Source organism: Rhipicephalus sanguineus, chromosome 3 (assembly GCF_013339695.2).
Source record: "Rhipicephalus sanguineus isolate Rsan-2018 chromosome 3, BIME_Rsan_1.4, whole genome shotgun sequence".
In the NCBI taxonomy this organism is placed as follows: Eukaryota; Metazoa; Arthropoda; class Arachnida; order Ixodida; family Ixodidae; genus Rhipicephalus; species Rhipicephalus sanguineus.
In genome coordinates this window covers 188886181-188957513 of record NC_051178.1, presented here as the reverse complement: position 1 = coordinate 188957513, position 71333 = coordinate 188886181, and the positions used below count along the sequence as shown (strand labels likewise).

Sequence of the window (71333 nt, the reverse complement as noted above, 5' to 3'; positions counted from 1 at the left end):
CCTCGCGCGCCCCTAATAAAGGGGCATTATATAAATGACAACATCGCAAATTTGGTTCGCTAAAATTATCATAAAAACATCGCGCAGAAGCCTTGGTGTACAGTGCCACGACTGAAATCTGACTTTGCTCAAATGACGGTCGCTGTACAAAAAGATATCAAAAGCACATCCGGGCGCTGCTTTCATTCACCATGAGTGTTTTCTAGCTTGTGACTGAGAATCCATTGTACAAGGACAACCTTCACGACTGCCGTAAGAAACACGACAGACATCTTTCACTGTAGACGTCTTGAATACAGGGGTTCTCTCTCTCTCTCTTCTTATTTTTGATCGGCATAATTATTACGTATTATTACTATTGTACCCTCCGTCGTTCTCTTCCTTGTGCGACAATTACACTGGCCAACAGTTCCCTCTCTGTTCTACGTACGAGCACTAGAACAGCGATGTTCTGCTCGCTTTCATACCCTCATGTGGGGGTACAGCAAGCTTTTGGCCCACGTATACCATGATCATTCGCTTACGTGTATGCGTTTGTGCTAGATATTGTTGGTTCCTGAAACAGTGTACGTCCTTTTGTTCCAGCCGACAGCCCCGAGGCGGTGCCGAAAAACGTGGTGGCCAAGGCCCTCTCCGACAGACGCATTTCCATTCGGTGGGAGGTGACATGCCTTTTTCTTCTCTGCGATTGTAACGGCCAGCTAGGGAGGACTATAGCTCCACGTAATCAGGCGATAGAGTTATGTGCGCCTAACGTCTTGTTCATATATATCGTCCGACCGCGACAAACATATTCGTATAGAAAAAAAATACCAAAATTAGACGAAACGTTACTTCGGTAGCAATCGGGAAGTGCTACGTGGGTCTACATCACATCACTTCTGCGGAAGCCCGCAGCTTGAAGGAAAGTTCATAAACAGGAAAATTTTACATCCACCCATTTGTAGCGCGAAGTTATAGATAGAAAACCTTTGCGGGTCACTCAGAAAGGAAGCTTCTCAGTTTACGAAAAAATTTTCCTGAGTGGAGATTCGAACGAACGACTGTTCTGGAAGGATAGCGCATCGCTTTCGCTTATCGTGGTCCCATAGGCTCACGCGCATGCTCTGTGCCCTCAGAAACCGGACCCCAAGCTGCTGGGCTGCAAACTGGTCGGCTTCGAGGTGCACCTCAGCGCGCGGGACTCGCCGTCGAAAGTGCAGAGTCTGGACGCCGACACCACGAGCACAGTGGTCGATGACCTGGACGCCGACAGCAGCTACGACGTGGCCGTGTACGCCGTCACTTCCGTTGGACGCAGCATGTATAGCGGATCGGCCACGACAAAAACGGCGCGGTCAGGTGCGGATATGTCGCCCAATACTTGACATTCCTAAACGTTGTTGTCTCTTGCCTTCTACAATGTAGAACTTAGAGGCGCTCGAATTCAATTCAGGTGGCGCGTTCTGTGATTTACACATGCAAGGTTAGCCTTGCATGCAACACTGGAACTGGCGCAAATGACTCGGGGCCAACGGTCGGAGACCACAAGTGGACCTAAAGTCATTATCGCTCGCTATTGTCGTCGTTGATGAAAAGCCATCTCAATTTGCTCGATTCCCAAACATACAGACGCCGCTGACTTTCAGGAAAACAGGCGTGAATATAATTCTTACAACGTGTTTCGCACAACACGAAATTGCAGTGCCCGTGTATGCGATGTTCACCGTGTCGTAAATGCAGTCCCGGGCCCCGTGGAGCACCTGAGCGTGGTCCGAACGAATGCCACCGAGGCCTTGATCACGTGGGACGCTCCTTCGGGAGTGCGCCACCCAGAGCACCTGGAGTACCGCGTGGCTGTCGTCACTAGAGACCTGGGAGGATGCGGCCACAAGGGTTCCGAACAAGTGTCCCTCACGCAATCTACGCAGGTGATTGATTGATTGATTGATTGATTGATTGATTGATTGATTGATTGATTGATTGATTGATTGATTGATTGATTGATTGATTGATTGATTGATTGATTGATTGATTGATTGATTGATTGATTGATTGATTGATTCTGCATGGCCAACTAGCTGTCTGCGGTACGATTCACTTTTCTTCGCCTATATTTTGTTCATTTCCGCCCTGCAGCATAAAATTTGACTTCGTTACCTTAACTATACCTGAATATTCGCTTTTCGATGCAAGTAATGCACAAAAAGCAGGGAAATAGAATTGAGCTTGCTACATAGGTGCGTTAACTTGTTTATTTGTCTTAACACAGACCACTATACTTTTGTGAACTACATGTTTAGCTCACGAAAACTAGTTTTTCCCATCTCGTAGATTGGATGAACGATGAATGTATTTAAAAATATACCTGGTTTGTGAACATTAGGTATGTCTAAATATATTATGGTGCAGGTAAAGTTCGAAGCACGGTATAAATTTTCCAAGGCTGAAATCGATGGCTCCTACGTTTCGCGTGTGTGCACCTCTCACAAAGCCAATCTGTAGCTGCGCTGTTGGTGATCAACTGGAGTGAAAAGAAAAACTATCGGCTACTGCAATTCTCTCAGTTCTACGAAAACTATGCAGGTCAAGTTAATGGCCCACTTCTTGATATACTTGCATTACAACAGCCGTAACGTATAGCACGAAGTGAATGAAGACACACCTCGTCCTCTTCTAACGAACTGTGTTAACGGCACATGGTCCTTATACACGCTTTCTGTTCGTGCAGTTCCAGATCGAAGGGCTGGTGCCGCACTCGTGGTACGAAGCACGTGTGAGCGCGAGCAGTGGTCACGGATACGGGAAAAGGATGGAGGTCAGCTTCCTCACTGCCGCAGCACGTGAGTGCATCGAAGCGAATTCGAACCACTAAAGATAAATGTGCTGTCTAGCGTCCATTTAGCAACGCATACTCAAAGTCAAGTGTGATGGCGCGAATAACGCAGGTAGGCTAACCAATGTATAGGTGGCCACACTAGAACAATAATCTAATCAGCATTTAAACAACAGATACGTATAGTGCATTGGACGCCTGCCGTACCGTTGAAAAGCACGCTTCCCGTTCACCCACATCCGACAGAGCGAAGCAAGCGGGCCCTACCCTTAGCGCAGCTGTCCTTGAACCTACGAGAAACGGCGCGCACGCCGCCAGCGAAAGCTTCTTTGCAACAATATAGAAAGTTGGGCTAGTTGGTACAAATGCATCCTTGAATCGGTGCTAAAAGGCGTAGACTAAGAAGGTACAAACACACAGGACGGGACCGCTCGTCCTGTGTGTTTGTACCTTCTTAGTCTACATCTTTTAGCGCTGCTTCAAGGAACCCTCCTTTCCCTTCTCGGGGTGGAGGGAGCGCTTGTGATTTGCTGGGAGAGTGGCGTAATGCGGCACTTCACTTGCGAGAGCAGAGGGTTCGCGGTCGCCAGCTGCGAGCGAGGAGGAGAACCTGTCGCCTCGGAGCGAGACTGGCTTTTTTCGTACTACGCCGGCTTCACCCAACCTCGCAAGTCAGCCAATGTTAGTTTTGTTTGAAAAGTGAACCAGTTTCTTCGCTCGAGTTGTGTTTCAAATCGCGCGTTGTACGCAGCAAACATGAATTGATAACACTTCGTTGACATCTTACCGAAGTATCGAAACTGTTTAGAGGCCATTGTCTCAGTGGCACTTCACTGGCTTAGAGGTTCCAGCTAATTGGAGTGCTCTTTTGCCGCCACTGCTGCATGCCAAACATGTCTCCATCGGGGCCTTTCTCCGCAGCGCCCAGCAAGCCTCCTGGCAATGTACACGTGGTGTGGGCATCGTCGAGGAGTCTGCACCTGAGCTGGGAGGCGCCTTCCTGTCTGGACTCGCACGGCCCTGTCCTCTTCTATCGGGTCCTCTACTATGCCGACTCGAGGGCAGAGGACGATCAGTGGGCAAACACCACAGGTGAACAGCGCAGCCTATATTGGAACACTATGCCAACTCTTCTACGTTATGACGATGTTTCTCAGTTTCCGCGCTGCATGTGAGCCCTTTCATTGACTTCCAGCTGTGGTCTGTGTAGCTCCGAGCGAGATTGCGTTCGCGGCACGCCGATATGCGTATGATTCCGGGCGGAATTCCTGGCTTCACATTCTGAATTCCGCCGTTGCTATTCACACGCGAGAGTGAATGGGTAGGGAGAGAAAGAATTAAGGCGCGAAAGTTGGCATGAGGAGCGGAGCGTAGTTGTACGTAAAATAGTGACGCCAGCCAAACACTGACCCACCGAAGTCTGGAGCGCGCAAAGCCGACCTAGACATGCAGACGAACAGCGATTCACTGCCCTTATCGCGTGAGCAAATGCGCACGTCACCGTATCACGTGGGCGGACCGCTTTCCACTCGAGGTTCGAAGTTCCCCGGCCAATGGTTGCCTGCTTTCCCCCTCGCCAGATCATCTCGCTGTCGCGTGTGATAGCAATGGCGTAATTAAATATACGGTTCCAGGAATCAAGGAAGACCGACCGACCGACCGACGAGGGGGAAAGCAGGCCAATGGTTGCCTGCTTTCCTCCTCGCCAGGTCATCTCGCTGTCGCGTGTGATAGCAATGGCGGAATTAAATATACGGTTCCAGGAATCAAGGCAGACCGACCGACCCACCGACCGACCGAATGAAAAATAGATAGCTAGGTAGATAGATCCGTGGTTGGATTCATGGATGCACGGACGGACGGAGTGATGGAATGATACATGGATTGGTGGTGGGCACATGGTGCTTGCGCGAGTGCAGTGTGGCATGGTGCATGGTGCAGCGTGGTCATATTTATACTAGATCCGTCCAACGGCCGCAGTGACGCTGTGCATGCCTGTTCTAAATGAAGCGGCCTAGTGCCCTCCCTCTATTCCTTGCCGTCAGATACATGATTCAGCCAGTTTCCTTTGTTATTTTCCCACAGACACGAACTTGACGCTCCAGGGCCTATTACCTTTCGAGAAGCACACAATGCGCGTAAGAGCCGTCAACAGTGCCGGAGAAGGTCCTCTCAGTTCTCGTGTGACGGTCAGCACCACTGAAGATGGTAAGCGCATTCCTCCATGAAATCCATGCTATGTTTGGCTTAGATTTTCCCGCGTTTTTATTGTTATTATTATTTCTGATTGTTAGAGCACAATATTTCAATGTCAAAACCATTATTAGGACGACTCTTCTTTATATGTGTGCTAAGTATTGCAGTGATGGAATACGAGGCAACATAGTGAGCATGATACTTAGCCAGCTGCTGACGCCTCCGTCTTCCTTATCTTTTGTTTTCTTAATTTTCCTCAGATGTTGACGTGTGGGTCAGGTCAGTGGTCAGAAGTATTCTTTAATATGCTTACATGCGACATTGAAGAAGACCACGCTGTGACGGTAGAACACACGTAACATCAGGATGGAAGCGTCATCCGCTCATCCATGAACCTTATGGAACCTTGTTTCCACCATTTAGAGGCTGTAGCAAAACGAAGCGTTTGAAAGAAATGAAACTTGGCTTAACTGTAAATATATAAAACTATATATATATATATATATATATATATATATATATATATATATATATATATATATATATATATTGTAAGCACATTTATCGTACTTCATCGTTCTCACTTGTACATAACCATCATCATCGCCATTGGGTTGGTTGGTGGCTGTTCTGAGCCGAGGCAGACATCGCGGAATAAACGCTGCTGCTGGCCCTGCCTGGTGAAGTCTTCCTGCGTCTTTCAATATATATATACAACTGGGGGAGGAAGAAGAAGTGCGTTCGGGCATAGTTGGGCCTTGAACTGCTCTCATATTTTCTCGCAATTCTGAGAATTCCTGACGACCACAGATCAAGCGAGACGGAGGACGTCGTCCCTCGAGATGGGGGACCAACACCCCGACGAGACCGCGGGCCCCAGCCGTCTGCCGACTGATAGACCGAAGATGGGTGACCGTGTCGTCGCAGCCGCTCGTTGCGATTCCAGCGACAGCTCTTCCGTTGAAGAAATGGAGTCGGAAGCCGATTTCACGACATTCACCACCCGGCGGTTGAAAAGAAAGCTTCGAAGGACATCAAGTTCGAGGGACTTGCAACCATCGACAGATCATGGCAAGCAGTCTTTCACAATTTCATACGTGCCTACCTCTACGACAGACAACTTGAACTCGCTTAACAGGCAGTCCTTAACGGAATATTTCGAGCGGGTCGCACCAGCGCAAGTGACTGAAATCCGCATCAATAGTAGGAAGAATATATTGTCAGTCGATGTGACAAACAAAACCATCCTCGAGAGACTGAAGGCCGTCACGCACCTGGGAAGTATCTCAGTGCGCTCGTTCCTTGCTCACGGGAAAGGAACAACGATTGGAGTCATAAATGACGTGGACATTGACATCACCGACGCTGATCTTCAGAGGCTTGTAACGTCAACAGTCAGAATCGCGACCGTCCGCCGCTTCGGGCAATCTCGATGCATTAAAATAGTCTTTGATTCTGAGTCTCTGCCTGCAAGCGTCAAGGTTGGATACGTCAGACATCCCGTGCGCCCTTTCGTGCCACGGCCCTTGCAGTGCCACAAGTGCTGCAAGTTAGGACACGTCAGCGCCGTGTGCAAAAGTGTGATAACTTGCCAGCGGTGCGGAGGAGCTCATAAGATTGACGACTGTGACGCTGCAGCTCCCTTCAAGTGCCCGAACTGCTCCGGTCCGCATGACGCGACATCGAAAGATTGCCCGAAGATAAAAGAAGAAATACGCATACTGAGGAAGATGGTGAGGGACAACTCGACACACAGAGAGGCTGTCTCATCTATTCGTCGTCAGAGACGCCGTTCAAAACGCCGACGCCAACAGAACCACAGCGGCCACCGGAGTGATAGATCGACTGCAGCACAAGATAAACAAATGACTACGCAGTGTAAAGCTTCTACTCCCGTCTGGAGTGCACCCCGACCGAGTGATGCACAAAAGGGGGCCGAGCCAGCGATGCAGGAAGATGCTTCAGATGCAGAGTGGCCTTCACTACCGTCTGGAGCAATAAGGACGACCACATCATGGGCTGCAACTCCAAAGGTGGCTGAAAAGGATAGGCAAAACGTTGACAAGACGCAGACTACACTGAAGAACCTGCTAAATTCCCTACGTGCCATTCTCTGCGAGCTACAGACGCCGGGCGCGAAGGCAGCAGTGCAGATCCTCAACGTGTTGGAACCGCTCCTAGTAGCGCTTCCATAGAACAATATGGCGACTTCATTCGAAGAGAGAGTACATGCATCTGCTATAATGCAGTGGAACGCAAGAGGTTTGCGAAGTAGGCTGTCTGACTTTCGGCAATGGATGCTTAAATATCAGTTTCCTGTGGTTGTTATATGTGAGCCAAACATGGTATCACCTTTTCGGATATCCGGATACGCGATACTATGGTCTCGCGACGACCGAAGTACGAGCAAAGTGATTATATGTATACGCAGTGATTTGACATACGTGAGGCATGTCTTCGCTCCTCATGCTTCAAATGATTATATATGCCTGACTATGAAGCACAAGCGACGTTCGATATCTCTCATAGGTGGATATATTCCTCCCAGAAGCCGCGTTGACTGTTCTCACCTCTCGTCTGTGTTCCAAGCTTGCCCAAGCCCGCACGTTCTAGTAGGAGATTTCAATGCGCACCATCCAATGTGGGGCTCTGCTTCGATGAACACCCGCGGCAGGGACATGGCTGATTTTGTGCTAAATCGGGGCCTCATGACCATCAACAATGGATCCCCCACTTTCCTTCGCGGCACATCATACAGCAGCTGCCTGGACGTTTGTTTTGTGACTAGAAATCTGCTGTCTACAACCTCTTGGTGTGTAGATGTAGAAACGCACGGAAGTGACCACCTCCCGACGTATATACAACTAAAAGGATTCCGCCATTCATCTCCCCGTTCTGTACGAAGCGTAGACTGGCAAGGCTTCCAAGCATCTGTGGATATTCACTGTGGCAACATTCAATGTATTTCTGAAATAGAAGGCGTTATAGCGTCAGCCTTGACAGCAAATACCAGACTCATCAGTGTGTCGAAACCCAGATCGCAGGTTGACGCACAATACGAGCACCTGCGTGTAATCCGTCGCCGCGCTGAAAGAAAGTACAGGAGGACGAGATCGCCATCAGACCTGTCTACATCTCGACAAGCACAGCGACATGTACTTCGACACCTCGATAAGCTCGACAGGCAACGGTGGAGAAAGTTTTGTGGTTCTCTGGATCCCAGGAAACCCCTATCACGAATATGGCAGGTTGTACGAAGCCTTCGGACACCTACGCCGCAGTTGTTCCCTTTCCGAGGTGTGGCCCTAAAGCAAGGCCGGAGCGAAGTGGAAATAGCAGAAGAATATTGCCGATTGCTCGTAGGCTCGTCCTTCTCAACGGGATCGCCGTCATATTATGCCTCACCACCATCCTGTGACGAACGTCTCGACTTGCCGTTCACTTTGCACGAGCTCGACGCTGCGATCTCAGCCTCCCGACACTCCTCCGTGCCAGGACCTGATGGCATCACTTATTCGGCTCTCTCCCATCTCAGCCAAGAAGCACGGAAAGCTCTTTTGTCGTTCTACAATGCTACGTGGGACACGGCGAAAGTGCCGGATAATTGGAAGTGCAGCCGCATAGTGGCTCTATTGAAACCAGGCAAGTGCTCCAACGAGCTCTCTTCCTACAGACCAATCGCCTTAGCCAGTTGCGTCGGCAAGGTAATGGAACGTATGGTGCTTACAAGACTGGAATGGCTCTTGGAGAATACTTTCACCTTGCCAGATTTCATGAATGGTTTCCGCAGGGGTCGTTCATTTATAGACGGAGTTATAGACCTAGTTTCCTCTGTGGAGCAGGAAAGACAACGTCGGAGAATAGTGGGCGCAATTTTTTTGGACATAAAAGGGGCCTACGATAACGTCCTTCGTGAGGCCATTCTCGACGCGCTTGAAGACGTTGGCGTAGGGGGTCAACTTCACGCATGGATTGTCAGCTATCTCAGCGAACGTACAATTTTCATGTCGACGGCTGATGGTGACACCGGCAGGCACTACGTCAACCGTGGTGTTCCACAAGGCGCGGTCCTCAGCCACACGTTGTTCAACATCCCGCTCATTGCTCTTGGAGCGGAGCTCCCTGACAATGTTAAAATCAGCGTATATGCAGACGATATTTGCATATGGGCCTCTGGAGTAACGCGTCCACAAATGCGAGCAAGACTACAACAGGCTACGACAATAACAGCCAAGTATTTGCGCCGTCAAGGCCTGCAACTTTCAACGGCAAAGTGTGCAGCATTGGCGTTCACAAGAAAGTCAATGACGCGGTATCCCATCTTCGCTGACGGAGCAGCGATTCCTGCTGTCACACATTACAGATATTTAGGTGTTGTTATTGACCGCAACCTATCTTGGTCGAAGCATATCACGGCGCTACGGACCAAACTGGTCAGCTTTATAGACGTGCTTCGTGTTGTAGCGGGACTAAGATGGGGCCCCTCTGAGAAAACCCTCCTGCAGCTATACCAGGCATTGTTTGTGGGATATCTACGCTACAGCTCACCTGTGCTTTCACGTATGCGTACAACGTGCATTCGTACGTTAAAGAGCCTTCAAGCGCGAGCACTCCGGACATGCCTAGGCCTCCCGCGATGTACTACAACATCAGGCACCATTGAAGAGTCACGCACTCACCTTATAGAGACTCACACGTCTTGTGAACCTCTTCGAGTTCACCTTCGGCTGCTGACCCGGCATGCGCACCACCACCTGTCTTCACTGCAGACAAACCGACCAGGCTGCGCCTACTCAGAATGCATCAATACTCACAGGAGTATCATTCCTGTAGGTTTTGCACCAACCGTCATCCCTGAAGTGCCACTGTGGACACTGCGTAAACCACTGGTGCACCTTCAAGTACCTGGGATTCCGAAGAAATCACGTGTTCCTTGTGTTGGCCTCAAGCAACTCACCTTGGCTTACTTGACTGAGCGATACAACGACACTATATACACGTATACACTGATGGATCTGTGACTCCGCGCGTTTCGACTGCCGCTTTTGTGATCCCTCAACTGGATATTTCCCGGCCGTACAGGTTAGACCATAAGTCCTCATCAACAGCAGCATAATTGGTTGCTATACGAGAAGCTGTTCGATTTGTATCCGACCAAGCTCCACGCAAATGGACAATACTCTCTGATGCGAAATCCGCATTACAAGCCCTTCATTCATGCTCAAGAAAAGGACAACATTACGTATTGGCTTCCGAAATCATACAAGCATTCGATATCACGCAACGGAATGGTCACTCTATCATCTTCCAATGGGTACCTGGACACTGTGGCTTGGCAGGCAACGTGCTAGCTGATGCTGCAGCAAAAGCCGCTGCTGATAGCGCCGTTCTCGTAAAAATTCCGTATTCGTGATGTGACGTGAACTCTTTGTTAAGATCGCTTATGCGAGAGTTCACGACAACTTACTGGTCTAACCCAGACCATCGGCATAGGCGTTTGCGGGAAACAGACCCTCACATGACCTTTCGACTCCCGGCTAAAATTAAGCGCCGCCACGCCAGTCTGCTGCACCGGATTCGACTAGGCGTCGCCTTCACTCGAGGCTACGCGCACCTTATCGGCAGTGCGGACAGCCCGAACTGTCAGCGCTGCCAAGTAGATGAAACTTTAGCCCATATATTGTGCGACTGTCCTCTGTACGTGTCCGAACGGAAGACGCTGGCTTTAACGTTGGCCGGCATCGGTGTGAACACTCTAAGTGAGACTAATCTGTGGTCCGCAATGTCCGACCAGACAGCATCACCGACTGCTACAAGAGCGTTCATAGATTTTATCAAGAGTACAGGACTTGACGATAGACTTTAAGAAGACCACTGTGTTTCGTGGTTATTGTACATACGCATTACCTCTTCCTGTCCCCATCATCATCTTCATTACTCTTTTTTCCCCTTCCCCTTTTCCCCTGTGCAGAGTAGCAGGCTAGAGCGCTCAAGCTCAGGCCGACCTCTCTGCCTTCTAATAAATTTGCTCTATCTCTACAACTACAGCGCTACCAAGACGGGATGTCAAAGACGACAGGACGTGCGCTAACTGTCTTATAGCTAGCGCGCGTCCTGTCTTCTTTCACGTCCCGTCTTTCCAGCGCTATGGTGTCATTTATAGCGAAGGACCAACTAACCCAAAAAATCTGTATTTCTGGTTTTAGCTATCGTACAATCCTTATTCTCGAAGTATTTGTTCCCGAATATACCGGGTCCGAAGCTCGGTTAACTAAACACTATTATGAATTTCATTCGCAGTTCCCGGTGAGCCCGAGTGGCTTGGAGTCGCTGAGGTTAACGAGACAACTGCTCTGTTGTCGTGGCAACCCCCCGAAGAACCAAATGGAGTCCTCACTGGTTACGAGGTGCGTGCTCAGCGTTGTATACGATAGTCTTCCGATATAGCGAAATAGCTAAATATTTAGAGATAACAAATACGCGTCGATATGACATGCATGCGGTCATGGCGTTTATCTCCCTTATGTACTTTTGTCCAACATTCTATAGTTATGCCTGGGGAACAGAAGCGTGCAAATAAGTTGCAACAAGACAGATTAACGCTGCTTCTGTTTACAAGGAATACCGAGTGATCCGAAGTACTGTCATGGCTGGCGAGTTTAGTAACTTGACGTATATCGTATAATAGATACACCCTTTCCTCGAATAAGGACACAATTACTTACTAATGGTCCTTTTCGGCTAACTGCAAGTTGGAACCAGCTTCCTGGGTTCAACCACGCATCCGCGACCCCATACTTTCTTTTTTAAATGCCCTGTTAAGTAATTGATTAGCTGGACTTCAACAGCTGTGTAATTTTATCTCTTTGTTGTACTTCGGTGAGTTTTATTATATATTTACCGCATATATTATTCCAGCTACGTGATGTTTTGCTAATGCATTGCTGTTGTATTGTGTGACCCACGTTAGGTACTCAGTTAACTTTTTTTTTGCTTTATTTCAGACATATGTTCATGTACGATAGCCCTCCCCAGTGGAATATACTGTGTACCTTCAGGCAGTGCCGTAGTCAGGAGGTGGCACACAGAGCACGTGTGCATCCCCCCCTCTCTCTCTCTCTCTCTCCTCGAAATTTCTTTTTGCCATGGGATGGAGGGCACAAAACGACACTCGACCACACTAGCATGTCCCCGGCCCCCACTCCAGATCAAGAACGTGACCCTCAACCCCCCCTCCCCCTCCCACCCCCGAAACAAATATTTGTGCCTACATCACTGCCCCTGAGGGTAAAATTAAATAAATTAAACTCTGGTACATTCAATCTTTGTTTCGGATTTTCTCTGTCCAGATTACAGTAACGGTGCAGGCCGACAACGACACGGAGGACAACGGTTCCGTCCTTCTAGCCACGGCTGTGGGTCCCGACGTCAGGGACCTGCTGCTGGCACAGCTCTTAAACGGGCGCAGCTACACCGCCACAGTGAGGGCCACCACGAGCGTAGGACACGGCCCTCCCCGCGTCGTCCACTTTTCCACGCTGTCATTGGGTAAGGCAAACGCACGCAGACTGATGCAACTCCACACCGTCGCCCTAAGCTTCTACGCGCTAAATTAAAAAGAACGCTAAAGAATGGTACTCAGTTAAAGTGTGTCGGTAACTTGCTAGAACGATAGAAAGCCACTCTTGCCGTTGTTAAAACCTTGGTAAGCTAGAAAAGAAGCAGAAATAAATGACAGGTGGTTACGCCTGCTTGACCATCCCGCATCAAGTTGCCATGACGTGATAGATTTCGACAACGCTTTTTAACGCAGACACTCTGGCTGGAGATAACGAATCTGTGGAGCCCCTCAAAGCTTTACCGCGTTACAGCCTGTTTCACATGCGAGCGACTGAGCGGCGGGGCCCGCGGCGATTGAGCGGCGACAGGACGCTCGCACGCGGCTTCGTTTCACATGCACCGCTTTTGCGCGGCGCGCGCCTCTGCGATGCGCAGTGATGGTTGTGGAAAGCGCCCGTTACCCGCGGGTTTCCTTTCTCCGAGTTCGCTTCTTTTGGTGCACTTGGGTTGCGAGTTTCACCAGCCTTCTACTTCGGTGCTCGATTTTCACGCGCCTAAACCTTGAATGACGAAAATGTGCAGTGTATCAGGGTGCAATTAAACAACTTCAGTAGTCACGTTTATTCCTGTTACAGCTTTCTTTTTTTACCACGCAAGTCTTCTTGCACGCTCATACACTTGGCCATGGAAAGCAAAAAAAGAATTGGTTTTTGTCGTTTTAAGCTTTCAGAGTGCTTTCGGTGGCTTTTGCTCTCGAATGCCGCAAGGCGTTGGTGCGCCGTCTGGGCCGGCAACCATTGCAAACCCACAATGTCGTCGTCTGGGGGGCTCGCATTTGTCGTCTTCGGGGTACGTGACCATTGAAAAAAAGAAAAAGACAACAGTAAACTATTCGAACGTGCTGGGTCAGAGTAGCAAAAAAAAAAAAAAAAACATTGCGACCAACAAGTGCGCAGTGCCGTAGGGTCCCCCTGTACGGACCTGTGTGGTGCCACGATTCTATAAAGATACAAAAGAACAAAATGACACGTGCAAACGATTTGTCTGCTTGATGGAAGCGCAGTAGAGAACAACAAACGAAAAGAAAGGCGTTTCTACACTGCCAGCTTGTTACAGCGAATGTCGTCTGCTAGGAAACCGAGTTCCTCCTGGCGCACGCGCACGCTCCTCGACTCCGCCCCTGCAATCACGTGCTCCCCACGTCACTGCTCTCCCATTGGGTGACCTTGGGCAGCCGCTCTGCCGCTAGCGAATTTTTCCAACTCCGGCGATCTCGATCGGGTCTCCCTTTTCGGAGGTGCACTGAGGTACGGGGGCGGAGTCACTTTTCTTTTTGTTGTTGTTCGTTTCCTGACGTCATTTCCGTTTCTTTTTTTTCCTTCTTTTTCGCGTAGAGCGGCCAGGAGCGGCTGCATGTTTTCAAAAGTCTTTTTTTTTTTTTTTGCGCGGGTAGGAACAACACTGTGCAGAGACCTTTAATCGCGATTTGGCTAACCTCAGAGCCAAACTCGATCCGTGTCGGCCCTGATCGCGATCAAAAGTGTTCGTACGACACCGGTATATGACACGGTATGAAAGCAAGCTTGACGGCTCGCAGAAGTTCGAGCCATCGTGGTGCCCGCTGTTATGACGGTGGATACGCAGGTCGCTGAAGGCGCACGTAATATTTCCAAGGTTATTGTCGTGATCGACTTGAACATAAGCCTCCTGTGTTCCCGAAGAATCTGACCTGGAAACTGGACTCGCTTGAGCGCTGGCCAGACGTGGGCTGAGTTCAGTAACGAACTCTGGAATAAAAACTGCTGAACGAGTTGGCTGGGTGAGTGGAGCATTAGTTAATGCGCGCTAAATATGTTAATACTTTAATGAGGACGCGTCTAATGTCGACCGCATCCTGGATTATTACGTTGGCCGTCGTTCCAGTACCAAACAGCTACTTGGTGGCCCGTGGGCTGGCCGTATGTCGTATCCAATCTTTACTCGCGCGTCGCAGGCGCACGAATAATAAATCGAGCAATGTTGCAGGAACAAAAGCAACAAACCGTGTATCATTGTATCGCCATAGAGAAAGGTATCACTGCCACCGTCATAACAGCCGACACCACGATGGCTCGAACTTCTGCGTGCCGTCGAGCTTGCTTTCACACCGTGCCATAATACCGGTGTCGCACGGACACTTTTGATCGCGATCGACAGCCAACGTATCCAGGATGCGGGTCGACAGTTCTGTATTGAACTCAGCTGACGTCTGGCCAGCGCTCAAGCGAGTCCACTTTCCAGGTCAGATTCTTCGGGAACACAGGAGGCTTATGTTCAGTCGATCACGACAATAACCTTGGAAATATTCCGTGTGCCTTCAACGACCTGCGTATCCACCGTCATAACAGCGGTCACCACGATGGCTCGAACTTGTGCGAGCCGTCAAGCTTGCTTTCACACCGTGTCATATACCGGTGTCGTACGGACACTTGATCGCAATCAGGGCCGACACGGATCGAGTTTGGCTCTGAGGTTAGCCAATCGCGATTAAACGATTAAACCATGCAGCCGACCTTGATGCAGCGATCAAATGTGCCCGTGTCAGCAGAGAACATCGTGTCAGCCTGTCGGCGCTGTCGGGTTAGTCGGGTCCATGCTCTGCAGTGTTGTCCTTCCTACCCGCGCAAAAAAAAAAAACAAAAAACAAAAATAATGACTTCAGAAAACATACAGCCACTCCACGCAAAAAAAAAGAAAAAACGGAAGTGACGTCAGGAAACGAACAACAACAAAAAGAAAAGTGACTCCGCCCCCGTACCTCAATGCACCTCCGGAAAGGGAGACCCATCTCGATCGCGCGTCCACTGGTCGCTCTAAAAAACCTGTTTTTGGGCTTCCGCGGCGGCAGCCGCTCCGCTCTTGGTGCAAAATCGCTGCATGTGAAACAGGCTTTAGGGGACTGTGTGAAAAGCGTGCAATATTTTTACGACAGCGTTTTTCCAAACCGCGTACACTCACATTATGTAACGGGGCGTGATGTCCGATGTCGATTTCTGACTGGAAAAAAAGACAACAAAATAAAAAAACAAGTAACAGCAGAAAAATTAAACCAGGAAAATATAAACAAAGGAAGCATCAAAAGAAAAGTAACAAACCAGAAGTATGACACGGCAGCGAATCAATAAAAAATACTAAAAATGAAACATCGTATTCAATCAGTGACAATGCAATGATGGAGTTGACTGCCAAGTTTTTATTAATTCTTTTTAGAATGTTATACTTTCAAGGCTCAGCGCATATAAAATAACTGCGACAAGGCAGATTCAGGTGGCCTTTTTTTTTTCAGCGTAAAGTGTTCTGTTCAGAAAAACTTGGTAAGGTTGTCAGATTTATTATTTGCTTGTTTTCGAATGCACTGTAATATTTTGTCATGGCAAGCGCCTAGCCAACCTCGAGCAGATGCGACAAAAATCTGTGGCCTTAGGGGCGGCCCCTGCAAGAACGTTAAAGTCGTATCAATCAATCAATCAATCAATCAATCAATCAATCAATCAATCAATCAATCAATCAAAGTTTTATTCACAATCAAATATATATACACATGGGGATACACATACGGAAGGAGGTCCCATAGTACACAGCTGAAAGAGGACCTCCTGTTGGAAAATTACATGTTCATAGGTACAAAAAATGGCAACAAAACAACAATGAGTAATTAGTCATAACTATTGAAACAAAACAAACGTATATGAATAATAAATATCATAGCAATAAAATAAAGAAGAATAATTCGAAAAATAAAATGTCACAAGGTCTTATGCACTCACCTAAGACTACTGGAAGGCGAAAGCCATCTTTTTCTTCTAAGTCGATGTATTGATCCTGCCCTGCCACCCTCAGACAGCTTTCTGCACCTAACGGGGTTTTCCACTGTCTCCAGGATCGGAGGAACCTCACCTGGTTTTGCACTGCCTCCGTGATCGGCCCACCGTTGACCAAGCTACGATGTCATGTGATGAAGTCATCATGTGACGTTACGTCACGTGACGTCAGTGTAACGCCACGATGACGTCATAATGACGTCACACATTTCGGAGATGTGTGACGTCGTGATGACGTCATATGGTGTCGTCATCACTTGATGATGATTTTAGACATCACTCGTGTTGACGCCGCTGACTGGAGACACCGACGCGGGACGCCGGTCAATTCTCGCGTTTGATTAGGCAGCTGAAGCCTTCGCCTTAATATACAAATGAATAAATGACAAAAATGCAGATTGCTTATGAATGTCTCTGCACACGTTTCCATATCGGTACCCCTTATGGATCGGGTCGCGGTGAAATTGACATAATTAACACGACTTGATGCCGCAGTTCAGTATTTTTTTAAGTTGTTTGTAACCGAACGTCTGCTCGTGCGAGCATTATGGCAAGAACAGCACTGACCCGACGTGTCACTCGTTCTTTATGCAGTGGGTGCGTCGGTGCAGGATGACGACTTCAGGTATCTACAGTCCATGATTCTGTGGATCGTGGTTGTCTTCTGTGTCGCCATCTTTTCTACTGCTAGTCAACGTGGCGCTAGTGATAATCGTCAGCCGTAGGTAAGTGTGTTCCCGTCTGACTGCTTGAAATAGTGAGTGAGTGAGTGAGTGAGTGAGTGAGTGAAGTGGAGTGAGTGAGTGGAGTGAGTGATGTGAGTGAGTAGTGAGTGAGTGAGGTGAGTGAGTGAGTGAAGTGAGGAGTGAGTGAGTGAGTGAGTGAGTGAGTGTGAGTGAGTGAGTGAGTGAGTGAGTGACGTGAGTGAGTGAGTGAGTGAGCGAGCGAGCGAGCGAGCGATGCGGCGTGAGTGAGTGAGTGAGTGAGTGAGTGAGTGAGTGAGTGAGTGAGTGAGTGAGTGAGTGAGTGAGTGGTGAGTGAGTGAGGTGAGTTGAGTGAGTGAGTGAGTGAGTGACGAAGACAAAGACAACAATCGAGTTTCTCACGTTTATGGAACAAACTCGTGCATTGGGAGTATTGGCAATGAATTGACTATGGTCTTTCGGAGGCGGTAGTTTATATAAGGCACTCGTAAAGTGTCTTGATGTTGTTTATGCATGCTTGCGTAGTTTGCAAAGATTTCACCAAAGATGGCTTCTCCTCAGTATTACTCATTGTGAGGAGAAGCTCGCTTTTCCGTAATCACTTTCGCACAATTTGCGAGAAAAAAACAAGAACATAACACATGACTTTCAGTGCTAATATCTAAAAGAAAATGACACCGTACCACTACGCCCAACTTTCCATTATACTGCAACCCCTCTCGTGTTTCAGGGCATAGTCTTATAGCGGATGTAATGACGTCCGTATGATAAATGAGCTTGCCTTACCATTGTAATTATCGTGCGAAGATTGAAGACTGGCCGTGTTGGCATAGCATATTTAAAGTTAGATAGCGCCACAATTCTACGGGGCACATACAAGAAATACACAGCGATGCACGTTCAGCGCTCTGCTGTGGGCGTACCTCTTCTGCGTCTCGTCGAATTGTCGCGCTATCCAAATTCAAAAATTGTAATAATCGCAGTTGTGAAAGGGTATAAACGACGCAAGGTTGCCGCCGGAATTTGCACCTATTCAGTAATAATATTGTATAGGACTATGATTCAAATGGTTTTCAATGGTGCACGGATCAGACCTAAATCGGGAAATAGAAATAATTTTAACACAGACGAAGAAGTCGACCACATTCAAGGAAAAAAAACAAATAAAATAACGACTTATGGAGCCAGGTATACGCCATCCCCTTTTTATAATGGCGTCTGCCAGTGGCCATGCGTGTTTTCTTTTCTATTTTTTAAGTCTTGATATTGCTGGGATGCTTTCTATAGAGAGGACTAAAGCCATGGCAAAATGCCGATTACATCGTCGGCCACACCGTCGCTTACATAGTCGCCATTGAAATGTGTTGCTCTTTTGAGATGTATATAGATGCTTCTAGAGATACAACCCGCCTTTCTTCCTACCTCTCTTCCTACTTATATTTGATTCGCAGGAAGCACCATAGCCTGGATGTTAGCAATGGTCCCTTCACGAGCTCGACAGCCTCGACCGTGGAGTTCGACGAGTTCGAGCTCTCCAAACATCCAGGCGACACCGCATCCGACGACGGCTGTTTCGTTGATTGGACTCCGCCCCGCTCGTTCCAGAGCACTTACATCTAAGATCGCGCGCGCATCGTCGGCCTGTCGCCGACAGAATTATCAATGCCTCGATGACCAAGTTCACATCCGATCCCACACCGTCTTGCACCGTTCAAGTTGCCGGCTAGGCAGGGATTCATTGCAACCCGAATTCGACATTCCATTTCTCCAACAGCTTTCGAGGACGGTCAGTGATTTATTTGCGTCCCAGACGGTGACGCCCTGGAAATAAATGATTGCTGTGATACAGATTTTAAGCTTATTTACGGAAAATTAATTTCAGAAATACAGCCGGTAATCGTAGATTTACGTTAAGTATATGGGGCGTATCCACGGGAGGGGTCCGGATATCCTGAATCCCCCTTTAATTTTTTTAATGTGTACACCCAAGAAGAGGACCTATCAGGTCCTCCCGCAAGCTCACCCTCCCCTCACCATGAACTGTACACCCACTTCACAAAAAAAAAAAACAGCGCAAAAAGACAGAGGACCAGTAAAAGAAGGACGCGAACGCAGCGCTACTGATCGCCGACTCCCTCGGAGAAATCCTGCATCCGCCCCTGATGTTAATATTAAAATATGAAGGGGGAGGGGGGTTAGCGTATTGCACCTAGGCCCTTCCATAAATGACGCCTCTGACGAAGACCATTACTATTGATGCATCGAAGAAGGAAACCAAAGACTACGGAGCGTAGTTTACGCGTATATAAACTTTTTTTTCACGTCTCACCTCTCATTTCACAAAGTCACAAATTCGTGTTTTTTAGCTTATTTTCGGCACATATGCAAATTCTTTACTTTGGATCAGTGCTTGTGCATCATCGGCGCGCGAAATATTATTTTTTTTAATTGAACGCGAGCATTTGATAGAAAAGTAAAGTACATATGGTTATTTACTTTCCTTTCTGGAACAGCGAATTCATTTTTAAGCGACCATTACTCGCAACCAGTGGGTCAGAACCGAATGTGCAAGGGCGGCGAATACCTTGAGCAGAAAGTTTAAAATGACCCGCCACGGTGGTCTAGTGGTTATGGTGCTCGACTACTGATTCGAATCCCGGCTGCGGCGGCGCCGCGTTTTCGATGGGTCGAAAATGCTTGTGGCCCGTGTACTTAGATTTAGATGCACGTTAAAGATCCCCATGTGGTCGAAATTTCCGGAGCCCTGTGCTACGCGTCCCTCATAATCATATCGTGGTTTCGGGACGTTAACTCCACCATTTATTATTATTAGAAAATATAAAAAACCCTTTCACACAAAAGAATGCGTGCACTACAGCGTGTGTACATATGGACGAGTTGCACTATCTTCTGTGTAGTTGGTGAGAAATTCAATACGGCTTGAGTTGGTCACCAGTAATAAGAAGGGACAATCACAAAAATGTCCGCAAGATAATACCGAAACAAACACATGTGTATGTCCGTCGAGTGGGAACACCGAATTTATTTTTAAGCAACGATTACTCACGACACTTAGGTCCACAGCCGAAAATGTTAATATGTATATATCCGGCAGCCTTCCAGGCGAATATTTAGTTTTATATGAGGCCACGCACATTTGGCCACTACTGTCGCTCTAAAAAAAAGAAACTTATTTTATTTATATTTATTGAGGTGTTGATTAGGAACGAGTTTTCGAGTTTAAAATATGATACGCAGTTATGACACCCAATGTGACGTTCTGATGCCCACTATTTCTTTTTTCTTTGCATTTGCAAAACGTTATATTCTCAAAACTTCGTTGCTTCGTGGCCTAATTATTATTAAATTTATTACTGATTTATTCACGATTGAAACTTGCAGAGCCAATAGGTTCCTCGATAGTTGCCTTGCTTCAAATTTTCGGAAGCTCAAATTGAATAAAGTTATCTTTCTATGTTCATCGAGACTACGTGTTCTTCTTCGTTATTCATGTATGCATTTTCTGCCATTATCATCACGTACGTGTGCGTTTATGCGTGCAGTTTCCTGCATCATTATTCGAAGCCCTGTAAGAAAATAGTAGCGGTCACCGCGGTTTTTTACTCACTGTATAATACAGCAACAAGATTGTTTGTTGTTGCTGTTTTGTCCTCATTTCTCAATAAAGCATTTAACATCGTTGTTTATGTTTGTTATTCGTCAGGACACTTAGCTGCCGGAAGACGTCAAAATCGGCCCACTTTCGTAAAGCAGCTCAAATCTGCAATGGTGAGGTATTAAATCACGTCATTGCGTTATTCCAGATAACGCAGTAAAGCAGGTGCTTCGTTGTGCGAAACGGGGTGGGAAATGTGATATTTTTGCGATATGTGGGCAAAAACAAAATGGAGGAAACTGCAAAAAAATGCATGTTTGTGTTGTTGGAATTAAACCTCGGGCGCAGTGTTTTGTGTAATGACAAATTCCTGTCGAAATAATTTATGTTAAAATTACGCACTCGCCCTCTCATTCTCACAAACTTTATTTCATAAACAAGATTTCTGCCTTAGTCGCGCATGGAACACTTCACGGCGGAAACTGTAAAAGCGTTCACACTAACAAAGCTAGGGTGAACAAAGCAAGGAGGTTTAAATAAAATTTGCTGGAGTGGAGGAGACGCCCCTCAGCTGAAGCCGCGCGCCGCCATATTGCCATAGGCGTCCGGGCGTTGTTGGGTACTTAGTGCGTTGCGTACGGCTACATAAATCTAGCGAAAAGGTACTCTGGGGTGAAGTTTCAGTTGTAAGCAGAACATTTCGAGCTTGATGAAAGCTTCTCTGTATGCCGGAACGCATGCTGACAGCTCGCAACCTGTCTCTAATTTCACATCTGATAGTCATTCTTTTTAAGACGATAGTCTTTCTTGGGGAACTTAAACGCAGAAGAAATTTTGGTCTGTCTTCTGTCTGTCTGCCTGTCTTTCTGTTTGTCGGCACGTCCCTCGATTCAGCCACTCGCCAAAGTTGAACCACTTGCCCAAGGGCCAGCCGTCTTGAACTGGTACGGCTGTTCATACTTGTGAACGTTGTCGATCAAAAAGTAAATATTATGCATATCTGAGGTGCAACATCACTAGGTAAGTATTAGGTGGCGTGTTCCTTAATAGAAAATGCATACATACGTAATTTTAAGGACCCTAGTTTCTTAAGCTGCGCTGAAAATGCATAAGAATGGAAGCTTGAGCGAGTTGGTATGCGTTCATCTTTGTTGAAACAGCGCTCACTAGACGACGACGAAGTAAAAGAAGGCACAGGACAGGCGCTGCCTCAGTCGCATTTTCAGCTTTGTTGAAACAGCGCTCACTAGACGACGACGAAGTAAAAGAAGGCACAGGACAGGCGACGAAGTAAAAGAAGGCACAGGACAGGCAGCGCCTGTCCTGTGACTTCTTTTACTTCGTCGTCGTCTAGTGAGCGCTGTTTCAACAAAGCTGAAAAAAGAAGGCACAGGACAGGCGACGAAGTAAAAGAAGGCACAGGACAGGCAGCGCCTGTCCTGTGCCTTCTTTTACTTCGTCGTCGTCTAGTGAGCGCTGTTTCAACAAAGCTGAAAATGCGACTGCGCTGAATTTGCCTTCCTCCGTGCCCTTCGCACGAGCTCATGGTTGTGTTTCGGTTTCGGTTCTGTATTGCCTGTACGAATGCCATGGGTTGGTGTTGAAAACTTTAGTTTTGAGAAGGGCCGAGAAGGTGAAAAAAAATATATTTAAAAAATGAAAAAGCAGCGTTTGTGGCGGCCTTCAGGCTGCTAAAGTCCAGCTGCCGGTTGTGGGCGCCGCTCTGGCGTTCCTGTTTTACCCAGGCGACGTGTAAATAAAAGAGTGTGTGGAGAGTACTCGTGAGTGCGGACGTTTCTCTGCTTCAGCGCTTCGCGCCAAACCGCGTTTTTCGGGCTGGCTGGCGTCCCCCGCCGGTTCGCGTTGGTCACCGCCGGTCTTCGCCTGCTGCTGCGCCGGGACTACCAGCACGCAACACAGTACTCATGTTTCCCGACGTATTGCCAGATGGCGTCCATATCTCACACAGCGCCTCTTCTATCGTCTTTACACGACATTTGCAGCGAAGCACGCAGATACGCGGCCAATTTTTTCCCCTAAACGGTTTCTTAAGAAGCCAAATGTTCGAAGCACGTTGGGGCAGGCTGTTTGACGGGAAGTCTGGAAGCCAAAAGACGGCGATCACATATATGTTCGAGGCACTTCTCGCCGAATTGTTTCGACCGGACTAGGCTGCGACCCGGTAGTTGTTCGACTGTGCTTGCCGCATTTGTAAAACACTTGCAAAACCCAGTGATAAACATTCTTGTGCGTGTTGATAGCACTGGTGCGGAGCGCAAATAGGAAAAGGACGCACCGTTTGCTTTTGTTGAAATTATATAAATAGGCGACTCCCTAGATTTCGTTATCGGTTGCCCTGTTGTGTTATAAAAGGGTAGCTCGCAGCTACGACGTTAAGTAACGTCATTTGGGCAATACACGAGGATTTTTTCTTACATTCGTGCCCTTTCTTTTGTTATTTGTATTGCTTTATGCAGCGCAGCGAGGTAAAACTAGTTGGTCTAAACTGTGCAATGCTCGTTCCAGCTGCAAATAAAGCGACCTACCGAGGCCCCGGAGTACTCCGGCCGTTATATGTGTTCAAATTGAAAAAAGTTGTTGAAGATGTGACAGTTGCATCACCTACACGGCAGCATTACGAAGAAACGCTTCATGTTTCCTAAGGGGAGATAAACAGTTCAAGATTAAAATTCTGCAGCAGAAAAATTGCAGGCTGACCAAAGAGAGCGAGGTTCGATCCTCAAGCGATAATAAACGAGATCAAGGATCAAAAGCTCATGTCTGAGTAGGGCAGGGGGGGGGGGGGTTCACTGCGGTCTCTCCACAAACATACAACCCCTCCACAGGGCACGAAAAGACCAGAAAGGCACGTATGCATCCGAGCTGCGGGCGTTTGCGTTAAAGCTGGACTTCTTTTCTCCATCAACTTATGAGTATGTACATTCGAAGTTTAATCGAGCACTGTAGCAGAGAATTCCATCAAAAGAAATGCTGCCTTCATAGATGAGTCACTGTCTCGAAAAAGATAGCCCAATTAATGCAGCACAAAAACTCTGCTGTACTTTGATTGTTGATGACAAATGAGCAAACATGTTGGGATTGTGGGCGACTAAGTGGTAGATATGTGGATTTTGGGCTGGAATGCATGATGACAGACTGCGTGTATATATGCTCGTTGGCTTAAACTTACGACTTATGTTGCCACTTAATTGGGCGTTTTTAATTGATTCATTGACAAGATAAGAGAGAGCCGATCCAACGAAACAGTATCGAAATGCTATATATCTATTGAAATAGTGTCGACTGCAAACTGAATGCCCATATTTGAAGCACGTCCATGCAAACCTAAAACTATTTTTTTTTTTTTGAGGTTATGAGCTTGTTTTGAGAAAATAAATGGCTTTCAAGCCTTGATGAGCATATTCTTCTTGGTGAGCATATCCTTTAGTGTGGAGCTTTGGAGCCAAACTCCACATATGCGTAAGACTCCGTCACATGACGAATGAAATGAACAGAAAAATGAGTGCCGAGAAGTGAGGTGTGCTCTTACGAAGATGATTATATTTAAAAACCAATGATACAGACCCTTCATCGGTGTACATGCTTGCAGGGAAAATGCCAAAAGAATCAGAATAAAACTGACTGCGTTCTTATCGGCCATTTGGCTTCTTATTCTTGACAACTTCTCCCTTAATGCTCGCCATAACCGTTAAAAACCACGGCGGAGAGACGCGATCAGCGCGGCGGGCGCGCTTTAGCTCCCGCTTCTTGCCTATGGCAAGATGGCCGCTGCGCGCGCGGCGCGGCTTCACTGCGGCCCATTGGTAAGTATGGCGGCCTCCACTCCAGCAAGTTTTATTACCTCATTTAAACCTCCTTGGAACAAAGCAACGTAAATAAGTATCGCAGAAACGACACCGCAGCGTACACAAATAGTGCGCTTGACCGAAAATCGAAACCGAAACTGCATTAAAGTGGGCGTAGTCTTTTTTTTTTTTTAGTACAGTCACCCATCGGTCACCCGTCAAACCTTAGATAACGATGAATGCATAGGCTCCTGATGTCTCCTCCCCGATATTTCACAACTGCTGTCAATCATCGTTTTCCCGCAAACAAACGCGTTGATCCTTCTTGTAAACTGCCGTGGGCGTGATATGATGCTGCTGTGCGGCACGTCCGACGAGCCGCCTCGCAACCCTGTGTGCCATGGTCGGCAGGTGAAGATGGCTGCTTCAAGCGTCGAAGGACCGCTTAGCAAATGGACAAACGTCATGAAAGGCTGGCAGTACCGCTGGTTTGTGCTAGACGACAACGCAGGACTGTTGTCCTACTACACCGTACGTACTCGTTTTCCTCGTGGACGTAGCCGTGCATTGCGCAACCCATCAGTTTTGGGCGTAGTTGCATGCTTTCGGCAAGGTTGCATTCGCAACGCACAGGCAGAGCCGGTTGTCCTTATCGTTTTCAATGCTTCCTTAGCCGCCTCGCTTCGACATTTTCAGTCTAAAGAAAATATGGCCCGGGGAGCCCGGCGTGGCTGCGTGCGACTCCAGGTAAACTTGGTTGTTCGAGCGATGTCCCATTTCCTACTTTCGCACTGATTCATGCCTGGCCAAATGCAGGGGGCAGTTATAGGAATCGACGATGAAGACGACAGCACCTTCACGATTCGCGTGGACCGCAAGATCTTTCACTTCCAAGGTGAGCGAGCCTGGCTGACTTCGCTCAAAGAATGCGGCGCACGTGTCAACGCCTTTCCGCTCACGAGTAACCAGAGCTGTCGCTTTGAGAGTGCCGATGTCGTGCGCCCGTCTTAGTGAAGACCGTCGCTTGTATTGTTTCGGACGTGACGCAGCGCGCGACGCAGAGGAGCGAGAGCGATGGGTGCGTGCGTTGGAGGATACGATCCTGAGGCATACGTTACAGCGGCAACCAAACACAGTAAGTCCCTGTTAAAGGATATCAAGATAGTCAGCTGTCTACTTCTCATTCGTGTGTCACATAACCTGTACCTGAGCGTTGCTTTGAAATTCGCAAACACACATTGTTTTTCACCCATCATAACACAGGTTTTCAGGGGGCTAAACGTTGCTCATACTATACACTTCTGTCTTTTCAGCGTCTGTGGGATCAGACGGGCATTGTGGCACCGACACAGCACAACTTTGACACCAAGCTCACCGAAGCAGACTCATACCTGCAGCTTCTCATCGAGCAAATCAGGGTAAGGAGAAAATTTCTCCACGACATGTTTTCTTTTCCGCATCATAAATGCACTAAGAATTACGTATGCCGTGCCATCATTCCCATGATCATTGATATGCAATCCGAAGTTATCCGAAACTCAACTCCCCAACCACGTTTTCTGCTGTAGAAGTTAGGTATTGGCAATACTGGTGTATGGGAATACACTTGACTCATTTTACTCTGTTGTCAGTGCCACGTAGTTGTTTTACTGTCTGAAGTATGTATTGCTATCGGTAGCAACATAATTATCTAAAACTGCATTTTTAGTATTCTCTTCAAGCAAAGCAATGAGAGAGGCACTCTGCCATCCTTAGGTAGGTGTGACACAAATTTTGTGTGATGTAGTATTCTTTGTAACAAAGCTCTATGCATGCTTCTATAGACCCAGTGCTTTTTCATAACTGCTAAGGCTGTGTCAGTATTGCGTGCATCATTTGTGTGATTGGTTCTGACTTATTACCTATACTTTGTTAAGGACAGTGTAACTGTCTGAATTTCTTTCCTCTGTAATAGTATATAATTATGTTATATTTGTTAAATTTATTATTGTTCAGTGGTTGACATTTAGGCTACAAAAAAAAAGCACTTGTTCAGTATAAAAATATGAAGTGTAGAGTGCTTGTTTCCTGCACTGGCTGTCCTCAGGGTGTAGTAGAAGCATGTTGTTTTCTGTCTGTTTTGGGGTGTAGTGGATGCAGCGTGTTGATAAAAGGACTCCCTCACACTGCAGCAGTTGGGAGAGGTCTTATCTCTCTCATTGTTTCTTTTTCCTTCTGTGTTTTTGTGGCCATAGTGCAATACGCCTGCTGTTAAGACGCACCCTAGAAAGATAACGGCTAAGAAGCCATGTTTGCATGTCAGAAAGGCAGCCTCTGTCTCAGTGAAGCAGCACATCTTTTGCAAGCATTTGTGTAGCATACCTTTGCTTCGAGGGCTTCATATCTAAAAGATTGAGTAAAGGGATGGCAAGGTGAGACTTGTTTGTCTAGCTATTTGCGCTGCACAGTCCTTAATTTATGCTGCATGTTACTGATGCAGAAACTGTCGAGCTAATGGTGCATTTATGCGTGTTTAGCATCATTTAAGCTTGTAATTTCCTTATTTCCTGTGAGTTGCCTCGTGCTTTGTTTACTTTTTTTCGGTTTTCTATGTAAATTTGCGATGTCTGCATATGAAGCCGTGTTTTCCCGTCAGCCAAAGCAATCAAGTTTAGTGCATACAGAGTATGTGCCATGTAATCTTTTATTGCTTCGTGAGGCACCCTACAGCAAAGTCGAGATAGACGTTCGGCACATGTATGCATATGCAATTATGCAAGCACTCAGTACATCATGCAGTTTCCTGAATTGCGCACCGGAACGCGATTTATCACAGGTCCCCATGCATGTGCCCTGTAGTTCGTTGCTCGATGTGTGTGCTCTGCAATATCTGTCACAGTGTGTGAAGTTTTCTTCCTTCATCTTTATGTGCCATCTACCGAGAGTGGGGCTTGAATAGCTTTAAGACTACAAAAATCTGGAGACGGAAATCGCTGATTTCTTGGTTCCGTAAAACTTCGAAGCGCTTTTGCGCGTGTCGCTTCGCGGATGCCGCGCGAACCACGTTTTCTCGACCGATGCAGTTGCAGCCCTGGGTTTCGGTTTCGGATCTACGCCAGCGCTGCGCGCTTGCGTGAATCGGGAGGCGCTGTCGCGAAATCGACTCCGGTTTGTTTACGCTATGCGCAGGAAATGATCAATTTGCTGCTTACGTGTAGTGGATCGCTGCGCGTGCTCACGGTGCTGTTTACGGGAAAGCCTAGCCAGCCGTTTCTAAATTTCCCACTTAATTTCCGCAGCCCCGCATCGATGCATTGTTGTTGCGCTTGGCTCGAAAAGAACACTGCGTGTAGTGATGTGGCAACACTTGTGTAACTGCGCGGAGGGGAATCTCTGGGGCAAGCGGACGTGGGTGCGTCTGCTGCGTTTTAAAGGACTCTTATTTGCGTCACGTGACCTGATCGAACCAATGGGAGGGCGGCAATTGTTTCTGCGCGGAAATGAAGGATGGTGGGCCGATGCTGCTGATGGGGGCCGGTCCGCGGCTAACGGAGGCGATCATGTTCACGCTTCCCCGTTTTACTTTCCTTCTGGTGACGACGACACGGAGCTCTCCCACGCGTTGAATCGACGATCAAGGTCGCTGCCGTGCCACAGCGAATCGCCGGCGCGGCTTGGACGACGGCGAGCACTCGACCACGTTTCGTGGCACGGCGGCTTCCCCGCACGACCGCCGATCAGTTGCCAGCTGGAGCGTTCCGACCGCGATCGGCGCTTCGGAAAGTGTGCACAGAAACAGTGATTGTGGCTGTCTTTTTGTGCGTGTCTTGTCGGCAGGACCTGGAGTACAGCATCGACAAGGTCGCTGATCCGCGCGAGAAAGTTCAGCTGTCCGGCATCGGGAGCAATGCCAACGTGAGTGCGCACACCGAACGCATGTCCGATCGCCGATCGGTAAACTTCTTATTTATCGTGTACATACGGGCGCGCTCTTATTACCATTTCATTTTAGCTTATATATTTTCCCCCTGTTAATATAGCCCCCGCAAGCGCTGAGGGTTATTGAGTGAGTGTGAGTTTAAGCTTTCTATGCGTGCAGTTACGTGATCTGAGTAAGAAAGTCGCTTCTTTCAACTTTACCTTCGTTTTCTTTCCTTTTTTTTTATTCTACCTAGTTCTAATTTTGAATGCAGTAATCTACTAATACGTCAAGTACACCTGGAGCTGCCGCCCGTTTTAAAATTAACGCAGCCGCGATTTGGCATAATTTGCTTCAGATTTTATATAGAGGCTTGAGCGAGCTTAAGATTGTTAAGGATAACACTGTTGATTTTTATGGCGTTCAGAAAGAGCTTGAACCTTTCATCATTGTCTTCTCGTTTGCAAACATCAAGCGAGAATTAATTAATTTTTCCCTTTATTTTTCTTTTTCCCAGGCGCTTCTGGAAACGGTCAAGCACACCATTGTACTGCTGCAGATCGCTAAGGTGAGCAATGGAGTTTGCTGAGCCCGTTCAGGGTCAGCTCACGTGACGTAAATTTCATTTTAACGTAAAGCGCGAATGGACCTTCCAATAAACCTTTCAGCTGTCGGTAAGCGCTCGTCCTGTTTTCTTGCTCCATCCTTGTCCATTCGCACGTTACGTTAAAATGAACATTTGCCAACGCAACCAATTTGCCATCCTAATCACATAAATTTGTCTTCCGAATGTTTGCCAGAACACAGCTCAACCTGTGAATGGAGTCTACCCTCAGCGCAGAGGAACCGAGGATCGACCAGCCCCGCTAAGGACTCGAGGTACTGTTTTGAAGCCCCTAAATAGGCGCACTAAATCGGACACGATTCTTCACATATATAACCCTTTAGCTGTGATTTGCACTTTACTCTTTGGTGCCACATGCACAAAAATGTGTGTCTCTAGCCGTTACTTGCACTTTTTCATCTCCATATCACGTGTGTGCCATAAAGCAACAGATTGGCAGTGGCTCAATGGACTTGTTTAAGCTGGCTTTTTGAACAGTAGCCAGCTGTCCCTCTTTCCTTGACATTATTAAATATATATGTATATATATGTGTGTATAGCTATGTCACTGCTGCATGCAACTTAGTATGTCACAAATTCAACTTTATGCGTATTCAGACGTGGTCGGCACCAGCTGTCATTGTCGAAGTGCTTTTGTACGGGTACTTTTGCAAGTTTCACACAACTGCCAGCGTTTTACAGTATGCAAAACAGGAAAAATGTGGCAAGGAAACATTCATTTGCTATGAATGCACGGGTTTAGGTTTTTTTTTGGTGGGTAGCAGCAGAAAAAGAAGCAGCATTTTAAGCAACATAAGCTGCATGAATGTTAGTGCATGTAAGCTGAAGTATCGGGGAGCCTTGTTATTTAAAGGGTGTTTCCCGTTGATTATACATTTTTCTGTCATCTGTCGAAGCAGGTGGCCAGTACTGGTGACGATGAATGGTTGTAATCAGCCACGCCATAGCCATCTTTATTTGAATAGCTGCATGGTTATGTGCTGACTCATAGCACAAACATCAGCCCTGATACAAGATGTACAAAAACGAAGCACAACCGTGTGCATAAAATTTGTGGTCAGTTCATTCAGCAAGAGCAGTCAGCCACAAAAGTTTACAGGATGCAAATGCAATTGCATATTTAAATTTATGCTCTTTCAGGGCCTGTCGCTTCCAACTTAATAGATGTACCTCTATGGTTCACGCCTGTTGTAGTAGCTTAGCAGTTGCGACATTGCTGAGCTCCATGTAACGAGTTTGATCCTATGTGCATTGTCTGGCAGGAAATTGCAACAATACTTGTATAGTTATTTAACTGCAACTGAAAGGTGAAAGGATTGCTGGTTGTCAAAATTGATCTGGTGACCGCACTACAGAGCGCGTCATGATTGTATTATGGTTTTGGCGTGTAGTCCCCTAGAGTTTCATTTACCCTAAATGTCATGCGAGTCACGAAAACTGCTTCTCTTGAACTTCAATTTTTTTTAATTTGAGCTTTGTGCCTTGGCTTCATTGGAATTCACATTACAAATACTGTGTCTCCTGAACCTCTGTGGCCATCCACACACGTGTTCTTATGAAACCTATCATCATTCAGCTTTATATTTTACCACTAATAAAGTTTAGCTGTCTGGCCTCTTCTCCACTAGCCATTCAGTAACCATCCTTGCAGGGAAGTTATTTTACTTTTGTGGAATTTCGAATACACAGATGAGGGTGCAGCCACAGCGGGCGTCCCAGCCCATGAGGCCCCCCGGGCCCTGAGCACCACAGGCCACGAGAGTGCTCCCCCAGACTCCAAAGGTAACTCTTGCTGACAGTCTGTTCTTCCATTATGTGTTGAGCATGTCACCTCGCTGTCGACTAAAAAAAGAATCTGAAGAAAATATCGAGCATAGCTTGACCTCTAGCACTAGAGTGCTTATTTGGGCTGCTTGGTAATGTCCATAGAAGCCATGGACATGTACTGGTTGGTACATGTCCATGGGTTGTAAGTCAGCGCTTAGTCCGTCTCTGTCCTGTTGTCTTGTGATTCCCGCTGTTTCTCGTTTTCTATGGACTTCTAGATTGCATGCCTTTAATGCAGTAAAGTTCTCATATACAGCAAGCACAGGCTTGGTACGATATACAGGAGCCAAAGATAGGCGACAATGCTGCCTCGAGGTGTTCGCACCAACTCCTGCAACAAAAGAATGAAAAGAAATCCTGTCAGTTTTTGTTGGCTTATCATGTAGAATAAAGTGTGGATCAAAATTGTCAACTTTCCTTCACACGACATTAATTTGTGCACGTTCATAAACCCTAAAAAAATATTAGTGAACGAAAGAAGGGAAATTAAGGGTTTGTTGGTTTTCATTGAGGTTGTATCTAAAAATATTGGTGTGTTTTTAAGGCTTCATTTAATTTGAGCATTGAAAAACGCTATCAATGCATGACCTGCTGGTGTCAGAACTGGCGGAAGTCAACCACACCAAGGGGGCATGAAATGTGTAATAATTTGTGGCCGTAGTGTGCCTCGCAGTTTTGCCTCAAAAGCTTGAAAGGAGAAGCTGGCGTGTTAACCAGTAACATAGCAATAAATTTGGGGGGGGGGGGGGGAGAGAGAGAGAGAGAGGTTCAACCATACCTTACATATGTTCATGCATGCGTTTGTATGTGTGCTTGTGTGCAAAATACGCATACCGTTTTCAAAGTACAAATCAAATGCAAATCAAATACAAATACTGTTTTCATTTTTTTAAAGAAATGGAAGGTGTTTTGAAAGATCGAGCTACCTGCTTGACCTAAGTTTCTTAACATTTTCTTTACTGCCGGAAGGATCATGTTAGCTAAAATATGGTAAATAATTGTTCTGTGCCGAGTATGCAGGTTGGGGGTATGGTTTGTTGCAGTACTTGCTCATTTGGCAGCACGTATTGGCCTTCCATAGAGTGTGAGCCTTAAACAACATGGTGAAATCTTAAAAAAGAAATGTTCTGGAGTTTTATGTGTCAGAGCCACAATTGTGTGTGGTTTATTTGGTTGCCTGAGAAAATAACGGAAATCTTTATTGAGAACAGATCAGCCGTCATATTCTTGAGAAACTGTCGTGCAGTTGGTACTTAAGGGCACAGGGTAAGGCAAAATTAAAAAAAAATTACTTTTTTATTCTTTGCAATTTGGAAAGTGTGTATGTACCTTTGTGCATATTTTCCATATTCGTGCTTTTCTTAAAAAGTATTTTTGGTGGCTGAAAACCAGTTTTTCCGGAAGCAAGTGGTGAGTGAACATACATCCCAGGACAAGCCCCTTGTATGCGCTCCATGCTTACGGTCCATTTTTCTAAAAAAAAACTTCTTGTACAAAAGCCAAAATGCTTGTCTGATGTCAGCTATGTATAAACGATTGTCAGGTAACTTCTAAGGCAGTCCGAAGACTCTGTGCGCCTTTTTATTTGCACTTGTTCATCGGAGTGCGTCTATTCGAGCACTTTCAGCTCCTAGCTTCATTAAACCTTGTGTCTGTTGTGCCTGTCAATAACTTGAGATGCTGAGGGTAAAGAAGGTCTTCAGCAAGGGTTAAATTTCGTGCCAACCACTACAGCTTTCTTGTAAATGCGAATAAATGCCGGTGACGTACTGAGATGCTGAACACTGAACGAGCAAGCTCTTCATCGTTGAACCTCTCAGCCTTTTCAGCGTCCTTCGAGGCGAATCGCGTGCAATGTGACAACGGGTAGAATCTAATGGACATGAATATTATTTGTGATGCAATTAGACCGAATTGCACATGCAAACTGCGTGCTGGAAGTGTTGAGCTAATGGGAATTGCGGTGCAGAGTCCTTGCTGTGTTTGTTTAGGCTTCAGAGTCTTCAGGATTGCAACATTGGATGTTGTTATTTCGTTTAATGATGGCAGTATCGCACAAGCCAAAATTCTGAAATAATTAGGATTGAAGCTTGGCCAAAATACAGTCACTCTGCTGGAAAAGTTTGACCACAGTCGACGATAGATTGCTTGATAGAGCTACATGACAGCTATTCAAATTAAGCAAGGCGAGTAAGATGACAGGTTCGAAAGTGAAAAATTGACTTTGGAAATGATTACCAAGCTCGTAGCTACTAAATAATGTAGTTGAACGATGTTTGTGGCAAAGCATGTTCACTTTTCAGCTGTTTTCTAACTTTAAACTCGATTATCTCAAAACCAAGTTTTTTATTACTTATTACTTTCCTATGTATTCCAAGATAACCAGTGGATTATTTTTTCTTGTATTCTGCATAAACGCATACAACTACTCAAGCAGAATTGAAATTATGCACTTTACACTTTTTGTGTTAGAAATATTCAAAGATGCAAATTAACTCAAAATTTAAGTCTTAGTGGTAAAAAATTCACCAAAATTCTAATATTAGTCAGATTTAAATAAATCTGCTTCAGTTAAAAGTGTGGAAAATTAAAAAAAAAAGTGGTATATATGAATCATGTGGATACCCCTTTTAGTCACTGAGAAAACAATACCTAAAAATGGCCAAAAATGCATAGGACGTATAGGGCTTGCCCTGTGCCCTTAAGGAAAGCAAATCTGGTCTTGTGACAAGAATCTGCACAAAAAAGAAAGCAGTGCCATGTTTGGGTCATTTGTATAGAAGAATGTACCTTGCATAGTGAAATATTTGCAAATCATGTTAGAGAAAGGCACACAGGAAGATTGACTTGAAGCGATCAGCAGTCTACTTGAACAAGGGACGTCTCTGAAGCCAGCATTTCAACATGGGTTTGTCTTGTCTTGATCAGTGCAACAACCGTTATTCTTCTTCTGACATACTCTTTTAATCGAAACGAAAACTAGAAAAAAAAAAACGAGGGTTTACACACCTTGTCACTGTTGTGGGAAGTATAGAAGGTACCTAAGAGAGCTTATAAAATTCACACACAGTCCTAGAGACACAGGAACACAGGGAGAGAAAAAAGGCGAGGGCAGGTTACTCCACAAACCATACTGACTGTCGACTCTTGCACATCCAAAGAGTTCCTAATGCAAGCACAGGATCGTGAAGAGGTCCAAAATGTACAAATGAAGAGAGTGCACAGATAACTGAATGCATTGCATACAGAGACACACAACACTCAAAAGTGGGCTCCATCATACAAGATGTAAAAAGATAATCATCGTTTACATTTTACGTAGACCTCAAATGCACACGAGAACAAATAAAGTGCGTACGGTGTATACAAATGATGAAAGTTAGTTGTGGTTACATTGATTTAGCTCGGTCTCGTCCAACTAGAAGGGAAATAAGCACTCACTAAAGTGTGCTGAGGCAAGTCAAAATAAAATAGCACCAGGGGTGGTAGCATCGGTGAGTTCATCCACAGGTAAATTAGCAATATTCAACTGCATGGGTATTTGGTGAGTAGAATTTTGTTTGTTTGTGAATCACAGCGTAGCTTTCAGGGTTGCTGACTTGTACTTGTAGTGGTCTGTTTTTGTTGCCCAAGTAGGAGAGATTATACAAAAGGCACAGTGTTGGTAAAAAAAAAAAAAGCTTAACATTGCTATTGTGATCCGTAGGCTACGGTTTAGTATTTAAGACTGAAATACTGTACGCTGCAGGAGCTGCTAGTGCAACTTCACGATGCTGGCACCAGTCATGTCATGTGCTTACAAAGTTTTTCATTCAACAAAAGATCTGTTCTCTATAAAAGTGATACCCTAAACATCTTGGAGTCAGTTGCCTTAACCTGAAGTAACATTTGCAATTGGTGTCCTTTTATAGAGCTTGTGTTACAAGGTACTCAAAGTTTGTATTAGAAGGTACTCAACTGCTGTAAGCGAAATTTAAAAAAAACCGAAGTTGAACATGGAGGGACTTTAACACCTCTGCGTGCAGTGCCACCTGTGTCTTACTCGAGCGACGACGAGGACGAGGAGTTCTTCTTCGACACCCAGGAAGAGACGGAACACGTGCCACCAGTGCCCCACCCTATGCCTCAGCCACTGTGAGTTGTGCATGATGTACTGCGGTGCAGTACTAGACAAAGCTGTAATTCTGTTATGATTTTGTTAACTTTTATGTGCTGTGTCTTGATTGTTGGCCCACAGTGTTCGTATGTTGTTGTTGAATGCAATCGAGATACACCATGAGTATGTGACACGTTACAGCTGTGAATGAAGGAAAGAAGATGGCTTTTAAGGGCTTGTTTTTCTTTGTCTGCTAGTTCTCATTAATATAATGTTACAGCTGTGTGTTACATGATGCACGTCTGAAATTCCAAATGTAAGTCTTGTGATGCCAGAAACGGAGAAATTCGTGGTCGAAGTTAGGTGGTGTCCTGTTCTAGTTTGGACAGCCCACTTAAACAAAGATATCATTTGTAATCTCACTAAACGTCTACCGAGAAAGATGTGTAGAGGTGCAGCACTATCTGTCACACACACTTTTAACATTAAGCATGTTAAGCATAAAGAAGTCAATGAATATACCAACAACGGGACAGGTATCAACTAGTTTGTCCCATGTTATGGGGCACAGCTGACAGCTGTGGGATGGACTAGGCTTTAGTTTTGGTTTGAGATAGGTACCTGTAACGCATTAAAAAAAACATCCCATGTGTTCAAATCTGTGGCAGGAAGAGTCTGCTGATTGGGTACTAGTAATAAGTTTGCTAATCAGGGACTAATTACCATGTCACCAATCATTACGTAATGATGGGTGATACATGACATCACTTATTGCCACTGATGGCACCTCTTTGGCAGAACCGCCATATTATACCGAAATGGCCGTTTCTAAATTAGTATTACTTAGTCTTCTTAGAAACGGTATATGAGTTCTTTGTAAACGCACCCATGCTCTTTACACCTAAAAACTTTGCTCTGACCAACTGTCAGCTGCCAGATAAACCTGATAAAGATTGCGCAGTAGGCGTCCACACACCACTCTGATACCATCTGGAGATAGTGGCAGTGTGGACGATCAATCGCAGCAACAGAGGCACAGCTGATAAGGCCAGATTATGGAGGTTAGAGTGGAGAAACACACACACACTGATAATTCCCGATTCCCATGCTCATTATCTGCCTTCTAAATGTTGTGACGTTGGCATCTATCAGGAGATATTGTTTTGTCATCAGTTCCTCCTCAGAAACGGGACACTGGCTATATTGAAAGCATTGGCTAGCATCGCAGGCATCCCTTTTGTTAGGAGAACTCAGCCTGAAAACAATCTCTCCAGCCAGCTCTGAAATAATTTTGGCCTCCTTGGGTTCCTTAAATATGCGCATGGAAATAAGCAATCACTTTTCCATTTCACTTCCATTTTTAACCCCTTCAGGGTTTTCGCCGTACATGTACGGCATAGCGTTTATTTTTAAAACGCGTGCCTTTTTTTGATAATTTCTTTTGTTTGGTCTGTGCTGGCGCACTTCGGGAATACGTTGAATTTTTTTCATGCGCCGATGTCTCTCCGTTGTATTTTTTTTTTCGCTTCCCAAAACGGCGCGCCGCCTGTCGCTTGCCCATCCGAGCGCGTTCGCGGTGCAGCTGGTTTAAAGTGCGCGCCTTTTTCGATGATTTTTCTTGCTTGGCATGTGCTGCCACGCTTCGGGAATACGTGCAATTTTTTTCATGCGCCGATGTCTCTGTTGTTGCTTTTTTTATGCTTCGCAAAATGGCGCGCCGCGCGCCGGCTATCGCTTGCGCAACCGAGAGCGCCTGCGGCATGGTTTGGTTTCAAACGCGCACCTTCTCCCATTTTTCTTGCTTGGAATGTGCTGCGACGCATCGGGAATACGTGTAATTTTTTAATGCGCCAATGTCTCTCCGTTTTTTTTTTTTTCTTTCTTTCCAAAGAGGCGCAGCGGCTTGTAGTCTCGCATCAGAACGCGCGCACGCGGTCCGGCTGGTTTCCGTTTCGTCCTTCGGGTGGTTTTCACTTCTTGCGCCCGCAAAGCTGATGGCTGTTTGGTTTCTAATCTCTCAAAGGGTGACCGCTTGTTACTGTCTCGTTTATTGCTCCCCAGGGCGCGACTACATCTGTTTCCGTGCAGCGCCAAATCACAAAAACGACGCCGCCGTGATTGAGTTTCCTGTTTTGGGGTCTCGGAAAAACTAACTACGTCTTGTTGGTGATAAGACGAAGTATTACTGTAGCTTTTTCACTCTTTTTGCTTTCCGGACGGGCGCACAACCATAATTTTCTTCCGTGTGCTCACTGACACAGTTAGCTTACGCTATGGAAGCGCGCGCCGGTTGCACTGCTGCCGGTGAGTCGAGCAGCGATTCTTCCGATGCGGACTATTCCCCAAGTGCCGAATCAGAATCTGATTCATTGGATTTCAGTTCGTCAGACGAGGATTTTGTGATGAGTTCAGACTCCGATGACGATCAAGGAGCGACATCTGAAACGCGTGCGCGGGGAGCCATGCTTCAAAGGCTATCACACGCTGAAAAGTTTTTAGTGTTAGAGCACGAGCGTTTTTAACCGGTAACGTACTCTGGTGTGCTTATTTTTGTATGTTTGTGAGCTATGTTTAATACAATGCATAATTTTTATTCATAAAAAACTGTGAAGCTTTTTTTTTTTAGGATTCTGCTTCATTTTACTACGAATAAACCATATGTATGTAACAACAAAACTGAACTTTTTGTCACTTTACGGTCACGAAAAAGAATTTTAGACAATTTTTTCCTGAAAATAGAATCGTCTGAAGAATTTATTTCAGCAATAAAAAAAATTACACATTTTTGGACTGGATTTCGCGAAAAAATTCGACCTTCAAAGGGTTAATGTGTTCGCTGCAGCCGGTGTCGAGCCCATTACAGGGAGCTCAGCTGCACAGCACCGTTGCCTGGTCTACCTGGACAGGTTATTTGCAGGATAATACGAAACAAAATAGAAGAAAGGAAAGTCCGGTTGTTATAGGCTGCCCTGTGTGTGTGTGTGCATAGTGGCTTGTGCTGATATTTGTAATAAGGACATGCTGGACAGTGTTATCATGAGCATTGTCCCTTGATAAGCTATCAGCTAAACGCTATGTGGAAAGAAACCGAATGAATGATGAAATAATCCTGACAGAATTACTGCGACCTCGGTGTTGCAGTTAATTCATCCTCAGGAATGGGTGCGAAACAATGTTAGAGATAGAAGTTACATCAGTAAGCCTGTGATGACTGATGCGACCATACTGCCCTGGAAAGGATGTGTTTTATATTAGTCATCATAGCTCTTTTGGATTCGTTCTTTTTGCAACACCAGTCATAGGTGCTGACATCATCGTGATTGTGGTTATCATCATGGCATCATGGCAGCACATCACTATATGTTGCTAGATACGAGGGACTAAATATTTCGCCACTCAGTTCAATCTTGGGTCCAACCACTCGCAAAGCTGTTAAATTGTCGTAGTCAATCCGAGATCCTCTATATATTTTCTTTTAAATCACTCTCTGCAGCTTCTTTTATTATTATTATTATTATTATTATTATTATTATTATTATTAGTAGTAGTAGTAGTAGTAGTAGTAGTAGTAGTAGTAGTAGTGCATAGTGTGATATATTTTACATTGGACTTCTCCCTGCCGTTTCCTCCTGTGGTAGTCAGTAGATGTAAATCATTCATAGTTAAAGTTGCAGACCTTTCTCGCACAAGGTTACTGTTTGTGGTCTTATCTAACACCTGCCCTACCTTCTTTCCATCACGTTGTACACATGCTGTTTAACAGTTCTTTTCTAATCGGCTTAACCTTGAGCCACCGTCAGGTTGCCATCGTTCTTCAGACCAGCCTTCTTGCATTTTTGTTTCAGTATTTCAATGTCCTGTTCTTGCAGGCATAGTTATGGCCCCTTCTCATTGTCTTGCTGCAACATCTTAAGGGGAGATGCGGGTCGAAAAACACGAGTTTTCTAAAAAATTATCGATTTTTTGTTTTCGCCTGTTTTGTTAAGATTAGTACCTCTACAGTGCTGAAAAAAAAAATCAATGTCGAGACTCAACTGGAAATGCTTTAAAATTGCGTCTAAAGAGCACAAGGTGGCTGTCAAAAGGCCGAAAGTGTGTCATCTTCGAGCACCTTGCCGCTGATAATGCGCCGCCGCTCACCATTGTCGACCGCATGAGGCGAAGAGCCGAGCCTCACTCTTCAAATAACAACGGTTTCCCGCGCTGCTGCAGCGCAAGAAATAATAAAGAGAAGCACGCTTTTGCCGCCTTCTTCGAGCGCCGCGACAGGCTTTAAATCACGTGGTACGGATCGGGAGCCGCCATTGGCCGCTGCGCGCCTGTGTGTGCTGTGAAGCCTACTTGCAGGATCCGTGTCTCGTCGAGCAGCGCAGCTGAACAACGCTTTTCTCGAGTGCTTATCCGTTATTGATGAAGAAAGCCGTAGGAAGCGCGGTCACCGGCCTGTGAAGTTTCATGCGACGCACAAATTTCGAGGACGCCGGCGCAAATCAAAGCCGAACACTCAACCACGAAAAGATCGTCTGCTGCCGCAAGGCGTAGTTGCAGTGACGCCGATGCGTCCGACGAGTTTGCCGCGGCATTCGAATATGTGAGTGCCTCCCAGAAAAAGATCGGACTCTTCGAAGACGAAGAAAAATCGCAGGACGACGAGTCTTCGTTGATTGCTGATATGACAGCACTGAACATGTTGGTTTAATCGAGGGCACTCCAGTTTTGAACGTGTTCTGGAAGAGCTTGGCGTGCTCCCGTCTCATGATCTGGTTGCTCTTGGCACATCACGGGACAGCACACGCCAGAAAAAAATGTCTCAAAAACTAACAGGAGAAGCAAGGGCCCGTCGGAGGGCGCTGAAGAAAAAATCTCTTGTCGAGGAGTCAGCTCGGAAGAGCCGTGAGGGCCAAACCTATGGTGCTGGCGCATTTTAATGGCAGTGGCCACTACAAGGAGGATTGTTCTTTCTTGTGTACAAATTTCGTTGCATTCAATGACATCTTTGATAAATAAACATGCAATTTTGACTTTAAAACTCGTTTTTCTCAAAACACAAATTTTGCCATTTTTGTCAATGTGCCCCTCCTTTTTCGGGTACTTCTGGTGCTCAGATCTGCGTGAAATTTTTCCCAAAGTTTTTCCAAAGTACGAGAAATGCAATTATCTTGTTTGAGTTTCGATATTCTTATTATAAAATAAAAAAAAGTTATGTAAACTTTTACTAGGGTAGGAGAAATATGAACTTCCAACGTTAAAATTTTTCACGTCTAGTACATATTTTGTATGGACTTCCTAATTAGTTATTTGCATTCCGCACTTTATTTGAAACATTATGAACTATCAATTGTAAAAAATTATTGAAGTTTAGGTCTGAAAAGAGGGGGGGCAAAATGCTTCAGTTTTTCACTTTGTCATGTGGCAGAACTAAAAGTATGCAACTTGCAAGAAAACTAATTATATATTTGAAATCAGCATAAAAAGTTCTATTAGCAGCTCAAGTTTCATTGCTCTAGGGTGAATATTAAAGAAAAAGTGTCTTCGAGTAGCATCTCCCCTTAATCTTAAACCTTCAGCTGGATGTCATGAGTTCATATTTCAGCCACATTTTTAAGAGGAGCTGAGTGCAGAAAACACTCATGTGTCAAGATATTAGAGGGTGTGGTTAGGTTTCTTGTTTCAGACGTTTCAAAATCTAATTCTGAGTGCACCACTGCAGTATCTTCCCTAGCCCAAGTGTAAATTCCAGAAATTTATTTTCTAACTCAATTAACCTTTGCGGCAATATTCATGGCCTTGATAAGTTCTGTGGGTGTGGTTGTTCTAGACTGTAATGGTGCTTTATTTCAAAGTCAAAGTTTATTATTGTAATACCATTACAGTGGATTCCATTCAAATGTAGGAATCATTGCTCAGCAAAGCTTTCTTAGGTTACAACACTAATGTGCACACAAGTGCTAGTGTTCTGTGTACGTGTTGTACCTGCGTAAATGCAGCACAAATGCACATTACATTTGGTTTGAATAGGGGGACGATATCTGTTGGACTAAGCATACTTTCACATTTTGCAGCACTTTCAGCAATGTAGCAAAGACAATCCTATTAACACTCGGAGCACATTTTCGTGGTATTTTTTCGGTACATTTTGACAGACTCCGCCTTTATGTCGCACTCGACGGCTTTTGCTGCTGCCCACAACAAACTGTGTGACTGAAGGTGGCCTTCATTTTGCGCTAGATGCACTTTGCATGTGAAGCCCTTCTTCAGTGAGGCCTCCCTTCACACTGCACCCCTACCAGATGCATGGGCGTAGCGTTTCTAAGAAGGTTGTCGCATGTCGGTCGACCAGCATGCAGGAGAAAATGAAGAGCGGAACTGAAGAAAGCTTCATTTTAAGAGAGAAGTGGTACATGAGCACATAGGTACATGCTGAAAAGTGATAGGGGATAGAATATCCAGAATTGCCTTAAAATGTGCTCTAATTATACTCAGTCTTGCAAGTTTCGTAGAGTGCAGGGATGCCAGGGATAGAGTCATCAAGCATCCAGAAATGAGAGCTGCTTGCATATTCCAAGTAAGGGTGGAATGCTCCCTCATTGTGTGCTACTAATCCTTCCACAAAGCTTGCATTCTGACTGCACCATATGGAAAGTAGTCATGAGCAGGCAGGAGAACATGCTGTTCTGGTTGGCTGATATAACCCATAGTTTTCACTGCAGTGCACATAGTTGGTGAGATGAAGTACAGGTGGCCTCCCTAACTGCATTTTCCTTGACCCTACGATAACGCAGCAGTTTCACGTGTCTGAATACCTACTTGCTTTCTTCATTTATGCAGTGCTGATGCTCACACCACTGAGCCCACAAGTGACAAGACCGGCACTGAAGTTATGAACTCAGCCTCTAGTTCTCAAGCTGCTGCATCTGCCTACTCAATCTACGATGGTGAGACTTTATAGACCTATGTTATCACACTAGAAGCAAGTGCAAACATTATAAAACAAGCTAGAAAGTGCATTTCCATGTGCTACTTCATCAGTGTATGTGATACTTGTGATTCATTCAGCAATGCCTCGTATTGAGACCAGCATGTTTTTAGCACACTGTACACCAATGAGCTTTTATGTCACGATTTTAAGTAATTAAACCTAAGCATAATAGGTTTTTTGCTTCTAGTTGTCTTTAGAACACAGCGTGATTTCAGCAGACTAGTACTGCTGCCTGCACACCAGAGAGCACTTAATTTCACTTGGGCCATGTATGAAACTTACTTGTGAACACTCAAGGAGCGGAGGGATGAGAAGATGAGAAGACAGTAGAATTTGAAGACACCAAAAAAGGATAGCACATTACCTGGTGGATAACACTGTGGTTCAAGTGTGATAAACAGAGGAATACAATGGCAAGCAGTTGCTCTGTTGTACTGCAATAGCTCTTGCTGCAACTTCATTGGTCTTTATACAAAGCTGCTTACAGTTATCTCTCACTGTTTCTTGTGTGATCCAAATAAGAACACATGGATAGTTGAAGCTAACTCATGAACTGCTGTGCCAATGCGCTGCGCAAATAAGGTTGCTTCCAAGTTTTGCATTTTGACGGCAAAAAGACATGCTATCACAAAAGTTTCTTGATTATTTTTACTCTTGCTTTTTTACAGCTGCCTATGAAGATGATGATGAAGATGAACGTAAGTTTTTACTGTTTTCCCCATCTTTTATATTGGTCTCCAGGGTAGCCTATTAGCGAAGATGAGTACTATGCGGAGTACTTATTATGTGACAAATGTAAAATTGTTTATTACATGCACTGAAAGATGCAGAAAAATTTTGCCTGGAAGCTGCTCATGCAGCTTCAGCTTCTTCCATTGCTTTATAGTTACAGATCCTGAAATACGACGTGTCATCAGATCAGACACCATAGTAGCTTAGATTTAGGTGCACGTTAAAGAGCCCCAGGTGGCTGAAATTAATCCGGACTCCTCCACTACAGCATGCCTCATAATAATATCATGGTTTTGACATGTGAAAACCCAGCAAATTATTGTTAATGTCATCACATCACAAACGAAAAAAAACTGCTTCATTGTTGTACAATTCTGATCTCTTTATGATGGGCATGTTCCTTTGAACACGCAGTGGGTTCCCTGGAGGGCCAGAAGAGTGTCTTCTCGCATCTCCTGTCCCAAGTTCGCATTGGCATGGACCTCACTAAAGTCACACTGCCAACATTCATTTTGGAGCGGCGGTCGCTATTAGAAATGTATGCGGACTTCTTTGCCCATCCAGACATCTTTGCCAGGTAAAAATCTTGAGCTCATCTGCTGTGGTTACTGGGCTGGTAGCATTGCACTTTGTGCTTTCGTGCTATGTGGAAATGTATCTCATTGCTTTTTGCCAAGTTGATTGTTTTTTTTTTTTTTTGTGAATAGCAATGGACACCTTTTCAATCTATACGGAGTCAGTTGCTTGCTGCTTTGGTAGGCACCGCTTCTCTTTTGTTCCCGCATCGCAAACTCATACAAGCAACGTCACTGGTTGCTGAAGAAATTGACATTGCGTAGGCTGGAATGTTGCCTCTATTACTGTGACAGAATGAGACAAACAGAAGAGGCCATGTGTTTCAGTACATGTGCAGATACTCTAACTGCGGCCATGGTAAAGTGCTACGCATGCATAGTAGGTAAGCCATGAGGCATGCGAGTCCGTGTTTTGCTTTTATCTTCTGACATATTCGTCACTTATCAGGATTTTAACACTGTATCATGTTTTTGGAGTGCTGTGAGCCTCATCATTCAAGTGCTCATTGGGAGAAGCGAATGAGCAGAGATTTTCTTGCCTCTCGCACAAGACAGCACATTGAGCCACTGAAAATCATTTTAAAAACACAGAGGCTGACGACGCTCCACAGGCATATCAAAATTTTGATTTGGCGGTAGTTGAGAAGATAAGAGCAAGATGGTAAGCTGCGAATTCCATAACTTACTACAAATATACAGTAGTTTAATAACATGGGCTCAGACATTGCAGCATGTACTGAAAGTCGTGTACTGAAAAGCACTTGGCTTTCTCTTCAGGTTCTAGAGAAACCCATGTGCGCAGTTTGAAGTCCAGCACTCCTTATTGTTGGCGGTGATGTTACCTCAATATTTTGAAATCATTGAAGCAAGAAGCAATGCACTGCAGCATCTTTCTGAAAAGTAGCCCATAGGGGTGAAAAATTTTCTTTGACATTATTGTTGGGTGGTTCAAATACGTGGGAGCATTTTTTTTTTCCATTCGAATACATGCAACACTGCCGCCGGGAGCAGCCATGCAGCTCGAATGAACAAACTTTGAATTACTGGGTTTCTACTGTGTACTATATGATAATGTCATACAACTTGTCCAGACATGTAACGTGTCTTCCTATGAAAGAATTGGTTTAGGGTGCCTGTGGCACCCCAGCCTAGTTTTGCCTACTCGTCTTCATCATGCATGTGTAGTATTGAGAGATTTGCACGAACATTCCCACGTTCAAAGATGCTGTAGTGTGTCCGTGGCCATTTGCGGCCTCCATTTCCGTAATTTTGCGGAGTAGTCCTTTTGTTGAGTCTTGGGGAATGGCTGGGTTTTGTCTGCAGCATTGTGGACCGCGACGACCCCAAGGAGAGGATGGTCGAGGTGGTGCGGTGGTACCTGTCTGCCTTCCATGCCGGCCGCAAGAGCTCTGTCGCCAAAAAGCCCTACAACCCAATCCTAGGGGAGGTCTTCCGCTGCTACTGGAAAGTCGGGGACAAGCCTGGGGTCTGTGCACATTTTACTCCGCCTCTGTGTTGCATTATGTGCAGAATGAAAGAGGGGGGATTGATTGAGGGCTTGGTTCTTTCGTTAGATATAGCTAACGAAAGCAACAGACAATTAGGCCGAGGAAAGCACAGGGGAAATTAATTACTTTCTTCAACTGTAGTGTAGTAATTATGATGTAAATTGAAATGAAATGAAGTGGACAAAAAATTACTCTTTCCGTCGGTGGGATCCGAACCCACAACCTTCGAATCCAACATCCGATGCTCTACCGATTGATTTACGACGGAAGGTGCTTCCCCATCCGCTTGGTTGAGGTGTGTAATCACTGGGAGTTTAAGCCAGCGCCACTCGTAGCCAAGGGTGATTTTTCATCAACTTAAATTTATTTCAATTGACATCATAATTACTACACTACAGTTACACAGCAATTAACCCTTTACTGCCGGTTGTCGCGAATTAGCGACATACCGAAAGACGCCGATTAAGTAACACACGAAACGCGTTGATGCCTTCACCGGCGGCTGTCACGTATTTGCGGCGAACGTAGCTTTCAGCACGAGATATCAAGCGCCATTGCATGTAAGGTATTGCAAGCTGGAGCCCAGTGTTGTGTATGAGTTGCCGGAGAGCGCGAAGCACGTGCAACAGCTCTCACTTCTTCGTTGTTTTCTGCCCGAGGGACGTAAGTTCCATCTCCTATAAAATTTTTTCGATGTGCACGCATACAAGAGGTTGCACACGACATGTCACATTGTTTTCAAGTACGTTATTTCCTGCGCGATCCTCGCTTCTGTGGTATGTCGAGAATTCGCGACATCCGGCATTTGAGTCAGTCAGTGATGACTGCTGGTATGACAAGTTCATGATGCACTTCCGCTCTTTTTATGGGAAAAAAGGCTTCGCATGCGCTTGCCACCTGAAGATAAAACTGACCACAGCTGTCTCAATGTCAGCGAAGACGACGATGTCGATCCTGATCTTCATGTACAAGCACGAGTGTCTTCATCGAGCATTGAAGATGAAGACGAAGATGTGGTAGACCAGCCAAGCTAGTGCCTCTCTAAAACATGCAGTGCGGTGGGAAAAAAAAAGACTGTCAAGAACAGCAGGAAATTCCACACTGGAAAACCGCTCATCTTCAATGTGACGCTGTCCGAGCTCCTATTGAATATTTCAAGAAATTTTTTATGACACCTACACGGAACACATCGTTCAGCAGGGCGATCTGTTTGCGACGCAGAAAAATCCGAACAAAGGACTGGCTCTGTCTCGTGGTGAGCTAGATCTATTTCTCGGTGCCGTCACCTTCGTGTCATTCTGTCGGCTCCCAAGAAGTTGGCTATACTGGGCGGCGGAGTCTAGGGCACATATGGTGGCCGACACGATGTCACGTGATTGGTAGGAGGCAATAAAGTCAAACTTGCATTTAACAACAACGACGACGCCAAGTTACGTCGCCCTGAAGAGATCCGCTTCATTGATGCGGCGATGCCATACTTGCGTTGCATTGAACATATTGAGCTACTATTGGCTTAAGTGCCGGTTGTCGCGAATTCGCGACATACCTAAAAGTATGCGTTAAAGTTGCATTTTGGATAATACAACTGCTGATTTGTGTTAAGGCTGCTATTTAAAGCTGGAAAATTAAAAACAAATTTTTTTGTTCGGCGCTTTCATAATTCAGGCATTAAAGGTTAATTTCCCCTATCCTTTCCTTGGCCTAATTGTCTGTTGATTAAATTGCGTACAGTAAATCGCAGACTAAATTTGACAATCAGGGAATTGTCTCACTAAAGTGAGACAACATTCTTAGGTACTGGATATGGTTACTTTTTGGTTTTAAATATTCAGAAACCAAATCGTTTTACTTCTGACCGTGTTTGGAATGCCTAATTTATCAGTGTCTTTCTCATTTTCAGGCACTTTTGTGTCGTAAATGGTAGCAGAAAGATTATTAATGATCAGAACAAATGTTTCTTATTTACTGAGTATCTGTGTCGAGGGAAATCTTGTAGCTAGTGTCAAAAGCTGAATGCTTGTCCTTTTAATCATTTCTGTTAAGCATGCCTAAGCTTTTAAAGGGGTCATGAAGCACCCCTTGGGCTGATTGAAAAAACACATCCTGCGGAAAGCTGACACGGCTATGAACTGCTCTGCCAAATATTACAGTCATGCGCGCCGCGTAATGGCCACAAGCGGAGCGCGAAGTTGCCGTTTCCCTAGGCACCCTCTTTTCAAACAGAGGCCGGTTCTCACTCTCGTCGGTGGGCGGGGCGTCTGTCCGCTGTACGTCGCAAGAGACATAGCATGCTTATTGGCCGATAGCCGACGTAAATCGAGAGCGGCGTTCAGATCAGATGCGCTTCTTGCCGCGTGGTGCCGCCACTTGCCGGCGCCGCACTCCTCAGTACACAGTAGCCGCACTCGCGCAAGCGAATCACAGCGGGAGAGCGATCGCGTTTCATGACGCGCGCTGGCGTAACTTCTTTCCCCCATGCCATCCCTCCCTGTCTAGCTTCCAGTGCGCTCGCCGGCACGAGAAAAGAGAGAAAGCGCTGGGAGCGTGCGCCAAACCCCCGTAACTCCGCTGATTCTTGACGGATTCGAGAAATTTTTGCGGCAATCGATTCGGGAGGCAGTACACTCCGATACTGAGGCCATTAGATCATTACTTGGAAAAGTGGTTCATGACCCCTTTAAAGGACAGAAAATGCAAAAGAGAAAAGTCTGTCGTCGATTCTGCTTCTAACGCTTTTTTTTTTTAATCTATATGTGTTCTGAAGTGGCTTGGGTTCAACAGGGTTGCCAGAGGGCACAAGCAACTTTTGTATTTTGAAAATGGCCTGGTATATTGGCACTGGGAAAGCAGGCCATAACACTAAATGCTGTCATGAAAACACACTGTATTAATTGCACTTTTAGTCCCTGCGCAAAGTGGATACTTAACGACTTGCAATCATTGCTAATTTTTCGGCTGCATTCCTTTTTCTTCTTTTCCCGCCATTCTTCCTCTCTCGTCGTGCACTGGTAGTAACGCTGTACATGCCACAGGAGCCCAGTATCTACATGCTGCTGTAACTTAGTGACTACGGAGTAGAGCTGTTAAACTTGAATATTGTGGGTTCAATCCCAGCCGCAGTATCCATATTCTGATGGGGACAAAGGGCAAAAAACACAACATACTTACATTTAGGTGCAAGTCAAAGAGCCTCAGGTGGTCCGTGGTCATCTTGTTTCTCATTTCGTACCAGTAGACTACATGTCACGACATTTGTCTTCTGCAATTCAGCATGTTGTGTTTTTCGCACAAGTTTTAATCTACACAGTAGGCTAACTGCTCACAGCCTCATTCCTCAATGTAGCCCACTAAGATAATAAATTTGAGGCCTACACCACCAGTTGATAATCCTTACTTCCTTTTGGTGCTACATAGAATTGAGACTTGCGCCTTAGTGACCAAACGTGCATGTGCACATTTTGAAACTCACTATCAAGCTGCATGGCAAGGATCTTAAAAAAGTTTATTGCACCACTCTTCTAATCTCCAAACTTTTCACCTCAGTATATATTAATTTGGTTCTGCAACTTCATTTTCTTTTTGCTTGCAGGGTGTTGTCAAAGATGGTCCCGTGCCCTGGGCCACCGCAAATGATTTAACCTTCATTGCGGAACAAGTCTCTCATCACCCCCCGGGTTAGTGCCTCTGAGGTCTTGAGTTTATGCATTGCATAGCCCGATCAAGTAATGTGTAGCTTCAAGCTAGCGCATATCTAGATTTCTTTTTAAAGACAATAGTCTTCCTTGGGGTACTTGAATGCAGAAATTTTGGTCTGTCTGTCTGTCTTTCTGGCTGTCACACGATTCAGCCACCCGGCCAAAGTTTAAGAACGCCCAGCCATCTTGAACTGGTGGCTGCGTTCATACTCGTGAACATTGTCGATCAAAAAGCAAATACACATATCTGAGGTGCAACATCAATACCTAAGTATTAGGTGGTGTGTTCCTTTACTAGAAAATACGTAGATACGTAATTCTAAAGACCCTAGTGTTTCTTAGGCTGCGCTGAAAATGCGACGCTATGCATGAAAAAGCCGTCTGCCAACGATATGGTGCTACCACGTGGCAGTGGCGCTGAGTTCTGCACAAGCTCATGTTTCGCAACGTCAATGTTTCGCAACGTCACTGCCAGATGGTGTCCATATCTCACGCAGCGCCTCCTCTATTTTATCAATGCCAGCCAGATACAGCCAATTCAACATAGAGGAGGCTCTGTCTGAGGCAAGGCAAAACATAAATGGCAGAAGTCTTTAGTCTTTCGACAACATTTGCAGTGAAGCATGCAGATACGCAGCCAATTTTTTTTTCATATACCCGCCACGGTGGTCTAGTGGTTAAGGTGCTTGACTGCTGACCCGCAGGTCGCAGGATCGAATCGCGGCTGCGGCGGCTGCATTTTCGATGGAGGCAAAAATGCTTGAGGCCCGTGTGCTTAGATTTAGGTGCACGTTAAAGAACCCCAGGCGGTCGAAATTTCCGGAGCCCTCCACTACAGCGTCTCCCATAATCATATCGTGGTTTCAGGACATAAAACCCCACAAATAATTATTATTAAGATTTTTTCATATGAGAGCTCACTGCATTTCTCACTTCTTTCCTCCATCCTCGGTGCGTTAATTCCTATAAAGTCACAAAGACTCACGACCTAGGCTACGACATTGCCTGCATGAAAACAGAACATCTGTCGTCCCGCTTAGCATGCGTGTTTACTTAGTTGCCTATATAAAGTGGCCTGCTTGTATTCATCACCTACATCCATGCTACAGGGGTGCAAGAAATTATGGTACATTGATGGTGCCTTAAATGTTAATGCCATTCTTGCAGTATGGGCAAACTCGTCATTCGTTCTATTAACGCGATAGCGTTAAAAAGCTCGTATTGCAGAAATTCCGCCGTCGGTGTCGGCACCGTTGGTTGTGAGCGAAAAATCATCATCTTGTCCGTGACCGAAAAGTCGAAAAAGCTGCAAATAAAATAAATAATAAAAATGTTGGGTTCGAGTGAGAATCGAACCCAGGCCGCCTGCGTGGCAAGCAGGTGTTCTACCACACAGCCACACCTCTGCTTGGAGCTGCACTGAAAGTAACTTTCATGCTTCCCAAAAATACGCGTCCTGTATACAGGTGTCACAGTACGAGATGTAATATCGCAGTAATATTGCATGGTACAAGCTTACATTGCCATCGGGCGTCACACCATGTCAATATCCTAACGACTTGGTGGTTTAAAGACAGCCACCCATTACAAAAGGCACACACATTACTGCGCGTATTCCCTTAAGGCCACGTAGTGGGTGCATCGCAGCTTCGAAAATGTTTCTGGTTTAAAGCATGCTACCCATTACATAAGGCACACACCTTAGTGCGCACTCGTAGTGTTCAAAGTTCGCACCAGGGGCAGGATATCGCTATCGCGTTCAACTCTTAAAGGCGAAGCTTAAGCGGCCCCCAATTTTTGTATTTCACTCGCTATTCAGTTCTTTCACAACGGCAAAATATTCACCGTGCCTCGTTACGGCACGTGATAGGAAGAGGCTCAACAAGACAACGTCTTCAAGGCATTCTCTCCACATTTTTTCCAGTGTCAGCCTTCTACGCTGAGCACGCAGCCAAGGGCATAGCGTGCTGTGCCCACATCTGGACCAAGTCCAAGTACCTGGGCATGAGCATCGGCGTGCACAACGTGGGCCAGGGCTGCATCATGTTCCTCCGGTACGACGAGGAGTACGTGGTGACCTTCCCCAGCGGCTATGGTCGCTCCATCTTCACCGTGCCCTGGATCGAGCTGGGTGGCAAGGTCGAGATCACCTGCCACAAAACTGGCTACAACGCTGTCATCGATTTCCACACCAAGGTTAGCCGCATCCTTCACACATTTCCATTGTCGGCAGCGCATACTTATTAGCTTATATAGTAGCTATTTACTAGGAAGGCAGTCCACCAAAAGACGAGGAAACAAGGGCGAGCGCACGCTGCCAACTGGTTTATTAATTAAAAAACTTTTTCAAGGAAAACAGATGAGGCAACAAGGACAAGTGCACACTACCAACTGGTTTATTCATTGAAAAACTTTTCCAAGGACAAGAGATGAGGCAACAAGGACAAGCGTGCACTTTCAACTGTTTTATTAATTGAAAAACTGTTTTCCAAGGACAAGTGCACGCTACGAACTGGTTTACTCAATTGAAAAACTGTCTTCCAAGGACAAGAGATGAGGCATCAAGGACAAGCACGCACTACCAAAATAATTTAAAAACTGTTTTCCAAGGACAAGAGATGAGGACACAAGGACAAGCACGCACTACCAACTGGTTGTCAGTTTGTAGTGTGTGCTTGTCAGTTCCATAGCTCTAAGGTTTCTTTGTTTTTTTAAACTAACAAAACACTTCTCTATGTGATAATGGTGGCTTTTACCACCAGTGCTGTGCTGCAAGGAGCTGACATCTGTCACCATGGTATCTGTGCTGTTAAAACAAGATTTGATTTAAGAATGCTGTCATACGCGGTTTATCATACTCGTGAAAAAAATATTCATGTTCACTGGTTGTGCAGGGCACATGATTTTTGCATTTAAAGGCCCAGTGACAAAAGGTCAGCGAAAAAAATCCACGTCGAGTACATCAGGAAATACAGTAGGTGCACAAGTGTTTGTTGAGTAACAAAAATAAATGCTTATACTCTTCTGGGAAACAGCTGGTCACGCTCACGTGTGGTGAACAAATAGAAAAAAATGCCTTTTGCACGACACACAAGTCGTAGCCTCAGAGTACGTTCTTGCAGACAACCTGGTTTTATTTCTTTGTGCTACAATGATTCATGCTTGCTTTCTCTGGATCTTGGCACTGAACAGCTATTACTAAATTTACAGCACTGACGACCTCTGAAGAGCAACCTATTGTCTGAAATGAACAATGGAGACACTGACAGTAAATGCAGCCTGCGAACTGAATCGGAAAGCTGCTGCACAGACAGAAAAGCAGTTTGTTGTGGCTAAGCTTCTTTAGTTGGTGCCGTGAAGGTTGCCCAAAAATTATCACACCCTAACTAGCAACAGAAATGTTTCAATGAAATTACTACGCAAACAAATTCATGTGTTCTCCTTTTCAACATCAGTACCCAGAAGTTTTGCAGACACTGACTCAGTGTTAAATTGCACTACCTGACTGAAGTTCCTCATGTAGGTGCGCAGCATTGCAAGCTAGAGACATTCATGCTTTCCTTCATGGCTGACATTTGTGCCTAAGGACTTGATAACCTGAATATGTATATATAAATTCATCCTTGTTCATGATGAGCTACCCTGTACCAACAGAGCCAAGTCTCTTAATTAGCATCAGGACAAGAAAAATTGTCCAGTGTAACCACTTCGCCAAACATAGGTGCTTACTTACTGGAAATAACTAAACCAGGTAGTCGTGATTCTTTTCACCAAATAGTATTTCAATGTGCAAGGCCAAGACAGTAGACGCAGAAGGGTTCTGTGGTTGACAGTGATTACCAGTAGTCAAGCGAGATCTTTCTGAAGCCAGTTTTTTTTTTTCTGTCCTTTACAAGACTTGTCTTCCACCCTAACATGATCTACCCTTCTGTGGAAATGCGAACTTCAGCTAGGTCAGTTGTTTAACCACTCTTAATCACTTCAGCCTCATTTTTGCATAGAGAACTGCACCTAACATCCCTACTTGGCCTAGGTTAAGATCCGTTACTCATTGAGTGTTGTTTTCTATGTAAATGCTACAAGCGAGGAAACCTTCAAACTAGGCTAGCTACAATAGCATTATCTGGTTATCTCCAGTCCTCCCTTGTAGCAGCTTGCGTAGATTTTTAATACCTTTATCTTATATGTTGTTTATAATCATCCCCTACACCAGAGCGGTATATCTTCAAAAGCTATCAGAAGAACATTCAAAACCTTGTGCCTATTCGACTTGAGGGTGAAATTGAATGGCAGGGCATTCGATATGCAGTTTGTCTGTTGAGTTCTGACTGGTAGGCAATCTATCAACCATGATTTTAAGCAAGAAGTTTGTGCAAGTACTAAGGAAACAAATTCTTCTTGTTCCACAGCCCATGATTGGTGGCAAGAAGCATCAGCTCACAGCAGAGGTGTTCCCTCCCAATGAGCGGAGGCCATTCATGACTGTTACGGGTGAATGGAACGGTGTTATGACTGCCAAATACCCCAATGGCGTAAGTTGGAACGCACCCTCCATACATTAAATTTAAAGCTTTAATTTTGATACCTTTTGCCAAGTTGCATGCGACGCTCTTAACACATGGTGTGGCAATGCATTGAACTCAGATTCTGTCTTTTAGAAGGAAACCTATGTGCTCGCTCACGTTTTGTTTCTCATTTTTATTGTTCACTAGCTGTGAATACCAAATCAAGGTTCCCTGCGTCTATTTGTACCATCTCACTCAAGTTACAGAACGTCCAGGCTTGTAAGCAACATACGCATATTTCTTTGATCTCTCAGGACCAAGCTGTGTTTGTGGATACAACCACCTTGGCAACCACAAAGAAAATAGTTCAACCAATTCAGCAACAAGAGCCCTTTGAGTCACGCAGGTAAGCTGTTGTGCTATAGTCTGGTTACTGTAGTGACACTAGTGTCGTTGACATCGTCGTGATCGTCACTGCTGCTGTTTTTCTCCCTTCACATCATGCCACTGTTTGTTTTCCCTCTACCCCTTTTCCAAGAAAAATGCTAGCTGCATAAAATTCTTGAAAGTGCCATAGGATAGTGCTAGGCGCATCATTACTATGAGCCATTGCTGGACTTGCATGTTATATGCATTTACAAATTGGCCCATCATGGCAGCCCAGAATCAGTTGTGGTTGTAGCGCGACAAACGTAGACAAAAGAGCAGAGAACCACACAGGGCAGGCGCTAAACTTCGACTGGTTTTTTTAATCACAGAAAACACTTGCTTGGAAACTAACGTTGGAAACACAGTTGGAAACTAACTGACTAACTAGCCCAATTGGCTGTTCTGTTAAGCCCAGAATCCAAAAACACCCGACTATTGTGCATCGGGTTCACGTCTATAAATGACATCAGGTTCTTAGGGGGCCTGGGGCTCTCGGGGCCCAGTGCTTTTCAGTGTCGCTGTCAGTGAAATCGCTCAATCACTGTCATGGACACTGGTTTCTATCCCTTCCAATGATAGTAAAATCAGCCCTCCTTTTGTTGTTGTTTTACAAAGACTGAACCTTGCGGGCCCTATCAGCAGGGACTTCCACTATGCTGGAGCTGCTATGGAACCTCAGCAGTTTTCTAAAATTGCATTGAATTGTGTGGTTTTTCAATTCAGGCAAGGCCCAAACGCTGTCTTCATGAAGTGCTGTTGCACAAATTATGTCAAACTCGCAGCCTCAGACAATAATGAAGTTTAAGTGGCAATACTTCTTAAACTGTTATCCGACCTTAATTGCTTAGTTGTCTAGCTTTTGTATTGGCACTTGAATATGGTCATTATTTGTATTTAACTTCAACGTGATAGCGCATGGACTACTTTAAAAAAAAAAGCGCGAGTTCAGAGTCTAGGAAGAATGCATAGACTTGGAAGAGAAGAACAGTGGTCAAACGAGAGATGTCCCAGTAGCCAACTTTGCAAGCTCCAGTTGCTTTGTTGAGTCTTTGGTTCCGAAGACACCGCATGTTTGACTGACCGCTGTCACTGCCATTATTTTGTACCACATTACATCATCTACACTCTGATATAGCACGTGATTTTAGGCCTCTTTACAACCATATTACATTCCATCATAAGAAGCATTGGTCAACGCTAACACCACATGAAAAGACATTGCACTGTTTGGCCAAACCTGGCCCTTGCACCACAAAAGCCCACTAATTATCATCATGTTTGACCGCTTTTGGAATGTGGACTTTTTGGTATGTGAAAGTGTGTCCACTGTCCTGGAAACATAGTTTTATTAAAAATTAGAAAAACCATGAGAGTTTCAGTGAATTCTGCTTTCTTTCCTTCTATAATAGCAGCATAATTAGAAGGACACCATTTTTTTGTGTATAACGCGCCACTACATATAACACCCCTCCCCCCACCCCCCACTGCCATCCACAACAGAATAAAAATCAAAAAGATCACCATGTATTGATGTGAAGCTGCCTTGCATTATCGTGAAGCCAACTTGAGCGCTGAAATTCGCGTATAACCCGCATCCCAACTTTAGCTCCGAATTTCTTGTATATTTTGTGTGGGTTATATATAAGAAAAGGCTGTAATTGATGGTAGTCAAAGGTCATTAAAGGTAATTCTAACACATTTCTCCGACATTTACCCACTAAATCGCTGCTGACATTTTTTTGCTTCGCTTCCTTCTTGAACTAGGTTATGGAAGGAAGTGACGCTAGCCCTGAAAAACAAGGATGTCAACAAGGCAACCAGCAGCAAAACGTTTCTCGAGGAGAAGCAGCGCAGGGAAGCCAGCGAGCGACTCCACAGCGGCCAGGCATGGAAGCCAAGGGTGTGTGTGCAAAAATAGCATCTAAACTGGAGCTTGTTAGTGCAGCCTTGTGCTCAGGAAAAATAGCAAAAAAATGGGACACGAAAAGGAAAAGCAGGCAGGAAACCATGCCTACTATCCATTGAACCCCTCATTCAACTTGTGTGTTTGCTTATGACAGGGTTCTGCCTTCATGCTTACTGTAAAATTGGTGTTTATGCTTTATTGTGCTTAATTTGCCCAGTTTTAAATGGTAAACTTGCTTCTTTTTTTTTTCATTACACAAGTGCACCATTACAATGGCCTCAGGCTGTTTGTGGGAACTTTCAGGAAAGAATGAATGCATGAAGGAGTAGTTGCCAAAACTTGATGTTTGATGTGAGCCCTACGTTCATTCAGTCTTCATTTTTTTGAGACGACACTTGTGTACCTGCCAGCATGTATATAAAGAAATTTACGCTATGGCAGGTTGCCATTCGCTTTTGTGGCTATTTATGGTGTAGCTGTCTGCAGAAGTATTTGACGAAATATGTAAGAGTGAAGGTTGATGGAATCAAATCTAATTGGCAATGCTAATATATTTCTCCTCACTCTTTCGCTTCTTTTCCCTTTCAGCTATTCCATTTGGAAGGAGAGCACTGGACTTACGACCACTCACTCCAGAAGCGAATGGGGAAGAAGAACTAAAGACTACCATTGTCGTCGCCGTCCGAGCGTTGCCGCGGCTTGCCACCTCGCCGAGATGCCACATTTGGCGAGAGCCGGGCAGAGTACCACTACTCCCAACTACCATTCTGCTGGCAGAGTGCTGCCAGCTTTTCACTATGCATTCCAACCGGAGTGCCTCTCATTCAGGACTTGTGAGGTGCCAGCGTTTAGCTGCCCGCCCCGGGCCGTAGGTTTCCTCCCCCAGCTTGGCAGATCCCCCCCGCGGATGACGTAGGAGCCGGGACAGAGACTTGCCTGGCCCTCGAGGTTGCCGCGGAAGACGTGAAGCTGCCACAGTTTGACTCGCAATGTACTCTACTAGTCGCGCGCCTGCAATGGAAGGCTGCAATGTGCTACCGACATATATACAGTGCTCACCAGAGCTGGAACGGTGGATAGGGACTCAACGGGTGAGGAGGGGCAACCGTAGCCCTCTCCGTGTCGAGCAATAAAAAGCGTGGCCTTCTTCTTTAAGGTCACGCCCCCTGATCATCTCATAAAATTGTTTGTGTGAGACTCCCTTCTTTGCATCTGTTGGAGTCGTCCTTGGGTCTTTTAACTTTTCTGCATTTGACCCAACTGAGCAATACTGTATGCCTGTATGCAGTAGTGTTACATAGCAGATACTGCGTGTGATAACACTGTTGTCTTTTCTCTGGACACAAGTGAAGTGCATTGGGGTGCTAGTTGATACGACATTTAAACAGAGTTAAAATTGCACGGAAGGGCAGAGCACAAGTAGAAGCAGACGGAACAAGTGGTAAGCTGTCAGCCTACCACGGTAACGTGACAGCTTTGGTGTTCTGCTAAGCGCAAATTTGTGGTTCAGTGATCCACAACTCTAGCTATGCTCTATGAATGTTTATACATATATATCATTTTAAAAAACGTTACGAGTAGTCAGTGAAAAATCGAAATCATTTTTATTGAGTTATGAAGCGTAGTACAGGGAACTATATATAATTTTCAGAAAGGTTATGAGTAGTCTGTGCAGAACCGGAATAATTTTTTACTGAGTCACAAAGTGTAATACAGGGAAGGAGGGATGTCCGAGGGCACATGAATATAATGGGACCTCTTGTCGTATAGTGCACAAAACAGGTGTAATATTATTATTGAGCAATGCGATAGAAAAGTTGAATGCATAAAAAATAGTATAAAAACAATAAGACATTGACATAATAAATTATGCAAAATTTCTCCGACACAAAAATTAATACAAGATGGTAATGGTAAAACATTCCAAATACAACTCAAAATAGAATATATTACTACCAACAAGAATGCTAGGCATGAGCAACTTCTAGTAGGATATTGGTGCCAGAACTGCCACAAGTAGGACGTATTTGTGCCTGAAGTTTGGTGCATATGTTGCGTGTGTGTGTGTGCGTGCGTGTGAGGGAGAAAGAAAGAAAAATGATCAGTGTATTGAAAAAGAGGAGACTTCCATTTTAACATAAGATAGTAACAAGGATTCGTTGATGTGAGTCAGGAGGAGACTGCAAGGTGATCTGTTATAAAAGTAGGCTGTCTGTCATAGTTTGTAGTAAGGGTAAAATACGATTTAAACGAAATGTAGCTGCCATATACATAATGCATTCCCACTCCTTGGCATTCCTTGGAACGTTAATTCAAATTAAATATTTATGTTAATGTTGTATTCAGGGGCGTAGCCAGAAATTTTGTTTCGGGGGAAAGGGGGGGGGGGGGTTCAACCATACTTTATGTACGTTCGTGCGTGCGTTTGTATGTATGCGTGCAATGCAAAATTGAAAGTTTTCGGGGGGGGGGGGGTGTCACCTCCCCTCTCCCTGGCCACGCCAGTGGTTGTCGTGGTGTTTTTATCATGAGGACTTGATTCCGGAAGACGAAGAGAGCTCTAAGGTGTATTTAAGAACTTTGCAGTCAAGATGCGCTAAGGAGACAGTCGAATAGGTAAAGTTCGATACATAGACGGCTGACGAATTAATCATATTAGTGTTCCAATGGCCATTATTGTTTTTGACCGAACTGCAAGGTGTGCACTTGAAAGTCTACAGCTGTTTCGAGCGCGATGACTAAATTACGAGAATGCTTGTGCGCATGCTCGCGCAAAGTAAAGCATAATTTTAGCCGCAGAGCACAGTAAAATCTCTATTCAGAGAAGTATAACGTAAAAAGACCCAGACGCATTTCGAATGTGATTTCGCTCAAGCGAAAGTTCTGATAAACGGACTAGGGTAGCTGTTTGGGCTTGTTGGTTTGGCATGACGCAGGTTGAAAGCGCAAAAGACGAAGACAGATTAGGTGACGCATGTGTATCACAACCGTCTATTGCTCTTTCTAGGAAAGAGTTATGTTTCTTGCGTCGGGAGATGAATTTTGTGCCGACAGCGCACACGTGATGTGTCACGGCTTCTGTGCTATATATGTGGTTGCCTGGTTCCGAATAAAATACTGTTGTAAGTCAGCGCTCGTGTGTGTCAAGCCTCTTCTCTGTCTTCGTCTTTTGCGCTTTCAACCTGTGTCCTGATAAACGGAACACACTTTTTTTAACTCGTCGAGTTTCGTTGCAGCGAAGTCTGTTGTACAAACATGCATTGTGAAGGCACAGAGATTTGGATGCATGGTTACGGCTACAGTGACGTAGAATCATTCTAATTACAACCAACCTCTTTTATGGCCACTTTGTCAATATTCGAATTGTCGCGCCATGTGACGTCATGCTTGTGTTTATTTCAGCAACTCTGGCCATATAAAGCTACATAAAGGACTTTAACTACCTAAAAATTTTTGTTTTGTCTATCATGACTGTTTGTGAGTGCAGGCGGCGGAATCCTCTCGTGCATGAATATGAACAACAACAATGTTGTGTTGTGTTGTTCCCGGCGCAGTCAGTTTCGAATTTGCCATGGCGGCGAAGAGTAGCAGTGACTCGTTGAACGGTAAGTTTTGTTGGCTCTCGCTGACGTGTTTAGGACGAGAGTTTTGCCCCAGAAAAGGTCTCGCGAATGCCGCAAAATACCGTGGTACCTCGACGGAACATTTGTGCTAGCTGCACAGGCTGCCAGCACGATATGAGAGCTCGGTTGTCACTCGCATACGTGACTTGCCAAATGACGCCCGGCATAACATTACGGCACCACCACGAAGTTGTGAAAGCGGAATCATGTAGAAATTTCGTTCCTTGTTTTTTTTACCAGGTGTGTGCCTGTCCGAAAACGAACCGACCGTCCTTCTAACAGGTGAGAGTGGTAAATAGATCACACTAGGTCACTCCGTCGAACGCTAAGCACGTGATGCTTGTTTTCCTAATAGCCCCCCAATTCTCTGGAAGCTATCAGAAAGGCGTTGCTTGCGGCGTTAAAATAGCCCGTTGATATGGCAGTGTTACTTACGTGGCTCTTTTCAGTTTTCGGTCTCGAAAGCCCGAGGCTTAGCCTGTCAATCGGCGATCAACTGAAAGTCAACATGGATCGTCAAAATTCCTACTTTTGTTGAAGCGAGAAAACCTAGTACTTCAGAGAAACTGCATTGCCGTTTCACAGTGCTTGTATTAGAGGCAGTGTTTTGTTGAAGAAACAATTAAGTAGTGGTGGTGAACTTACCCAAATGTTGCTGTCGAACCTACGCTACTGAATCGCTACTGAACCGGCAACCTACGCTACTGAACCTGTTGCTCGAGCGGTAGCGCTATCTTTTCTTCCGATGTTATCAGTACTGCGTGCGGATCTTCTATTGCTGGTTTATGCAGGGTTCGGTCTGTTCCGAGACTACGGTCACAATTCGAGCAATGAAGTTGTCAAGGCCCTCGCCAAGACTGGTATCCCTGGAACGAGGCTCGTGACGAAGGAAGTTCCAGTAGAGTACGACACTGTTTCAAGCGTTGTGCCTCGATTGTGGGAAGAGTTCAAGCCTGATGTGAGTCTGGTGGTGGAACGAATGAAGCGTGTAGTGACGAGAACAAAAATTATGCTGCTCGCTAAAACTTACGATGAACCACATCAAACTTTTCTACCTGACGTTGCATCAATTTGGTAATATTAACCCTGTGTTTTAAACGCCACATTTGTGTTAATTGGCGATTGCGGATGATGTTGCATGTACTGCGTCAGCTAGGTGCTTAGAGGCCCGTCTTTTTTTCGTACCGCATTTCTCATTGCAGCTTGTGGTCCACTGCGGCATGGACGCCACCACACGGAACTTGGTTGTGGAGAGTCAAGCGCACAATAGCAGCTACTGTGCTGCCGACAACAAGGGTGCCGTACCAAAGCAGGTGACGTGATCTCTGTGCTGTTCCTTAGCTGGATATGCTGAGCGGATTAGACAGCTCCAGAAAAACTGCCAAGATGTCAACACCACTGCTATGGAACAAACAAGGCAGGAGAGTATAGTCATGCTGGCATATCATGCAGCCACAACGTACCACTTGCACGTGCTGTGACCAGAACATAGTATGTCGTATACTGAAATCATGATTGTGCACAAATAACAATCGATATGATGTAACCACGTATCTTCAAGCTCTAATTGCTTTATTTTAACCATAGAAAACATTGCAGATATTTAATATTTTCTCTGGGAAATTCACAGAGAGTTCTATGACCATAGCACTTGTACACGTCCTGGCTTATAGGCATACATGCATGGAAGTATCTTGCATATAATAATCATACATGTAATAATCCCAAGGAGCACCTAGCATGTAATAATCTTTTGAGAGAATCTACAGTCAGTCTGTAATCATAGCTTGTGTTTTAGGTTTCTATGCTTGCTTTTTCTTTCACTTCACCGATATAAAATAGTAATCGACACCATAATTTCTAAACACACGGTTAGTTTAATTACAGTCACTGTACAACTTAGGTTCTAGCAAACCAACCTTCTCCTCATTCCAGATAGGTCTGCTGTATTGTTGTTCTCCTATAAATACATCTATGCTGAGTAGTAACTGTGTGAAATTCTCTAACGGAATACCTTCTGCATAACAACAGACAATAGATTCATTTTTTTCTCTCAACTTGCCTGTTTCAGGGCCTCTGCTGTGGGGTGTCTCCGCAAAATGAACGACTCAGTACCTGCTTCGACCTTGTTGCACTCACTGAGAAGCTTAAGACAGCTGGCTGCCCAGTTCCCGTTGAGACGTCAAACGATGCTGGCAGGTAAGCATTGTACTACGTAGGTGTGAGTGAGCAAGTGCCTTCATTTTCAATTGCTCAGTTTTTCTGGCTCCCTGTCACTAGCAGTGTTTACTAGAACAGCCATATTTATGAAAAGGAATACACAAGCATGTGGCGAATAGCCTTGCCAACTACATGTGACACTATGCTTTCTTTCATGAAGTTGACAATTGTAGATGATTGTGCAAACTATCATGTTGCATCACATTTCTAGTGTGTCACACTGACATAACAGGAGACCATTCTTTACTTGTTTTCATGAATGTAGACTTTCCAATGCCGTGTTTCTGGCAGAGTTTAATGCAAACGTCAAAATGGAAAATCACAGAAGCTTTGCGGCTTCATCTTTGTCAGTATTGCAGGTTTCTGGTTGCCCCTAAGCATGTTGCCATTGCAGTTGCAGCTTGCGTGTTGCACTACACTCGTAGTGTTACCCCAGTACAGTCAAGGACAAAATTTTGCGAGATGCCGGAGTGCCATTCGAAAGCTGCCTCTGGGACACTAGGCAGTATGGTGAACACGTCATGGCTATGCTGGATGATTACTAAGCACATGTGCGTCTTATGGGGAACCTGCGCTGGAGTTTCCGCGGACAGGCTGCGCCGCCCTGCCGGGCACGGCCGGAAACACTTGGGCATACAAACAAATACGAGTGGCTGCTAACGTGAACCATGCCGCCGTGCGCGATCATCAAACGAGGAAAAGGAAGCGTCGAGACCGGCGGTATTGTTGTATCCACAAATGCCACTATCAAAAATGTCTTTAATAACTGAAAAAAAAAAAATAGTCCAGAGCATAGTTGACTCCCTTTGGCCTTGCTTTCCACCGATGCACATGGGTTGGCGCTCTGGAAAACATCACAAATCTTCTATTTGAAACTGGCCTTGAAAAAGTTAAAGAAAGCGCATGACAGCTTAGGTTGCGTAAGCATCGCGCTGTACATTACACATACCGTATTTACTCGATTGTAACATGACCACGATTGTAACGCCAGGTGTGACATTTCATTATGTCCAGGAAGAAAACATAGAATTTCGGTATTCGATTGTAACGCGAGGGTCGACTTTAGGTTGCAAAAATCTAGAAAAAAAAAAAAACTCGCATTACATTCGAGTAAAACGGTACTATACGTCACTGTCACGTGCACAGCTCTAGAACGGTTACAAGTCCATGACCGCTAGAAAAACCGTGTTGTCTACGCATGTTCCATTGCTGATCACACACTGCATGTCAAACTCGGAACAACCACGAAGTCAATTACCACTAAGGTTCCTCAAAGGCATTTTTTTTTTAAGTATCAGGCTTAGACGACGGCCGATCGCAAGTTTGCAAACGGTCTGCAGACGATGGCGAGTCGACGTCGTTAAAGCACGAGACCTGCGACATGTTTGTATTTCCACTAACACCACTGATCTCCACTTTACACCGGCCTTTTTACATTTATTTCACGCTTCATCGTCAGCTTCAAAAACGTTTTTTAAAGACTGCGATACGAGCATTTAGTGGGCACATGCAAGCCATTAAAAACACCGTAAAGCAAAGCGTGTAACGAAACAGCTTCTGTAATATAGTACGAGAGCTGTAACTACGGATTACGTAAATGTGATATGCTCGCTCAAAACAGCTGTCACTCACTGGGCTGAATGTTCTCAGTGCTGCCTGAGGCACTAACTTTATTTCAAAGCAGGCGCACAACGAGCACACTGCATACACCGTCGAGCTTGCTAGCGCAATTTGAACACACTTACCTGTAAGTTTACGTCGTGCGGTGCTTGACACTTCACCGAAAGGTCACAAGCGCTGTCTCTTCGAAAACCAGCTTCTTCCACGTCATAGACATACTTCTCATTGGACAGCTTCCGTCCTTTCGACAGCACACTCTCGCGAAGGTACCCGCCCGCACACATCACATCACTGAAGCCGCAGCGGAGAACAACCGGTGGCATCGCTGCTTGCCCGCTGTGCCACAGTGCAGCGAAGTGTCCCGATCTTCGCTAGTCTTGTGCGTTCCAAAGTACCTACAAAACGACGCACATCGAGCAAAAGCCGCAGTAGTGTCGAATGACGTTCAGCATGCGTTTGTGAGGGAACGTTGAAACGTGCCGTCGTACGCCTCGCGGCGGCTCTGTATTACTGGATGTTTCTTAGCTAGCTCGCCAGGGCGGCGCAGCTTGTGCATTTTAGGCACGCCACCTGGGCAGCGCTGGCTACGAATACAGTAAAACCTCTCGGTGATACGAATCTCGCGGGGTCACCAAAAATATTCATATCATCCGAAATTTGTATCACCAGAAAACATGGAAAATTAGTGTGCGACAAAAGAAGGTGGGCATATGTTTTGATTTATTGCTTCTCAGGGCCGCAGCGACGTCATGAACAGCTCTGAATGATTGCCAATAAAGTGTTTAGTTGTCAGCAATCATACTTGTACTCGTAAATATACCGTGCGTGTGCGCATGTGTAATTAATGAACCAGATATGTTGTGACTCGTGATCGCTAGTAACCCCTTCCTAATTAATCTTAGTACGCTTTTCCGCATGACATCAGAGTACTACGGCGAAAGTGCCTTAAGAAGCACTTTGTACGGGATAGATGAAGGCCAGAAAATTTTAGAACCACTGTCCTTTGTTGCTGTTATTTTCTTATCGCGGTGGTGTTGGGGGTGTTATTCGGGAGATTTACGGCCGTGCCCGCACAATTGGGAGGGTTGCTCAAAATTCTGGAGTCGTGCAAATCGGAGTTGGCAGGTGTGCGTGTACGTAGTGAGGCCTAGCGCCTTCACCATGACCAAGACCGTCCACTTTGTCTCTTGGGGTCCTCGTACCCCGTTTCATAAGATGCCTGATTGCGAGAACCTGGCTTGCATCGACGTGGCAGGCATGTGTTAACACAGTACGACGACGCTGCTGCCTCGAGCACAGCAGCACGTGTCGACGCATTGGAAAGAAAAAAGAGAGAGAGAAAAAAACAAGTGCTACGCCACTGCCATCTGTACTCTAAACATGAAAGTGCATTAATGTCTCCAAGATTTGCGCACACAATCTCGGAGGCAACGACGCACCGCTGATGGTCGCATAGCCAGTATTTCCGCACCCGCACGTGGCTTCCGCTTCTTCTGCGACAGCGTGGGCAGCACCTGTACCTACCATTGCGCTAGTGTATGTTCGTATCAAACGTCGTGGGGTGAAAATCGATTTGCAACTACCGTACTCCATTACATTGCAGGTTAATGGGACTTGGACGGGACCACAGGAAAATTTCGTATCACCACGAAATTCGTATGAGCCGTGATCGTATCACCAAGGCTTTACTGTATTATCTCATTTACCTGCCTCAGGCAGCGATCAGGCAGGCAAACGAGAGAATATAGGACACGCATGGTCTTAGTAATCGTCCAGCATAGCCTCGACGTGTGCACTGCACCACCTAGTGTCCCAGAGGCAGCTTTCGAACGGCGCTCCAGCATCTCGAAAAATATTGGCCGTGACTGTACATGCAAGTGCTTGAAGGAAAATCTGGTTGCGTAATTGGCTGCAGTACATATTGTGTCCTCACATCTCTTCTTGCGTTCCCAAGGTACCTGTGTGAGTTCATCTACTTCACCTCGCTCAGGATCAGTCCTTGGACCGTCTTCATCCATGTGCCACCTATAGATGAGCCTTACAGTGTTCAACAGCTTGCCTGCACGGTCAGCACTATCATATTGCAGCTCCTCGAGCAGAAAAAGAGCGTGGCCAAGTCTACTGTCTCTGATGCGAAGGTTGAGAAAAGTCAAAGTCAGGAGAAGCAGGCTATTGCAGCGTGGAGCAATGAAAGCAGCTGTTCGTCGTAACGATGCGTATTGTTATACGTATGCAAACTTTGTACTGTACGATCACAGTTAACCGCTTGGGCATGCCTCTATAAGGTAGTAATGGTATGAGCCTGGAACCATGTTGAATGAGCACGCGTTAGTATAGAAAGCGTGCCTCATTCTTACTTTAGCGGCTCCTTCTGCGATAATTTTGCGCTTTCTGGCATTCTGTCTTCGCCGAACGTAGAAGACACTGCTGTAGAACTTTTTAAGCTCTTTTAGGTACAAAGCCTACTCTTGGGTTTTTTTCTTTCATTTTCTTTGAAGCTCAGTATTGCTTGACTTTTATATGTTGTCTGATTGAAGGTTTTATTCATGAGCTCGTTGCAGTTAATGTGACAATGACGTTAAGAACCGTGTTTACTTTTTGTGCAATGTCTAGTTGAACGTTTGCGGAATGCAGCTGTTACAGGCCAGGGTACAGTCCTCTTCTTGCGGCTCAGCACCTTAACTGCTAAGTTTATTGAAATGTTGAACTAGTGACTATTTACTGGTCTTACGGTGTTACTGTGTTCAGAGAGATTTCATCTTTTCCAAGTTTCTGGTCGTCACTGGTAATGTGGCATAAAGCTTTTTTTTTTTCTTTTTTTCGCGTGTTAATGCTTCACTATATACTCTGACATTGTTCAGCACATGCTGCTTCGATGCTGTTCAGATCTCTCAAGTCAGTGTCATGAAAAACTTGCCAATTGTATTCAAAAGTGATTGTCACTCCAGTTCTAAGCATTTGTTGCTTCGTTAGGTCAGGCCACAAGCCCAGCTCAAAGTAAAGAGTCGGCCAGTGTCTCACAATGCCGTGATCGCTGAGTTGCAGCTCTGCCTGTGTTTTATACAAAAAAAAAAAAGAATGCTGAGCAATTATGTATATCATAGGCTTACATGAATGTTGGGCTACAATGCCATGCTGTGTGTGGTTTTTAATACGCTAGGTGTGTGCAAGTGTCAAATTTGAATGTATGGTTTCATTTTTATGTATACATAGGTAACCTAATCCTATCTATTATATCTGTAGTATCATAAACTGGGAAGGTTTCGTTTTTTTTCCTGTAGCAACCATTTGACTATTACTGTCGTGAATGTGTACTGCCTGTTACAGGCACATGTTATGAATTTTAGTTACAGGGAACCTGCTTACTGCACACTACCTTATTTTTGTACCTCATTTGTGTTTTAGATCCGCTGTGAATTTGTTATGTGCAGTGAGGGCCGTGCTCTATTCGTTCAGCTGCTTCTATTTTTATTGGAATACGTTATCCTTCAGCTATGTTTTGTAACGTTTTATTGGAGCACTACGCATTGTACCTTATTTTCAAACATGTCACATTGCTGTGAAGGTGAACAGCTTAGTACCCGAGGCATGAAATAAAGATTGAACGCTTCATTGGACGAACTTGTGCCCAGAAAAGAAGAGAACACTCATAGTGGAGCAATAGCAATGAGCCCAGTCATTCGTTGCCAAAATCTGATCTGCAGATGTACCGCATTGGTTATTTATGCATGAGTCACAGTATATTCCACCATAATCACTGGTTCTCACGTACATTCTAGATTGTCTCCACTGATGATGTCATGCAAGCAATCTGATTAGAACAATTGAAAGCATTAGAGAAGGTTCCCACATTCCCGATACAACCAGGTGCCGTCTGCACCGAGCGGTGACACATGTAGCAGTTTTAGCCGGTGAAACACTGTCTGTGTGAAAAAAAAAGATGAGTATGCAGTTCAGTATATACATTTCAATGCATTTTAGTGTTTGTATTGCATCAAACATCAGCTGAGCCTACAGTTGTCAGTGGAAATATTGAAGTGACAGTGGCAATGAGAATTTCTGTTGTGTGATGGGTAACAAGTGTTATAGAGAAGAGTGCTAACGGTTGTAACGGGAATAGATAATTGTACTTGCAGTGATATTTAAGTTCGTTTTCTGCCAACAGTTCCTCAAGCCTTCTTCCTTCACAATGAAAGTGGAATATATATCAAGGGGCTCGTTTCTTTTTTTAGACACAACCTAACGGAGTGAACATACAAAGAAGCCAAGGAAATTATATGGGACATTTTGGTAATCTTGAACTGTAGCGTTAGTAATTGTGACATAAATGAGAATAAAATTGAAGTGCACAAAAAGACACCTTTGCCGTTGGTGGGTTCTAAACCCATAACCTTTGAATTATATCTCCTTATCAGCTGCCAGCTCGTAAAAAGATCACGTGCCGCATGATACCTCCTGGAAAAAAGAGTGCTCCACACATAGGGGATGTTATTTGTAGTAATTGTGATGTAAGCGTGAAGAAATTAAAGTGGACGAAAAGTGGTCTCGTTCTGGCACACTTCAGGCCTACAGGTAGTACGCGCGGGATTATTGGTCAGCTGTCAGCTCGTAAAAAAGATGGTGTGCTACGTGACTCCAGCAGGCAAAAAAAATAGTGTTCCACACTCGCTGTCCTGGCTACATGCAGCGCTTGCTAAAACTCCCTGGACACGCGCTGAAATACCGAACAAAATGGACGAGGGAATGCCTACCATTGTAGCTCCATTGGTAGAGCATCGAACACGTAATTCGAAGGCTGTGAGTTCAGGCCCCTTTGACGGCAAAGATGTTTTTTTCATCCACTTTAATTAATTTCCAGTTATGTCACAATTACAATGTTACAGTTGATTACATGACCCCCCATGCTTTCCTTGGCTTCTTTGTTGGCCTCTTTAAATTCCTTCAGTGTGTATCACGATCTTTGACACAGTGACACGAGCTCTTCACCTCGTCAAGTGGCCTTTCCAACCACCAAAGCATCTCCACGTGTCTAACCTAGTCTATTACTAATCATGCAGCATCAATTGCTGTGCATTACGTGCCATATGAGACTGCTGTATTTGTTTATATTTTCTTTTTTCACTTGAGTGTTTATGTAAAGGCTGTAACTGTTTGACGATGTTCTTGAAAGTGAAGCTTTCTTGCTATGCATTCCTTTCATGAGGCAAAGTGAAATAAAGGCTTTCACGTGAATACTGCAAGAGTGCAGTTCTGTTGCGATGTCTTCATATTTGCAGCACTGTGTGCGTACTTAGTGCCCATCTGAGTTTAATAGTTTTATGTTCTCATATACCACACAGCTCAACACTTTCGCGACGGCACCTATTCCCATCAATAGTATGTTGACGATGACTTCAAGTTCAAATATTGGCGCTCTTGGAGCGCTTCTGGACAGCTAACGCCATTTAAAGGGTAAAAAAGGCAGTACTTTATCAGTTTCATTTTTGCGTTTCTTTTATCAGCCGCAGGGCCATTTTGAAAGCTCCTGCGCAGTCGGGGAGGTGAGCGCTCGTGGTTTCGGTTGTCGCGTCAAAGTTGCTCGCGGATGCACCATGAAAACGGCGAATTTTGACGGATTCGATGAATCTGAGTGTTAGTCTCTGGATGATGGTAGCAACACAGACACAGAAGACGAATTCGATTCGTTGGACTTCTCTACGGACGGCGATAGGGCGTCAAACCGCCTGGGAACATCAGCAGGTCTTCGCCAGCAAGTTTCGCTCTCTCTTTGGGCCGTTTTATTGCTGCCCCGCATTGATGTAAACGTAACCGGTGTGTACTAAAGGTCACAGCTCTTACCTGCAAGGTGTCAACTTAGTCCGGGTGGGAGCATTTGGCGCCGACTACAGAAAGAGCGGAGTTCTCTCCACGAAGACGGCGTGGAGTGGACCATCATCTAGCTCTGCGGAGTGCCGCGTGGAGGCGTCCTTCGTGTTGTTTTTCACTGCAGAAGTCGTCAGAGAGACATGCAACCATGCAAATAAGTATGCGTGGATGCATATTTTCGAAAAGCCAGCGCACAGTGAGCCAACCTTTGTTTCACCGCGTCAAGAAACTGCTTCGCGCATTGGCATCATAAGCACTAGTGCTTATATTTGCAGTATTATTCTATAAGGCTTCTGTGTTCAAAACGTATATTTCGATTTCTTTTTAATATTTACCCTGTGCAGATTAGCATTGATGTTCTTATGATCTTTTCTTTTTGTTGCAGTCTTCTTTATTTTGATAATTATTTTTATAATATTCGGAATAAATCTGTTGTTTGGAATTAATACTGTTGCAAAGACCAATTCTTTATCATTTCATATCCTACACTTATGCATTAATCAACTTCTGTGGCAGGAAAAAAAGTATTTCCTGGACTACCCAAAAACAACCGATTTTTCCGAGGTCACGAAAGTCTTAAAGAATGTACTTTAGATGATTAGTTTATACTGGGTGAACTTGTGCCCATCAAGCAAGCTGCTGAGAGTTGCTTGCAGCCTCACATTACACTTATTTGCCTTTTCTCATTGTCGCCGTGGTGGCCCAGTGGTTATGGTGCTCAGCTGCTCACTTGGAAGGCATGCATTCGACCTCCTCCACGGCAGTCACATTTCTATGGAGGTGAAATGCTAGAGACCCGTGTAGTGTGCGATTTCAGTGCATATTAGAGAAGCCCGTTCGGTTAAAATTATCCGGAGCCCTCCACAACGGCATCTCTCGTAGCCCGAGTTGCTTTGGGACGTTAAATTCCTCAAACCAACCAATCAACCAGCCAACCTTTACTCATCTCTATTCTTTGAGTGAAGCGCTGGTGAATCACCAGTGTGACGTGCTGGATGAGTCTTTACCATAGCACAGCTGCGGTAAAGACTCGTCCCGTGTAAACGCACGCGTTCCTTGCATCACTGTATCCACGTGTCACATTTGCAGTGAAAACTTGGTATGTAGGAACTGGCATGCATAATTCGGTGGAGGCAGCTTGTGTCAGTGAGGCACATTTCATTTTAATTGTGCAATGCATTGATTTCGGTCAAAATTGACATAGATTTTGCAATGCAATTTTTACTTTAATTGCATACTTCGTGTTTTCACATTTTTAGAAATGCCTTCCGCTTCTTTGTACTAGCATGCTAAAGGTGTTCCGTCACCCAACCAGTTAAGAACACTGCTTGTTTGGTTCAGAAGTGGGGCATTTTACCCATCTTCGGAGTCCGATACGACTTGTGACCTCCATCGTACTTTGTTGCGAACTACTTTACCAGCTGTATATTTTGAACCAAATGATCAATGGAGTAGCCATCATGGCTGCTCTAGGGCACTTCGGTGCATGTACTCTCAAATATACACCCTCAAGTCATTGCTCAAAACGTTTAAATGCGAAGCATTTCTTAGCGAACCCAAGGCATTTTGAGTGTTTCTATCTACGTATATATCTAACCGCCTACGTCTGGGTGCTCTCTTGATCGCCTCCTTAGCTTGGTGTAGACAAAACTTGACATGAGAGGGTAAGAGGGTTTGACGAATATGACTGTCTGGTCATGGCATGAATAACGTGAAAATTCTGTCACGTACGTCGTCAAACCCTTTCCTCCAGACACGTGTGGCACATACCCGTTTACCACGGGTCACGGGAAGCCGGTATGCGCCACAGGGGATTGACAGTTTGTATCTTCCCAGAAACAGCGGCAATAGACATTGGTAATTTAAATGCGAGAGTGTAAAGGAAAACCGACATCGGCAGCGTTGACCCAACGAATGCAAAGAATAAAAATCAGGATCTCAGCAGGAATCGAACCCAAGCATTCTGCGTGGCAGTCGGGCATTCTTCCACAGAGCCACGCCAAGTCTTGAAACTGCTTAGGAAAAAGACCCTATGCAGGCGTATTATCGGTGCAGCGTCAATTTTGGTTGCAGTGCTGGCAATCTCATTTTATAGCAAAGCAATAAACATTACATATGCACTCCTTTGATACCGGTGTTATATGGAGTTAACGTTAAATGTGGTTCCAGTCTTGGCTCCGCTTTCACAGAAGTTCAATAAACATTACATTCGCATTCCTATGATTCAGCAAGCTACTATATTCAAGCGTTTCTCGACCCCGGAGGAATACGCGAACGAAACCTATGTATTATGTTCACATCATCGCACCGTAAATAATGCACTTCCTTTCGATAATACTGACATCTGTGCTCTAAAGTGAGTGCTCACGTTACGGCAGACCATAAGTTACCCTTTAAACATCATTGTAGTCGACGTGCCTGGTAAGGCCACGATATGCACACAACTAGTACGCTTAAAAAAACACGTCTATCCCCCTTGTAACGCTTTGCTCAAAGCCAAAAAATGCAGCATAGACAATTATCCGCTGACTGCTTCGCATGAAGCCGATTCCCAACAAGACGTGGGATCTGCCAAATATTTTTGCCCTCGCTCAGGCCAGCTCCCTGGGACACCATCTTTTGCAGTGTTTCTAAAACTTGCAGTTTTTGTTTCTGAGCTGGTGCAATTGGCCA

General features: G+C 45.2%; 3 protein-coding genes across 3 annotated transcripts in view; all 3 read left to right on the top strand.

Annotated features, from left to right (window-relative positions):
* The window catches only part of LOC119387881 (uncharacterized), a 48457-nt gene extending 29729 nt beyond the window's left edge, over positions 1–18728 (top strand). The window contains exons 15-24 of the mRNA XM_037655438.2: positions 586–662; positions 1119–1341; positions 1723–1910; positions 2711–2822; positions 3737–3907; positions 4901–5023; positions 11312–11418; positions 12361–12559; positions 17026–17156; positions 18587–18728. Of these exons, the coding sequence (XP_037511366.1) occupies positions 586–662; positions 1119–1341; positions 1723–1910; positions 2711–2822; positions 3737–3907; positions 4901–5023; positions 11312–11418; positions 12361–12559; positions 17026–17156 (1331 nt within the window). The 3' untranslated portion in view covers positions 18587–18728. The remainder of the gene's footprint in view (positions 1–585; positions 663–1118; positions 1342–1722; positions 1911–2710; positions 2823–3736; positions 3908–4900; positions 5024–11311; positions 11419–12360; positions 12560–17025; positions 17157–18586) is intronic.
* Positions 18729–24854: 6126 nt separating this feature from the next.
* LOC119387882 (oxysterol-binding protein-related protein 9) lies at positions 24855–56515 on the top strand. Its single transcript, XM_037655439.2, has 20 exons — positions 24855–25088; positions 25254–25304; positions 25374–25452; positions 25607–25692; positions 25871–25975; positions 28374–28451; positions 28973–29023; positions 29256–29334; positions 30770–30862; positions 34933–35041; positions 41832–41938; positions 42651–42680; positions 43129–43291; positions 44613–44775; positions 48387–48471; positions 50417–50688; positions 52902–53024; positions 53312–53403; positions 55191–55326; positions 55921–56515. The coding sequence occupies exons 1-20, from the start codon at positions 24906–24908 to the stop codon at positions 55990–55992; spliced, it is 2157 nt and encodes a 718-aa protein (XP_037511367.1). The 5' UTR covers positions 24855–24905; the 3' UTR covers positions 55993–56515.
* Positions 56516–58849: 2334 nt separating this feature from the next.
* LOC119387878 (pyroglutamyl-peptidase 1) lies at positions 58850–68013 on the top strand. Its single transcript, XM_037655436.2, has 6 exons — positions 58850–58937; positions 59196–59237; positions 59747–59913; positions 60158–60268; positions 61027–61154; positions 64750–68013. Exons 1-6 carry the CDS (start codon positions 58859–58861, stop codon positions 65003–65005), a joined length of 783 nt encoding a protein of 260 aa, XP_037511364.1. The 5' UTR covers positions 58850–58858; the 3' UTR covers positions 65006–68013.
* Positions 68014–71333: the final 3320 nt, after the last annotated feature.

What these genes read in the sequence shown, in the direction of transcription:
- LOC119387882 (XM_037655439.2), top strand. Translation starts at nt 24,906, where the DNA reads ATGATGCTGCTGTGCGGCACGTCCGACGAGCCGCCTCGCAACCCTGTG. An exon ending in GCATCGGGAGCAATGCCAAC is followed by an intron (nt 28,452 to 28,972) that starts GTGAGTGCGCAC and finishes TCTTTTTCCCAG; the next exon opens with GCGCTTCTGGAAACGGTCAA. An exon ending in TGCCTACTCAATCTACGATG is followed by an intron (nt 41,939 to 42,650) that starts GTGAGACTTTAT and finishes GCTTTTTTACAG; the next exon opens with CTGCCTATGAAGATGATGAT.
- LOC119387878 (XM_037655436.2), top strand. Translation starts at nt 58,859, where the DNA reads ATGTTGTGTTGTGTTGTTCCCGGCGCAGTCAGTTTCGAATTTGCCATG. An exon ending in AGGGTGCCGTACCAAAGCAG is followed by an intron (nt 60,269 to 61,026) that starts GTGACGTGATCT and finishes TGCCTGTTTCAG; the next exon opens with GGCCTCTGCTGTGGGGTGTC. An exon ending in ACGTCAAACGATGCTGGCAG is followed by an intron (nt 61,155 to 64,749) that starts GTAAGCATTGTA and finishes TGCGTTCCCAAG; the next exon opens with GTACCTGTGTGAGTTCATCT.